The sequence below is a fragment of the Medicago sativa genome, chromosome 2, assembly GCF_051527215.1.
Source record: "Medicago sativa cultivar Bolivia chromosome 2, Bolivia_mono, whole genome shotgun sequence".
In the NCBI taxonomy this organism is placed as follows: Eukaryota; Viridiplantae; Streptophyta; class Magnoliopsida; order Fabales; family Fabaceae; genus Medicago; species Medicago sativa.
The window spans coordinates 15,654,419-15,725,461 of record NC_140750.1 but is presented as its reverse complement, the minus strand read 5'-3'; the positions used below and the strand labels follow the sequence as shown (position 1 = coordinate 15,725,461).

The window sequence follows — 71,043 nt, the reverse complement described above, 5'->3', positions numbered from 1 at the left end:
GAGTGGTTGCTAACTGTTCTAAGTTCTAGCTAACCTACTAGTGAAGAAAATAGTTTAACTAGGCATATATACACTAATATTGACCAGTATTATCCGTCAGGGGTTCTGAGATGACGTTGAAGAAAAAATTCCTGATTCAAATCCATTTTTTGCATGCATTACGTTTTAGGGTTGGATCCTTTGGAAACCCACTTTTTGTCCATGCATTTTCCTATATGTATTTTTAGATGTAGTGATATTTCATTTATGAAAACAAGTAGTTATCCGAGTACTATTTTGAAAATAATTTTCTTTTTGTTATTATTGTGTGTAGGAAGCAGTTCGTAGGGCCACCATAGCACATAAATTTATACCAGTATTCATGGGTGATGCTTTCAAATATAATAAGGTAACCCTTGAATCACCTTGAATTCATATGTGCATTCTGTGTTGTATGTTCTTTTTTCTTTAACATTGAATTCATATGTGCATCATGTACTTTTCTCAGGTAGATGCATCACACTCTCTTTTTCTTTAATTCTGACTTATTACTATGATTATGATGTAATTTAGTTAGTTTCAAGAGACTTCACTTTGGAAATTGATTTCACTTATAGGATTCTTAGTACGATGATGGTACTAGTGGGTTCACAAATGTCAGGAGGCTTTGCAAACTTTTTGGATCCGGCCAAATCTTATGTCCCACCTCAGAGCTTAGTACAAGGCACTTTATAGAGTTAAACAATAAATAATAAAAGGGCAATCTCTGTCATATAAATCTAAACTGTTTTGATAAACAATTAGATATTTGACCCGTGCTCCGCACAGGTTTATTGTAAAGGGATTGACATACGAATAAGGATCTAGACAACAGAATAGGAATGAAATTGGTGCGATGCATTTTTTTAGTATTAAATAAGTGTACAAAAAAAAAGGCCAGAGGATCGGAATGAAATTGGTGCGATGCATTTTTTTAGATAGAATTTGTTAGGTTAAATTACTGCTAACCTAATACAGCAAACGAGCGGGAAAATATTAGGTTAAATTGCTGCAGACCTAACAGAATTAATAAATAAGGATAAATAATGATAGAGCAACCTCTGTCTGATAATGTTTACTTAGAATCCAGCTGTGTTTGAAAACTATCTATATTTTAAGCTTTTCCATTCCCTTACTATGGTTATATAGGGGGGAAATCTGATTTATGATCTACCATTCTTTTGAAAAGTTGCCAACTTTCTTCTCTTATAAGACTTTGTTACCGAAGTTGTCTAATGGACTGTTTTTTGTTTGAGTTTGTTATTTATTCCTTTCTTGAATTTATCTGCACTCGATACAGTGTCATATATTTTTTTTTAAGAAAGAACTAATGTTGGATGAGCAGAGTACAAAATAGGAGGCTAAGACATCCTCACACAAACAAACGAAAAAGATAGTGACAAAACTTATGCGACATTGCCGTGCAGCCAAATTGAATCTACAGTAGAAAAAAAATCCTTGAGAAATCTAGCTTCCCTTTCCAACCATAACCACCATAGATTAATTTGTATAGAGAAATGCCTTAGATACAAGGATTAGTTCTGGAGCAAGTCGTTGGTGTTAATCCTATTAAGAACAATATTCCAAACATTAATTTATAACTTAGACTTTAAGGGCTCTTTAGATTCCTAGTTTAAACTTCTTGATATTAATTGTGTAATTAGTGACTTTTTTTAATCACAAACAAGTCTTTGAAAATCCCTATGCAAGACACCACCCAAAGTTCTAGGCCTACATCAGATGATGAGGCTGAAAAGGACTTGGATCAAATGTTGGATTCTAGCCCTAAGAGACCTATTGTCTGAAAGATATAAACTAGAAGGAAGAAAGGTGGGCTGCGTAGGAAAGTTATTTGTTATGTTGAGTTGGCCAGTTAGTTACGCCTAACTATGGGTTTATTGTTAGGGGTGGAGGAGAGTGAGAGCCATAATGGTGTCATTAGTTTGTTGACAGAGAATCAAAAGAGCTTGTAGCTCTACTGAGGGTTCTTTCTTTGTAAGCGCTTTTGCTATTTCGACTGGTGTTAATGATTGCAGATGGCGAACCATGGAAGAAGGCAAAAAATCCTCCATCTTTAGGCACTATTTCTGCCATAAAACACCATGGTGCCGCCGTCCTTGATCACACATTGGCCATCGTAGTTGGCAAAAATCCGTCACTGCAATCTGTCATGGCCACTATTTGATAACATTGATTTTGGCTTGAATACGCATCCAATACAAGCTAGCTCTTAATATTGTGTTTTATCACTCTTACATTTTTCATGTTTTGATTCTGCTACAGGGGCTACAACTCCTTTTGGATGGTGTAACTAATTATTTGCCCTGTCCAATTGAGGCTAGTAATTATGCTCTCGACCAATCTAAGAACAGGGAAAAGGTGCCAGATTTAAAGAAACTTTATCCTTTGTTATCTTGATTGTTAGAAATTGCAATTTGAGTTTCTAATTATGCGGCCAATTCCTTGAATCTTGGATATTTAGATTCGCTAGAAACAGGAAATATCCATATTTGACTTAAATATATTAATACGTGTGAAATAACATTATAAGTTTCTAGCATGTCCCCCAAAAAAAACAAAATCCAAATTAAATGCATCAATATATGTAAATCTTGATAATGATAATAGGAATATTACTTTAAAAGTTGAAAACATAAATCACATCTTACAACATTAAAAAACTCTTTCCATTTCAAAATGAGTTTCTTTCAAGGTTGTTGCACAAAGATTAAGGAATGCGATCAAATAAACTACCCTTATTAGTTATTGGTGTGTATTCCATCCTTAAATGCAAAGTAGGTGTAATGCTTTTGGAGTAGTGTACTAGTAATAATTAGAGGGCAGAAATGGAAAAAATAAATTACTTAATTCTACATTGAAAAGTGAAAATGACACTCATTTTGAAACAATTTTTTCTTTCTAAAGTGACACGCATTATGAAACAGAGGGAGTATATGTCATGATAATGTTGTCTTGCTCTAAAATAGCTTGGTCATCTTGCTCCGTCCAAGTATGTCTGTGGTTACTCCAGCAACAGATATGGCCTCTACCAAGGATTTCTCTACTTCCTTCCTAAGAATCCTGTGTTGCCTGAGTTAGGTTCAGACTACATGGAAGATCTTTCCACGTAAAGGCCCATACTTGGTGCGCTACAGTATGTGACCAATAACTAGACTAGAAATTGGAATACTATTCATAAAGTGTGCTAGTTTGTGGCTCAACGCCAGCAGAGTCACCTGATCGGGGAAGGGCTCTAGAGTCTAGATAGATCATGATTTAGTTCTGCAGGAAGGGCTACAGATTTCAATTTTGAGATATCTCAAAGGAAGGGCTCTAGATCATGATTTAGTTCTGCAGGATGCTTGTTCTTTGTCTTCTGCAAGTTTGCAGGCCTATTGTAATGTTGATTGGGCATCTGATATAAGATAAAAGGAGGCCCACTTCCAGGGCATTCTTATGTCTTGGTCCTAACTTGGTGGTTAATAACCCTAGCTATGTCTAAGGTGTTATATTATCCTCTTACTTAATCAGCTGCAAGTTTCCCTCCACACAAATCATTTATTCTGACAATCAAAGCACTGTTGCTTTGAGTCATAATCCGCTTCGGCATTCTAGAACTAAACATACAGGCCTGTTTGAAAAAAGGTTTTGAATATGAATATTTCACATAATATTGAAAGGAATTAAAACCAACTATGTATACATGAGATGTGATCTAAATACTAAATAGGAATGCAATCCTATCATAACTCCTAATGATACTAACAGATCATACTATATTAAATATAATAAATATCAATATCTCAACACTCCCCCTCAAGGTGGAGCATACATATCATATGCATCCATCTTGTCACATATGTAAGTTATCCGAGGACTTCGTAGAGATTTAGTAAAGATATCTGCAAGTTGATCCTTAGAATTGACAAATGAGGTTTTGATGACTCCAGAGAGAATCTTTTCCCTAATGAAATGACAGTCGACTTCTATATGCTTTGTTCTCTCGTGAAAAACCGGATTGGAGGAGAGGTGTAAAGCTGATTGATTATCACATACGAGTTCCATCTGACCAACCTCACAAAAACTTAATTCTTGCAGTAAATGTTTTAACCACACAAGCTCGCTTGTAGCATGAGCCATTGCTCGATACTCGGCTTCTGTACTTGATCGAGCAACGACTGTTTGCTTTTTGCTCTTCCATGAAATAAGATTTCCACCCACAAAAATACAATAACCAGAAGTAGACCGTCTATCACTCGCATCTCCTGCCCAATCGGCATCTGAATACCCAACGATATTAGTGTGGCCTCTATCAGTGAAAACAAGTCCTTTTCCCGGTGCTCTTTTGATGTACTTAAGAATTCGAACAACTGCATTCCAATGACTGTCACATGGAGAGTTAAGGAACTGACTAACTACGCTAACTGAAAAAGATATGTCAGGTCTTGTTAGGGTAAGATAATTCAATTTTCCCACTAGTCTCCGGTATCTTCCTGGATCGGAATAAGGCTCCCCCTGGTCAGGAAGGAGCTTCACATTAGGATCCATAGGAGTGTCGACTGGTTTGCAATCTATAAGACCTGTCTCCTCTAAAATATCAAGGGCATATTTTCTCTGAGAGATAGCAATGCCTGACTTTGATTGAGCCACCTCAATCCCAAGAAAGTAACGTAGAGGACCTAAATCCTTAGTCTGAAAGTTTTGAAATAGGTGTTGTTTTAATGCTTTGATACCTTCATAATCATCACCTGTAATCACAATATCATCAACATAAACTACAAGATAGATATATTGATTTGATGATGAACATTTAAGAAAGACAGAATGATCTGATTCGCAACGGGTCATCCCAAACTGCTGCAAAACTTTGCTAAATCGACCAAACCATGCCCGAGGTGATTGTTTCAGGCCATATAAGGACTTCTGCAATTTGCATACCAGACTACGCCCCCCCTGAGCAACAAACCCAGGAGGTTGCTCCATATAAATCTCTTCTTCCAAGTCACCATGCAAGAAAGCGTTCTTGATATCCAACTGAAATAAAGGCCAACGTTTCATGGCAGCCATAGCTATAAAGAGGCGAACAGATGTCATCTTCGCAACTGGTGAGAAGGTATCGCTGTAATCTTGACCATAGACCTGAGTATAGCCTTTAGCCACTAATCGAGCCTTTAATCGATCAACTTGTCCGTCAGGTCCCACTTTGACATTAAACACCCACCTGCAACCAACAACAGATTTTCCAGGAGGAGGTGGAACAAGCTCCCAAGTATGGTTGGATTCTAAAGCTACCATTTCATCAATCATGGCTTGTTTCCATCCTTGGTGAGATAATGCTTCATGAACTGTCTTAGGAATTGAGACAGATGACAGAGCAGAAACAAAAGCAAAGTAGGAAGGAGACAGTCGGTGGTAACTCAAAAAGTTGTAAACAGGATGAGGATTAGCAGTTGACCTTTTACCTTTATGAAGAGCAATAGGCAAGTCATTAGAAGGCTCTGGTGGGACCACAACAGGAGAGGAGATTGGAACAGTGGTCGAATCACTAGAATCAATAGCAATAGTATTTGGAGCTGAATCACTAGAATCAATAGGAGATGTTACTGGAGCTTCAACATGTCGACGCTCATAAATATTACCGTAACGGCGGAACTCAGGGCTACCTTGTAACTGTGGAGAACTTTGAGTAGAGATAGGTGGCTCAAATATTGGGTGAAATAGAGGAATAGGTATCACCTGAGAATCAGTAACATCTGTTGTAGAACTAGATGTAGCGGGTGAAGCAAAGAATGGTGTATCCTCGAAGAAAGTAACATCTGCTGAAATATAAAAGCGACGTGTAGATGGAGAATAACACCGATACCCCTTTTGGGTTCTAGAATAGCCCAAAAACACACATTTGACAGCTCGTGCAGACAATTTATCGCGACCAGGAGTGAGATCATGAACAAAACAAGTAGAGCCGAACACACGAAGTGGGACTCTGTACAAAGGATCCTTAGGAAATAAGAGTGAGTGTGGAATCTCATTATCCAATACTGAGGATGGCATACGGTTTATCAAATAACAAGCAGTGAGAATAGCATCACCCCAAAATTTAAAAGGTGCATGAGCATTGATCAATAAGGTTCGAGCTGTATCAACTAAATGACGATGTTTTCTTTCAGCGACGCCATTTTGTTGTGGTGTGTGGGGACAACTGGATTGATGTATGATACCAAGAGAAGCCATGAAAGAGTTGAATGGTGCAGAAAAATATTCTTTTGCATTGTCACTCCGCAAAATTCGAATTCCTTTTCCAAATTGGTTCTTTATCTCTGAACAAAATGTCTGAAAGGCACCAAACAATTGTGAACGGTCCTTCAGTAAAGTGATCCAGGTGCATCTAGAAAAATCATCAATGAAAGTGACATAGTATCTATATCCCAAAGTAGACAGCACCCGACTAGGACCCCACACATCAGAATGAACAATATCAAAGGGAGACTTGGATCTTTTGTTGGGACTGCTTGGGAAAGATGCTCTAACATGTTTGCCAAGTTGACATGACTCACAATCCAATGACTTCAAATGTGAAAGTTGAGGAACCAACACCTTTAACTTATCTAAACTTGGATGACCCAAACGACGGTGAATCATATCCGGAGATGCAGAAACACCACAAATAGTGGATGATTGACTATGAAGGTAATATAGACCCTGTGATACAAATCCTGTTCCAATTGTCTTTCCTGTATTACAATCTTGTATATAGAAAGACTTGGAAGAAAATGTTATGGAACAATTGAGAGAGTCAGTAAGCTTACTGATTGATATCAAATTAAAAGGACAACCAGGTACAAATAACACATAATTCAATGATAGAGATGGCAGAGGTGAGGCCTGACCAATACCAGTAACTTGTGCCTTAGAACCATTAGCAAGGGTAATACTGTGAGGTATATTTGGAGGTGACAAGTTAGAGATAAGAGAGGGATTACCAACTACATGATCGGAAGCACCGGAATCTAAAATCCATGATCCGACGCAGTGAGAAAGACAAGTTGTAGAATTACCAAAAAGAGCCAAAGTTGCCGGAGATAAAATCGGTTGGACAGCCATCATACCACTAAACCAAAAAACCTTTGAATAACGTCCAAAGACAAATCTGCAAGTGGCAGACTAAAGTGACCAGAGAATGACCCACAAAGCCTGAAACGCGAGAAGAAAAAAAAAAAACTGACGAAAAAACCAATCAACTTCAAAGAAATCTCCGAACGACCTCTAAAGAGTGGGACCCAAGTGCTGTTGATGGTCCCAAACAAAACTGAACAGCAAGGTGAGTCAAATGATGACGGTGGCGATTGAAAGCAGCGGGAAGACGGCGCGTCGATTGACGTTTGATGGCGGAAAGCAGATCGGTGTCGTCTGATTCTAATTCCAAAGCGCGTGTCTATGTCGGTGGCTCCGACAACTGTCAGCGGTGGTTGTGCTCTCACAGCTGACTTGAGACCAAACAAACTAAAAACTAGGGTTAGCCTTGTCGGCAGAACCCAAAGAAAAACCTTGCTCTAGATACCATTTTGAATATGAATATTTCACATAATATTGAAAGGAATTAAAACCAACTATGTATACATGAGATGTGATCTAAATACTAAATAGGAATGCAATCCTATCATAACTCCTAATGATACTAACAGATCATACTATATTAAATATAATAAATATCAATATCTCAACAAAAGGTTCTTGCTAAAGTCTCTAGTTGTGACATATGTTCTTGCTCGGGCTCAGATTGCTGACATTCTCACAAAGCCATTGCCCAATGTTCAGTTTTGTAATCTCAGAGACAAACTGGGGGCTCTTAGTAGAAAAGACCGCACAGTTGTACACACTCTAATCCTGTACACCACACAATAGCAAAGACTGCACTGTTCTACAGAATTTTGATAAACATGGTTGTTATTCTTTATATTTTTCCACTAAAAGAGTATTATTGGGCTATTTTAACAGCATACACTTGTGGCATTGGCTTTCACATTGAAGGAGAATTGGAAGTATGGTCAGATAACATATCTAAGGTACCCTGACCTTTAAATATGGTTAAATCCTATTTCAAATTGTATGTTTTGTCTTGTATATGCATATCTATATCTATTTATATTGATATTTTTTTTTATTGGGTGAAGAATATATGAGGGTGTCATTCGGAAGGGGGATTTTATTACAAACGTTAACACTGGCAAGACATTCGAGGTACGTTTAAGGCTCCTCACTGTTCTAGTATGATTGCATTAGTCTTGTGCACATGGTGTTTTGCGCTGCGGATCTGCATTTATTTTTGGCTATGTTACCTAGTTTTGGTTTTTTGTTACACAGTTTGTTCATTTTTGATGAATGTATGGCTCAATTCAAGATTGCATTTACGATATGTTTTCCAAACTCCTAATCTACAATAGTAGCTGTTGTAATTAAACTGTGTGATGGGAAGAATAAATTACAAAGATATACAAAATTATGGGATCTTTCAATATTAATTTACCCTCAAGATTATCAATTTCTTATTAGTCCACGGATTTAGTGTGATTTTGTAGCTGAAACCCTTATTGTCTGCAAATGCAGGTTCCTCGATTGTTTCGGAAGCGTAATGATTGGTTGGATGTTAGTTTTTAGTTTTTCACCATGATGAGTGGATCTTCCCATAGAATCAATGTCTTTGGAGAATTTTGTTTATAATTGTTTTGCCATATATCTCTTTAAATTCTAATTGGGATTCTTCTTCCAAATCGGCAGGTGATTCAAGAGGCTCATGCTGGAGAAATAGTTGCTTTATTTGACGTCAATTATGCACCAGGTTCGTATTCTTTGCATAGCCTTCGTAGTATATTTAGAGAAACTGTTTCTAGGCGAAACAAATGTTAAATGCGACATTTTTTTTTACGTGTTCATTATTTAATCAGAGGAGACTTTTACTGATGGGTTAGTAAGATATACAAGAACTACTTCTATTGATGCTTCTGAGTCGGGCTCTAGAGAGTCTGGAGTGCAAGTAAGTAGTTTATTTTACATGACAGATTAACTTCCCTGCCTTGGCTTTAATCGCAATTTATATCACTTAATTCTCTTGTTTTCTGTATTGCTTATAGTTTACAAAATATTTGTATGGCCTCCAAGGAAAGGCTACTACTTCCCGAGATGGTTTGGAGCTGGGGGAGGTTGTAATTTATTCATTTTACCTTTCTCGTTTATGTGATAAATTTGATGTTCTTACCACGACGTCTTGGTTTTTAAATGACTGCAGGAATCACCAGTTTCGAGGGGGTATGCCAATGATCGGTTGATAATGATTAATTTGATAAACTCAGACATCATGTGTTAGATTATACGTTTTTTTTTTTTTTAAACGTGTTAGATTATAACTTAACTTGGTGCATAATTGTAAATAGAATAAATGTTTTTTTAACTCTTACATAAATGAAATATATCACATTTATTGTGCATTTGTTATTGATTTTAATCTATATTTTAACGTAGAGTCGGATCCATCAACACCAAGTGAGTCACTTACATGAAATTTCAACCATTAAATTTAACTACTATTGAATGGTTCACAATCACTGTCAAATTAAAACAAAATTCTAAAAGTGAGTCACGTTTAATTCCCTCTTCTCTCCCTTCTGGCAATGCTGATTGAACCATGGATAATGTTCCATTTCTTCTCCTATAATCATTATATTATTTTTCTATCCTTCTTTTTTTCCAAAGTGCCAATTGAGATCTTCAAGTGTATGTGTTTCATTACACTTGTAAATAGAATAAATTATTTATGATATTTTGAACTTTGAATTAACATTGCAGAATTAAAAAATAATCGTGGAATGCAAATCCACACACAAATGCCAAACTATATCAGGTCACTTTTTCTTTTGAAAAAATTATGTATATTATTAATGGAAAAAATTTAAGTGCATTTTTTTAGATGTTCTCGGTATGTTTTTGACTAAATTCTCCATAATTTTTTCAAATTCATAATTTTCTTAAAGTTTGTTATATTATGAAAAAAGGTGTGTTTTTAGTTAAGAACAAGTTTCTTATTTGTTGCAACATAGTTCTCAGCATTTATCGACGTTTAAAGTACAATGGAGGTGTGCCAAATCATCAAGATTAGTTCTCTTAGTTGATTAGAGGTGACGTAGGAATTAATTTCATTAATGTTTTAAGAAGCTAGTGACGAATTAGTAATTTCAATATAATTTAGGGCTGTCCTGAATTTTTTGCATAAATTGAAGACGAACTTGACTACTTGAGTATTTACCGAAGAAAAATGCTTCCAATAAGCAAATTAATTGAAGACGAATTTTTTGGTAAAGCCTAAGGTGAAGTTCAAATGAGTGAGTGATTCACCGGTGGACAATTTCTATACACTATCAAATATTTAGATCATTTTCCTTAACAAAAAAAATAACATTTATATCATTTACAAACAAAAATGAGAACACATTTCTCCATTGTCATCCCTGCATACTTCAATAACGACTAACAATATTTTGTTTCCCTAAAAAAAAAAAAAGTCGTTCGCCATTGAATGTAAGTCCTTGACCACTTAGAATATTCGTTTTTTTTTTCTCTTTTATTGAAATAAGTGATTTTCACATCTATTTTTTTTTTCTTTCGTGATTTCGTCGTCTTAGTGCGACGTTGTTTTGTTCATCGTCTCCGTACGACATTGTTTTTTTTTTGTTTCTTTAAGGTATTTGTTCGATTTAGATTGTCAGATTAATTACGATTTAGTTGCAGATCCGAAGATTCGAATATAATCATATGTGTAAGCTTTTGTACTTTGTTGTTTTATGTTATTAACACGGATGTTGTGAGTTTGTTAGCATATTCATCCTTTTTATTTTTAGCAAATTTGTATTGTATCGATGTACTCTACCAATTTGAATGAACGAATATAATTTACTTTTAGTTAAAAAAAAAGTAAGATTTAGTTACAAAAATATCATTATTTAAAGTGTCATCGAGAAACGTAGTTCTTTCTTATGATATTGTTAATTAATTGTACGTGTAAATTTTAACTCAACTATTAAAAATGTTGAAATTGTCATATTAGATTACGTAATCATAGTTCAAACTTCAACTCTTTTATCTACGTGTGTGAATTTTTAATTATCTACGTGTGTGAATTTTTAATTTTTTTGACAAAAATAAACGATATTCATTCATTCAAATTGATAGAATACATCAATACAATACAAATTCAAATTCGCTAAAAACAAAAAGGATGAATCTGTGAACAAACTCACAACATCCATGTTAATAGCATAAAATGGCAAAATACCTATGCCTACAAATATGAATAATATGACTATATTTAAGTCTCCGAAATACTCATGTCTCCGGATCTGCAACGTTGACGACGTCAAAGTCATTGTCATTGATCGGATCTGCACTTGCTCAAAGCTAATCTTTCAACCTGAATCAAATAAACACCGCACTAAGACGTGAAATCAAAAACACACCGCACAAAGACGAAAAATCAAAACAAACAGAGTCGTGCAGAGACGACGAAATCACAAAAGCAAACGAAAGAAAACAGAAAATATGTGAAATCACTTATTCAATTAAGATAGAAGGAAAAACAAATCGGATGGGTGATTTTTGGGTCAAAATTGACCCTAAATCACCCCTCTGACAAGAAGAAAAAGAAGAAGAAAGGGTGACGGCTAGGGTTTGAGAAGAAGAGAAGAGAAGGAGAGAAGAGAGAGGAAGTGATCCAATTGACACCACTGAATGGATGATTCGTAAATGCCAAATATCTTGTGTGTGAATTTTTAATGACCATTACAATTTCATATATCTTAAAAATGAATTAATTAATTGTTGAGATAAATATGTAAAATAACAAATTTATTAATAAGGGCAAATATGTTTTTTTTCAATAAATGTTCTAAGTTTTTGTTTTAATTCCTTGAAAAAATCGACTTTCTTCCCTGAAAGTTTTCATCGCCGCCTTTGTTCTCTGCTTTTTAATCATTCATATGTATCAGTTCAAGTTTTTTAATGAGATTTTGCAACAATTTTAGAATATTATAATAATCTCTCAAAATAAATAGAGTTTTATTTAACAAAATATGAATTATATAAATCGACTTTCTTCCCTGAAAGTTTCCTTTGTTCTCTGCTTTTTAATCATTCATATGTATCAGTTCAAGTTTTTTAATGAGATTTTGCAACAATTTTAGGATATTATAATAATCTCTCAAAATAAATAGAGTTTTATTTAACAAAATATGAATTATATATGAATTCTTAAGTTATAAAAACATGAAAATTCATATTTAATTCATTATTTCTAAAATGTATCAAACAAGAATGCGAAAAAATTTAAAATTTTGAATCATACAAATGAGTTCCCTTAAAATCAGAACTAAAAATGATGGTTGAAATTTTGTGGAGACTAAAAAATTAAAACAAAAAATTAAATATTCATAAAGATCATAAACATGTTTAACAATGATTGTACCAAAAAAAAAACATGTTTAACAATGTATAATAAAGGAAAATGCTAACGATAAAATATTACCACTTTGGTTTATTAAGGGTGTGTTTGATCTGTTAAAAAATGAAGGAGAAAAAAAGACAACTCTTTAATTTTTTTTAAATGAAAGAAATGACAACTTTGGTTGTACATTGTTTGGTCATAATGGACATGACAAACTTAGGGCAATGAAGAGGATAAAATCTTAAATTATTGTCATTCGTTAAACCATAATACAACATTAAGTCTCAAATATAAGTTGTTTAATCATCAAAATAGTCATATGACAAAAGATTGTTTAAAACCGTAAAATTTTGTTTTGTGTTGCAGTGTTGGTATTAGGGGTGTTCACGGTGCGGGTCGGTTCGGATTTGAGGTTAAAAGTCATTCAAACCGCAAGATAAAAAATATGTGGTTTTGTTTGGTTAGGGTGACTTTTAAAATAAAATCCGAACCAAATCAAATCAATGTGGTTTGGGTTGGATTGATTTGTGCGGTTTTTATACAATACAAGTTTTTTGTTTTTCAACATTAAAACAAGTTAATAAACTAAAACACAACATATTTTCAGCAATTATTTCAACAATATTTTAAATTTCATCGAACATTAAAATTTCATTTTCATCTAACCATATTCTCAACAACATAAACCAAATTAAAAACATGTGCAAAACATAATCTTATTCTGTAAGAAATGCAAATACTAAGATTTTATCATTCTCTAAAAGTTCAAGTAACACAAATATTTTTGAAATAAAATGTAAAGAAGAAACTTAACAAGAGAAAAAATATGTCATTTTATAGAAGTTTTCATTAAGTTTAGTTTATATGAATATTGGTCTAGACAACATATTTTTAATTAGTGTTTTTCTGTTGCGGATTAGTTTGGTTCAGTTGATAAAATAAAAATCGTAAACCGAACCGAACCAAACCATGCGGTTGAGTAGGAAAACAATCTTAATACATCCGAACCAAATGCGATTTTTTGCAATTTTGGTTTGGATTGGATCGGTTTACGGTTTTTCTATTGAATTGGTTCGGTTTTGAACACCCCTAGTTGGTATGTCTTGTGAATGAATTGTCCGAGAAATTTGGGGGAAGAACTCAAAACAAAAGAATGGGAATGAGATTGAAGAAATATACTAATTCTAGTAGTAATGTTTCATATATTCGGAAGAAGTATTGTAGAAAAAAAACAGTTGACAATATTTATAAGGAAATTTGTTATTTACAAATGACCATAATGTTTTGATTTTGCATCAATATGAAAACGATGGAAGCAAAGATATAGCAATCATAAATGCAAAATATTCACCTCAGTACAGAGTAGGAAGAAGTATGCAAAGAAAAGAAATTGACAATATTCTTACGGGATTTTGCAATTTACAAATGACCAAAATGTTCCATGTTTTGTATCATTGGAAAATGGATGGAAGCAAAGATCCGGCAAACTTGACCCACAAGTCACTTCTTTGAGCGCAAAATCATTGTCTCACCAGGCAAGTGTTTTTCATACTTTTCTGCTTCTGCAACAAGTTTTACATGTCTATAGTGGTCACTTTCTCTGCCATGTCGTCCAAGACTTGTTTTTACTGTAAAAAAAAAAAAGTTTTAATAGGCAAAATGGAGTAGACAACTTAGAATGTAATATGAAATTAAAGAATTATAAAAGAAGTTTTAACACTTTTTTAATGGATAATAGAAAACATGTTTAGGATCTGTTCCATATCTTTCGTATAACTCCTCTCGCTTTCGCCTCTCGAACCAGTCACAACGCTACAAACACATTAATAAAAATGTCGAGAGTAATGTTTTTGAAGGAAGAGCATGCACCCTTGCATATTAAGCCACACCACCCCATTTTATTGTTTTATTTATTTTAAAATGAACGTCATTTACATTTACATTTACATTTTTCAATATAGAATTAATTCAATTTTTCCAATTGTGCCCTCTATTTAATGTTGTGCATACTACTTCTAAAACATTATTTTTTTAATCATGCTATCTATTCAGTTGTGAATAGAGTTAGATTAGTAAAAGTGTTATGCCTTATGACAACATCATTACATTTTGATTTGTGTAAAAACCTTAAATGTCATTTATTTTAAAATATATAGAGAATATGTTAAAAACATAAACTAAACTCTCTCTTTCGTAAATGATAAATTTACAAAAACAATGGTTACTACAAAAAAATTAATATTGTTATCAACTTTATTAACTCTCGTGATTTAATTAACACAATCATATATTTATAGATGGACCCCATTTAGGGAGTCAGGACCCTCTATTTATTTTCTCCATCACAATAGTTTCGAAATTGTTTGGGGTTTATAAAAAATATTTTGACTCATTTAATGTCACATTTTTGCATTTATATTTTCAAAATTGTAGTAATGAAACAAATGGAGACAATAAAAATTGGAGAAGATTTTAACTCCTACTATTTAGGTAATTGTATCGGTCGTTGGTTTAGGGTAATGAGATTAATACAATGGCGATGTGTTTAATTGAGAGTGACTTTAAAATTCTTGAAATGTTAATATTTTCCGACTTCTAATAGTAGAAAAAGACGTTAAACAATTTTTTATAAAACTATGCATATAACTTAATACGAACAAAATAAAACATTTTCTGTAAAAAGAAAAACAAAATAGGACATTTAAGCCACATTTTAAATACTTAAAATAATCTTATATTAGGTACAACAATACTTAATTTATTTTTACTTGAGAGTAAATGAAAGTATCTACTATGATTAATGGTGGAACTTGAACCGATTTTATGAGCATACTAGCAACTTTCTCTCAAAAAAGAAAAAAAAATGTATATTTGCAAGTTACCCCACGACTTTACGATTGTGTTTTTCTGTGGTAGTCGAGGTTTGAATCTCGAACCTTGCATATGACAGTAGATAAATACTTATACGGACTAATATAACAATAAATAAGTATATTTATAGATTAATATAACAATATTAACAAGACATTTTAATGTAAACACTATTTTGAATAACATTGTATACAATCAAAAACTATTTTAAAATTTTTAATATATTGAAGAGTTATTGTAACTACTTGTGTAACGAGAATCAAAATGACTTATCCCAAAATATAAATGTGTGAGATGTGAGATTGATTGTGGGGTCCACTTAAAATTAGTTAAGAACAAAAGTTGTCGTTTTTTAGTAGTAAAAGAGGTGGGTATTCTTCAACTTACGTGGGCATTTGGGACGACAAAACATGAGTTGGATTTTTATAATAATGTGCCGAGTTGATATATTGAATAAGAACCTTTTTTTTTTCTTTTTCAAATGATAAAATGTATGAAATAAAAAGAAAAAGATACAGAGATTGGGGGACATTAAACCTGACCCAGATAAAATCCAAAACGGGGATACATCGATGAACATCACATCAAGTGGATCAACCCTAATCTATCATAACAAAAATTCACAAATCACGGACGCAACCCAGCGAACCCGCATATGGGCGGGAAACCAGGTTACAAAAAATATGAGTTATTGAGTGGAGTACTATATTTGGACTTATTCCTAGAACAAGTTGGTCCCTCATCATATAAGTTTATTTTTAAGTTATTCTAATTAACACTTTTGAGAATGCATATATTGTTTCACGAGATAAAGAAGATTTGTTGCATTAATTATTATTTTTTAAGCAAGTATGAGGTTATATGCTTATAATTAATGTTAAAGTTAAGATTATGTGTATCAAATGTTTATGAGGTAGGAGATGCATAACCACGATGTTGTTTCGAAGGCAGTCTGACATAAAAAGCGTTCCATTGAAAGTCTCTATTTGTGTGTGGCGTCTTTTCCGCAACAGATGGCCTACAAAGGATAATTTGGTGTGACGCGGCGTCATTACTGTTGATTCTCAATTGTGTGTTTCAGGATGTGGACAAAATGAATCAGCAGATCATCTCATAATTCATTGTCCTATTTTTGGTACTCTTTGGCAACATATTAAGACTTGGCTTGGGTGTGTATTTTGTGGATCCTCAACAGGTTATGGATCATTTTTATCAATTTGTATACTGTAACGCCCTATTTCTATTAAGCGGTAAAATGCGCGAATACATCAGAAATATTCTAGAAATAGATGTTACGTCTCCGAAATAAACCACAAAACATACATGCATAAAGATCATGTTTACACAACATAGCAGCGGAACAACATATAATTCATAAACATCTCTGGATCTCCAAACTAAATACAAATGTATCCTCCAAATCTCAAATAACAGAATATCTCAACAACTCCGAAATACAAAGTCAAATAAACAACATGCAAAGACTATCCTAGATCAGAGCCCTAATCTAGACACTTGCATGAAAAAGAGGAACTGTAACACCCATACTAAACGTATCTAGAAAGTTTAGCACGTGCGTTATTTTTAGTATTGGATACATTAAAAATTACAACATAAAATCTTCGAATAAATGTTATACATCATTACACATTCGCAAAAATACGATACTACACCTTTTGTCTAAAATAACAACAAATACATCCTTGAGATCCAAAACCATTCCTCAGCGTGTACGAACGAGCATTTGATGAGACATCCATCTGTCAACTAACTTGTCGTCCGACCTGCTAATCTGAAACAAAATAGGATTGGGGTGAGACATAATGTCTCAGTGAGTTCCACCTAATCCTAGGCTATAGGCGACCTCAAGGGAAAACCTACGGTCACCACGTGTCTACTTTACAACCTGGCGGTTGATTATACGTGTGTGGTCATGTCTCCTAGACGGTAGTGCATGCTAAACCCGTCTCAAGCTTATCTTACTTGTTATAGGTTTCACTTCCTATACGTGTCATGGCGGCCGAGGGTAACCTAGGACCGCATTGCCAAGTATACGCTCTACATATCAAGGCCTAAACATAACAAATCACGACACGACTCTAAACCGGACGATTAGGGGAAACCTAAGGTCGTCATCAGTATCATGTTCATTACTTGTTCTACTCATGACTTGCACATATCTTATAGCATCTAATGCTCTTGTTCATAACTTAACATACTTGAAAACATGCTTGCATAACATAAACATATTCTACATGATCGTACATAAGTTCATTATTATGTTAGCGTTGAACAAACAATCATAATCTTGGTTCGTTTTACGGAGAGTCCCGGGTGGAGTAACCCCGAGTACACTCCCATACATGACCGATGTACGTACATCGGACTCCCTCAGTGTCGTGCGGGTCCCTTGTGGCTTAAACCGTTCCCCTTAGGTCGAGAACCTCTCGTATCCCCCTAACGTGGATAACGAGAGACACGAACACCTACAACTTATATTAATCATAGTCTTATGCATACATGAATGGTTAATCTATAACCTCTTGAGTTAATTTCCTTAACTCGGATCCTTAATCGATCCCTTGGGGTAAAAACATATAAATTCATGAGCGTAGAAGAATATTCATCGCACTTTACTTACATATAATCCTAATCAATGATATAATTCTCGACAACTACATCGAGTCTCTAGTTCTATTCCCAATTTAGCTATTTCTTGCTACCCATTCAATTCATGTTAAAAACTCTTGCATGCCATGCTTATTTATACGTTATGAATACTTGCTTAACTATCAAGAAACATTTATAAAAGTCCACGTATTGAAGTCATGTATTGAGGGGTTATCATTGAAGAAGAATGCATACAAGCAAACTGGACCGGAATACGACGACTGAGGCGAGACGAGCAAAACAATGCACTGGGCACTGTTCCACTCGCAATGGCGAGTTACAACTCGCAGTGGCGAGCTTCAACTCGCAGTGGCGAGCTAGGAGGCGAGTAAACCTCCAGTTCGGCCATTCTGCTCGCAGTTGCGAGCTACTTGCTCGCAGTTGCGAGTATTGACAGTCCAGCACCTGCAAAATGGAGTTTTTGACCCAAAAACCTCAATACAATCATCCCAAAGCATGGCAAGTTGCTAAATATCATATAGAACATGTAAAATAATCTTGACACAAGTATTCACATGTATATATATGCATGACACAAAAATAAGGTAACATATACATATAAAAACCCTAGAAAGTTCATGGTTATCTTACAAGCATAAACCACATAATCCCAAGGGTGGGAGCTATCTAAGGAACTCACCTAAACAATTTCTTGAAGCACCCTCAAGTCCCAAGCTCAAACAACCAAAGCCCTAACTCTTGCTCACTTGCTTCTTTGATCACCACTTTCAATCTTGTTATTCTTTCTTGCAACTAAGACACCTTGATCTTTGGCCATAAAGAAACCATTTCTTGAATCAAACTTGAAACCATAACCCAAACAACTCAAGCTTCCTCTTTACTCAATAACAATCCCTAGCTTCTTGATTCAACCAACCACCAAAACCTCTAATCAATCCATAGTTGTTCCTTGCTTGCTAACATCCTTGCTTGACTTATTTTCTTAAACAAACTTGGAGATATTGATGATTGGAAGAGAAAAGAGAAAAAGAGTTTCTAGAGAGATGAAAGAGATATTCAAACCAAAACCAAGCTTCTACACTTCTCCATGATCTTGAAGGAACCTAGGGTTAATTCTTACCATTTTAAGGAAGAAGATCTTGAAAAGGATTGATTGTGAGAAAGAAAGGAAGAGATGGATGAACTTCATGAGAGAAAAAGAAGAGGTTCAACCTAAAGTTAACTTGCACCGACTTAGGGTAACATGAGAGAACATGGAATGGATTCTTATCATGGGAGAGAAGAAAAACTTAGGAAGATTGATGGTGAAGAAGAGAGGAGGGCGATGGAGAGTAGAGAGAAGGAAGAAGAAAGTCTTTGCCAACCCTAGAGAGAGAAAGAGAATTGAAGAATGAGATATTTTGGGTCCAAACACAATTAAATATCCAATAGACGCACAATTACCAAATTGCCCTTGCCTTAAACGCGTTAAAAGCGACACTGATACTTTATCCATATTAGGCTGACATCTCATAATAAATATTCTCCGTAAACTTTCTTTCAAAATAATAATCCTCTGACACACTCGACTGATAATATTCCGATACTGACAGGCGGGATATTACAGGAACTCCACTCCTCGGCATCAACAAGCAACAACTAAGCATCCTGCACTCCATCTACCCGTCCATACAGAAAGGTAGGTGGTAAACCACTGAGGGTTAGCATTACATCATCATAATCCACGAAAAACATTTATCATGAACATTGGAAATGAAAGAATATATTCAAGAATAACAATTCATACATATTATACGTAAGTAGTCACAACATATACATACTATCATTCCAAGTTCATCTCCACAAGTGTATCATACACATATATCCAACTCACCTTGTCAATCAACAATTAACAATCAATAATCAAATCCACAATTACAGTTAGCAAAACAATCATCACACACATTGCAAATGCAATTCAATCCACCAACAGTTTATGCAATGATTCTAGACTCATCTAGATGCATGTGGTACCAAATCACCTCAAGGTCGTCACCTTCGATGCAACAAAAACATCGTACTCACCTCAATTGGATATACAATCCGCCACCATCAGTCTTGGATATAAAATCCACCACCATCAGTCATGAATGCATGAACATATGACTCAACTACAAATGCATATGTTCACACAAACAATAATCACCTCACCATCACCAATACATGTATATATGCAATCATCAACAATTCATCACCAATTAACACATATACAATCACCATCAACATCAAAAATCACACAACATAGAGTTGTCACATAATTGCACCACCAATCATCTTCACATAACATATAACAATTCCCCATAAAGGATTCACAATCAATTGATTCTCAAAAGTCATCTTTAGTCAAGTTCGTCTCTCCAAGTCATAACTTAAAATTAATTGAACAATTAATTCAAAACCAAGTAAACAAGCTCAATAGCCTATGCCTTGTATTCTCACAGTCCACATGTGTGTGCAGTAGAAGTTACGTAAGCATTTCATCGGCCAAATACGACGAATTCATAAAAATCACAAAGTTCGTCTCCATTATCATTTTTCAAAGAATTTCCCAATTTCTAAGTAAAAATAAGTAGGTTCACTATATCACAGCTTAACCACCTCTGTTGCACTCTTAAAAATCAAGTTTTCAAAGATTAAAAACATTCCACAAGGATTGGGTCGACTTGGAACTAGTTATGCGGGATTTTTCAATAAAATGTTTCAAGAGTAATTTCCCCATAACTTGCAAATCAAAAATCGTATTCAAGTCAAACCAACGCCCTTAGAAAGATAAAAATATTCTCTACAATTTTCATGTTTGCACCAAAAACCAGTTCAAAACAAAAACGAGTGAAAAGACACGAAAACGCAAAAACAGGGAGCACTGACCTGTGTAGCTCGCAACTGCGAGTAGTTTTGCTCGCCATTGCGAGTGCTCGCAATTGCGAGTGAACTTTACTCGCCATTGCGAGTTATGACAGTTCCTCACGGGAAAAACCCCATTTTCACCCCAAAACCCCAATTTTGACTTCCCAATGCCTAAATTCGATCCCAAAGTTTGTCTAAACATTTCTAAACATGAAAAGACACTCAATTCCATATAAAATTTGCCCCAAAACATTCTCTTAACAAAAATCATCATTTGACCCATTTTTCATCAAATATTCAAAAACAACACAAAGTCATATCAAACTCTCCAATTATGATTACCCAATGTTTTAATCATCAACAACAACATCTCTCAACAACAACAACAGCTAACCATCATGAATTCATCAGCAATTCATCACAACAACATCTCATATCACCATTTTTGGACAAAAATGAAAAGTATACATATAACCACCACTTAAGCATGTAATTTCATCACTAACAACTCAATTAACATTCAAATTACATACTCAAACATTGCATCAAAACATGAACACGAATTTGAAATCAATTAAGTTCAATTCATCAATTTTCATAAAATGGGTAAATAGAAAAAGTTAGGAATTATGGTTGAAACCTAACCCTCTTACCTCTAGCACAAAGAATCTCTAACCCAAGCTTCAATTTAGCTCCTAGATGATGAATCCTTCTTGCCTCTAACCCTTGTTCTTGTTCTTCCCTCTAGCCTCTCTCTCTTCTCTTCTCAAATGAAAAATGAAATGAAAATGTTTGTAACCCTATCTCTTCACTAACATTAGTTTATATAGTCTCACTTAATTGGGCTTATCTCACAAACCTTAATGAGCCTAACCCATTTCTAATTCAACCTCAAAAATGTTACTACTCACTTACCGGTAAAATATAACACTAACGGTCACTTAACGGTAAATAAAATAATTACTACACCCTCTAGTAACTTGGTAAAATAATAACTCTCACTAAACATTAAAAAAAATAACTTTCTGCAAAATTACAAAATTGCCACTGCCCTCAAAATGACCAAAATGCCCCAAAGTCCAAAATGACTAAAATACCCCTCTAACACCGAATTCTACGAATCCCAACCAAAAATACACACAGAGGCAAATAATCACATAAGAGCACATATAACACACATAAATAAATAAAATAAATCTAGCGAAAAATCGGGCTGTTACATATACTCTTCAGGTGGCCATGCTCCGCGCCGGTCCTTTTTACACTTGATTTGGCTTTGTTGTATTTGGGTTCTCTAGAATGAAAGGAACCATAGACCTTTTGCCAATAAAGCTAAAACAGTCTTGCAACTCATGGAAAAAGTTAAGATTACATCCCTTTGATGGTTGAAAGCTAAAAATGTGTGCTTTCCTTTTGGTTATCATATGTGGTGGTAGCAACCCCTTGTTTGTTTGAGGATTGACTGATGTTTTTAATTTTTAAACTTTACTTAGGTTCATCCGAACTAGTTGTTGTAACTTGGTTTTGTTTCTTTAGACACTTCTTTTGCTAGGGAGCAGAACTTTTTCTTTTGTGTTAATATATCTCATCTTGCCTTGTTCAAAAAAAAGATTAAGATCGAATGAAAAAAACTTATTATATGGAGGGTGTATATAATATTAAATGGCTAAATAAAAAATTCATATTAAAAACAAAGTAAATAACGAACTCCGTATAAAGGGTAATACAACGAGTAGCCTATAGTTTTTGTACTAAAATTTCAAAATGGCTCTCCATTATACACTTTGTTAGTTAAAAAAAATAGTCTCTAACTTTTTTTTTTTTTTTTAAGAAAAATAGTCTCTAACTTAAAATAGTTTCTCAAATTTCAATGCTAACATTAGCTCTTGTTATACAGTGACTGATATGACATAGATAAATACTTATATAAATTAATATAACAATAAATACGTATATTGATGGATTAATATGATAATATTAACAAAACATTTTAACATATACACTATTTTAACTAACATTGTGTTTTTGTCAAAAAAAAAAAAAACTAACATTGTGTATAATCAAGACTTAAAATTTCAATACATCGAAGAATTACCTCATTACACGACAATCAAAATGAGTTATCCTAAAATATAAAAGTTGTGTTTTTAGTAGTAAAAAGAGGTGGGTATTCTTCAACTCACGTGACATTTGGGACTACAATTCTACAAAACATGAGTTGAATTTTTATAAGAGGCCTCTTTTTATAATAATTTGTCGAGTTTATATATTCAATAAGAACTTTCAATTTATTGTTGCATTGGTAAAATTTAAGGTTTATAATGAGTTTTTGAGTGGAGTATTCTACTTGGAGTTATTCCTAGAAAAAGTTGGTCCCTCCTCATATAAGTTTTATTTTTAAGTTACACTTCTAAGAATGCATATATTGTACGAACAAACTCATATATAAAAAGTTTAGATATACTCATACAAATGTTTTTTTTATAAATAATTTAGTTTAATAATGTGACTAATTTATTTATCATTTAATTTTTTTATTGATGTGTGTGTACTCAAATAATTTTATTTGTGTATGTATTTATGCAAGACTTTCTCGTTTTTATAGAATAAAGAAGATTTTTGTTGCATTAATTGATTTTTTTTTAACAAGTGTGAGGTTATACGTTTTTGCTTATAATTAAGAGTGAATAAAAAAACTTATTATATAAGTATATAATATTAAAGGGTTAAATAAAAAATTTATATAAAAAACAAAATGAATTTTTTTTTTTGAAAGGTGAAGACATCGAATTTCATTTTGAAAATCTAAAGATCAATAAAGAATTTTATTTGCCTATAAATTTTCAAACATTAAACTAAAATTCATTCCAAAACATGACAAAAGAATTATATATTCGAACACTAAAAACTCACATCAAAAATAAAATCATAATTTAAATCTTGAAAAATCCATATACAAATTCAGCAAAAGAACAAAATGGCGTGACAAACTCTAATTATAAAATTTTGTCAAAAAAACTCTAATTATAAAATATTTTTCGAAAGTGAGGTTGAAAGATTGAGATAAACTGTGTAACTGAAATTGTACGGGAAAAAAAACATGTTTTAAGGAACAGAGACAGTTGAGTTCAACATCAACTTTTTAAGGTTCAACAGTTAGGTTCGGTCTGATTCTGATTTGCGGCGCCGCGGTTTCAGCCGCAACGTTTTTCTTCTACAAAATATCTTCCACTACCGCCACTACCATGGCTCGTTTTTCAAGGTCCTCCTTCCCGCGCCTTCTCTCTTCTTCCAGTTTCCAGCAGCTCCGTCGTCAGTTTTCGTCAGAGTCGGAGCCAGTGAAACGGGTGCGGAACATATGGATCTCGGGACTCAACGACGTCCCTAGCAAGGGCAGCTCCATAGAGGATAGATTACAGGATGACTTAAGTAGAGAAGAGGAGATATATTATGCTAAATTTTACGGTTTTATAAAACATACTATCTGCTATATACAGGGGAGTCGCCCAGCTATCAATTCCTTCGTCTGGAAAAACTACCAAAACCATTTGGTAAGTAATAATATACTCATCAAATTTCAATACTTATTACATTAGTTAGGATTTACTTTAGTAAGTTGCTCTAATTGTATAGTGTGACATTATTCTCTGGACTTGCTGCAAACCGCGAATTGGTTAGTGCGCACCGGTTCATGGTCACTTTCTTTATAAATAAATTTTTTCCTTGCAGATTAACATAATTCACTCACCTGATTTCACTCTTGAGGAGGTTCAGCCTGCTTTGCCTGCCTTTGATTGCGGTGCCATTCTTGCTCTTTCTAGCGTTGCTGGGGTGCAAACTCAATCCATTACTCTTGATAAGCTAATGATAAGATATCAACTTCCAAGACTTGTATTTATCTACAACCTTCACCACAAGGGAGCAAATCCGTGGCAGGTTATAGACCAAGCAAGATCTAAGCTTCAACATCATAGTGCTGCAATCCAAGTTCCAATAGGCTTGGAAGATGATTTTAAGGGACTTGTTGATCTTGTTCAATTAAAGGCCTACTATTTTCAAGTGTCTGTTTCTGTAACTTCTGCATCGGTTATACCCACAATTATTCTTTAAATTATTCACTCAATTGTTGCTGCCTATTGCAGAGAAAAGGTTGTCGTTGAACAAGTCCCTGAAGAAGTTCCTGCAGATATGGAAGCCTTGGTGTCAGAAAAAAGGCGTGAGCTCATACAAACTGTGTCTGAGGTGGACGATAAACTTGCTGAAGCTTTTCGCTGTGACAAACCCATATCAGCACCTGATCTTGAGGTGTGGGGGTAACTCTGTGTTTTTTTTCCATTAGAGTTTTGCATGTTTATTACTTGGTTTACATTTTGTGAAGATATGTCATATGTTCTACTTCTAACAAATAATTTATCAACATATTGTCATAAAGTGCCGACGATCTTCAAGTTTGAGCATCCTAGATGTGTATCAACTTAAAAAAAGCACAAGTGTGTCCTTTTGTAACGTTATAAAATATTAAAAAGGTCTTGTTGGAAATTTAGCCTTTATTGTGGTTCGCCCCTAGTTGCCTAAATTGCGGCCTTTGGTTTGCCTTCATTGCAGCCTCCAACACCTTCATTGTGTTGCCTTTTTGGGGGGGGGGGGGGGGGGGGGGGGGGGGGGGGGGGGGGTGGATTTAGTCCCACATCAGATAGATAGGACTCTTGATAAGAGTTTATAAAGAGGAGGCACTCCTCACCTTACAAACCGGTTTTGTAAGGATGAGTTAGGCCCCAAATTTTCAACAGGTATCTATACTGGCATGTTATCTATATGCCGTGTACTTATGCATAGAGTAGACAACAGTGGCAAGCACGCCAGAATCACACATGTCCATGGCTGATGTGATGGGAACCACTTTCCAAAATCTCATTTACATTGCTTTTTTTCTGGCATGTTATCTATATGCCGTGTACTTATGCATAGAGTAGACAACAGTGGCAAGCACGCCAGAATCACACATGTCCATGGCTGATGTGATGGGAACCACTTTCCAAAATCTCATTTACATTGCTTTTTTTAGTAGCATTGGTTAGCTGGTTTTCCTAATAGAGAAGTTAGACAGAGGAAAGATAAGTATTCTTAATCTGGAATATGTTTCATTAAGTGAATTTGATTACACGAGTGAACTAGTGAAGTATATGTAGGGAGAGTGGTTGCTAACTGTTCTAAGTTCTAGCTAACCTTATAACAGAATTAGTTTAAGTCGGTGTTTGTAAATAGTTTAACTAGGCATATATACACTAATATTGACCAGTATTATCCCTCAGAAGTTCTGAGATGAAAAAATTCCTGATTCAAATCCATTTTATGCATGCATTACGTTTTAGGGTTAGATCCTTTGGAAACCCACTTTTTGTCCATGCATCTTTGCAGGCCGATGCATTTTCCTATATGTATTTTTAGATGTAGTGATATTTCATTTATGAAAACAAGTAGTTATCCGAGTACTATTTTGAAAATCATTTTCTTTTTGTTATTATTGTGTGTAGGAAGCAGTTCGTAGGGCCACCATAGCACATAAATTTATACCAGTATTCATGGGTGATGCTTTCAAATATAATAAGGTAACCCTTGAATCACCTTGAATTCATATGTGCATTCTGTGTTGTATGTTCTTTTTTCTTTAACATTGAATTCATATGTGCATCATGTACTTTTCTCAGGTAGATGCATCACGTTCTCTTTTTCTTTAATTCTGACTTATTACTATGATTATGATGTAATTTAGTTAGTTTCAAGAGACTTCACTTTGGAAATTGAATTCACTTATAGCATTCTCTGTACGATGATGGCTACTAGTGGGTTCATAAATGTCAGGTCGTTCTGCAAACTTTTTGGATCTGGCCAAATCTTATGTCCCACCCCAGAGCTTAGTACAAGGCGCTTTATAGAGTTAAACGATAAATAATAAAAGGGCAATCTCTGTCATATAAATCTAAACTGTTTTGATAAACAATAAATAATGATAGAGCAATCTCTGTCTGATAATGTTTACTTAGAATCCAGCTGTGTTTGAAAACTATCTATGTTTTAAGCTTTTCCATTCCCTTACTATGGTTATATACGGGGAAAATCTGATTTATGATCTACCATTCTTTTGAAAAGTTGGCAACTTTCTTCTCTTATAAGGCTTTGTTACAGAAGTTGTCTGATGGACTGTTTTTTGTTTGAGTTTGTTATTTATTCCTTTCTTTAATTTATCCACAATCGATACAGTGTCATATTTTATTTTATTTTTTTAAGAAAGAACTAATGTTGGATGAGCAGAGTACAAAATAGGAAGCTAAGACATCCTCACACAAACAAACGAAAAAGATAATGACAAAACTTATGCGATATTGCCATGCAGCCAAATGGAGTCTACAACAGAAAAAAATATTCTTGAGAAATCTAGCTTCCCTTTCCAACCATAACCACCGTAGATTAATTTATATAGAGAAATGCCTTAGATACAAGGATTAGTTCTGGAGCAAGTCGTTAGTGTTAATCCTATTAGGAACAATATTCCAAACATTAATTTAGACTTTAAGGGCTCTTTGGACTTCTAGTTTAAACATCTTGATATTAATTGTGTAATTAGCGACTTTTTTTAATCACAAACAAGTCTTTGAAAATCCCTATGCTAGACACTACCCCAAAGTTCTAGGCCTTCATCAGATGATGAGACTGAAAAGGACTTGGATCAAATGTTGGATTCTAGCCCAAAGAGACCTATTATCTGAAAGATATAAACTAGAAGGAAGAAAGGTGGGCTACGGATGAAAGTTATTTGTTATGTTGAGTTGGCCAGTTAGTTACGCCTAACTATGGGTTTATTATAGTTAGGCATAATTGTGTCATTAGTTTGTTGACAGAGAATCAAAAGAGCTTGTAGCTCTACCGAGGGTTCTTTCTTTGTAAGCGCTTTTGCTATTTTGGCTGGTGTTAATGATTGCAGATGGTGAACCATGGAAGAAGGTCAAAAATCCTCCATCTTTAGGCACTATTTCTGCCATAAAACACCATGCTGCCGCCGTCCTTGATCACAAATTGGCCGTCGCAGTTGGCAAAAATCCTTCACTGCAATCTGCCATGGCCGCAATTTGATAACATTGATTTTGGCTTGAATAATGCATACAATACAAGCCAGCTCTTAATATTGTGTTTTATCACTCTTACATTTTTCATGTTTTGAATCTGCTACAGGGGCTACAACTACTTTTGGATGGTGTAACTAATTATTTGCCCTGTCCAATTGAAGCTAGTAATTATGCTCTCGACCAATCTAAGAATGGGGAAAAGGTACCAGATTTAAAGAAACTTTATCCTTTGTTATCTTGATTGTCAGAAATTGCAATTTGAGTTTCTAATTATGCGGCCAATTTCTTGAATCTTGGATATTTAGATTCACTAGAAACAGGAAATATCCATATTTGACTTAAATATTAATACGTGTGAAATAACATTATAAGTTTCTAGCCTGTCCCCTAAAAAAAAAAAAATCCAAATTAAATGCATCAATATATGTAAATCATGATAATGATAATAGGAAAATTACTTTAAAAGTTGAAAACATAAATCACATCTTACAACATTATAAAACTCCTTCCATTTCAAAATGAGTTTCTTTCAAGGTTGTTGCACAAAGATTAAGGAATGCGATAAAATAGTCAATACATAACAATTTTACTAAACTAGCCTTATTAATTATTGGTGTGTATTCCATCCTTAAATGCAAAGTAGGTGTAATGCTTTTGTAGTGTACTAGTAATAATAAGAGGGCAGAAATGGAAAAAAATAAATTAATAAGTTCTATGTTGAAAAGTGAAGATGAAAGTCATTTTGAAACAATTTTTTTCTTTCTAAAGTGACACGCATTATGAAACGGAGGGAGTATATGTCATGATAATATTGTCTTGCTCTAAAATAGCTTGGTCAGCTTGAATACTTCCTTGGTATAGAGGCTAAGCACACTTCTTGAAGCTCTCTGATTATTTCTCCGTCCAATTATGTCTGTGGTTACTCCAGAAGCAGATATGGCCTCTACCAAGGATTTCTCTACTTCCTTCCTAGGAATCCTGTGTTGTCTCAGTTTGGTTCAGACTACATTGAAGATCTTTCCACGTACAGGCCCATACTTGGTGCACTACAGTATGTGACCAATAACTAAACTAGAAATTGGAATAGTATTCATAAAGTGTGCTAGTTTGTGGCTCAACGCTAGCAGAGTCACCTGATCGGGGAAGGGCTCTAGATCATGATTTAGTTCTGCAGGATGCTTGTCCTTTGTCTTCTGCAAGTTTGCAGGTCTATTGTAATGTTGATTGGCCATCCGATATAAGATAAAAGGAGGCCCACTTCCAGGGCATTCTTATGTCTTGGTCCTAACTTGGTGGTTCATAACCTTAGCTACGTCTAAGGTGTTATATTATCCTCTTACTTAATCAGCTGCAAGTTCCCCTCCACACAAATAATTTATTTTGAATATCAAAGCATTGTTGCTTTGAGTCATAACCCGCTTCGGCATTCTAGAACTAAACATACAGACCTTGATTTGTTCGTTGTCTGAAAAAAGGTTCTTGCTAAAGTCTCTAGTTGTGACATATGTTCTTGCTCGGGCTCAGATTGCTGACATTCTCACAAAGCCATTGCCCAATGTTCAGTTTTGTAATCTGACAAACTTGGGGCTCGTTGTAAAAAAGACCGCATAGTTATACACATTCTAATCCTGTGCACCACACAATAGCAAAGACTGCATTGTTCTACAGAATCTTGATAAACATGGTTGTTATTCTTTATATTTTTCTACTAAAAGAGTATTATTGGGCTATTTTAACAGCATACACTTGTGGCATTGGCTTTCACAATGAAGGAGAATTGGAAGTATGGTCAGATAACATATCTAAGGTACCCTGACCTTTAAATATGGTTAAATCCTATTTCAAATTGTATGTTTTGTCTTGTATATGCATATCTATATCTATTTATATTTATTTTTTTATTGGGTGAAGAATATATGAGGGTGTCATTCGGAAGGGGGATTTTATTACAAACGTTGACACTGGCAAGACATTCGAGGTAAGTTTTAGGCTCCAGTTTTATTGCATTTGTCTTGTGCACATGGTGTTTTGCATTGTGGATCTGCATTTATTTTTGCTATGATACCTAGTTTTGGTTTTTTGTTACACAGTTTGTTCATTTTTGATGAATGTATGGCTCAATTCAAGATTGCATTTACGATATGTTTTCCAAACTCCTAATCTACAATAGTAGCTGTTGTAATTAAACTGTGTGATGGGAAGAATAAATTACAAAGATATACAAAATTATGGGATCTTTCAATATTAATTTACCCTCAAGATTATCAATTTCTTATTAGTCCACGGATTCAAGTCTCTGACACAGAGTGCGATTGGATTCAAATTTTTACTTGCTACTTCCTACCTACTAGCAATATCGACTAATTTTTCAAGAACTTATCCTATCGAGAAGCAACTATTTAACCATACTTCTAATATTATCCTCTTGCATGTTGTAGTCTTATCACCTCATTTTATAATTTTTTTTTCCTAAAAATATTGCTACAACAATAATTAGTGCTAGTTTTAGCTTGTACTAGCATGAAACATGATTGAAAACAATGTCTCTGCTTTCATTTATTGCATTTTGAAATTAGTGTGATTTTGTGGCTGAAACCTTTATTGTCTGCAAATGCAGGTTCCTCGATTGTTTCGGAAGCGTAATGATTGGTTGGATGTTAGTTTTTAGCTTTTCACCCTGATGAGTGGATCTTCTCATTAAATCGATGTCTTTGAAGAATTTTTTTATAATTGTTTTGCCATATCTCTCTTTAAATTCTAATTGGGATTCTTCTTCCAAATCGGCAGGTGATTCAAGAGGCTCATGCTGGAGAAATAGTTGCTGTGTTTGATGTCAATTATGCACCAGGTTCTTATTCTTGGCATAGCTTTCATAGTGTATTTAGAGAAACTGTTCCTAGGAGAAACAAATGTTTAATGCGGAAGTTTTTTTTTTTTTTTTACTTGTTCATTATTTAATCAGGAGATACTTTTACTGATGGGTTAGTAAGATATACAAGAACTACTTCTATTGATGCTTCTGAGTCGGGCTCTAGAGAGTCTGGAGTGCAAGTAAGTAGTTTATTTTACATGACAGATTAACTTCCTTGCCTTGGCTTTAATTGCAATTTATATAACTTAATTCTCTTGTTTTGTGTATTGCTTTTAGCTTACAAAATATTTGAATGGCTTCCAAAGAAAGGGTTTTACTACTTCCCGAGATGGTTTGGAGATGTGGGAGGTTGTAGTTTATTCATTTTATCTTTCGCGTTTATGTGATAAATTTGATGTTCATATCATGACGTCTTGGTTTTTAAATGACTGCAGGAGTCACCAGTTTTGACGGTGTATGCCAATAAGCGATTGATAATGATTGAACTAACGAACTCAGAAATCATGTGTTAAATTATAACTTGGTGATGGAAGGACGTGCAAATGTTTTCTTTTTAACTCTTGACATAAATGAAAGATCTGATTTGCCATTACGCTTGTGTATCTATTATATCACATTTATAGTGCATTTGTTATTGATTTTAATTTATATTTTAATGTATGTATTTCATTACACATGTAAATAAAATAAATTATTTATGATATTTTGAACTTTGAATTAACATTGCAAAATTTAAAAATAATTGTGGAATGCAAATCCACACACAAACACCACATTATGTCAGATCACATTTTTTTGTTGAAAAAAACTATATATATTATTATTGGGAATGTCATACAACAGTTGGGCCATAATGTTACTTGGCTCCTCCTCTGATCATTCGGAATGAATCTAGGGTTTGCTGGATTTGACTCACTATTTCCCCCCAAATTTCGATCTTCAAATATTAACTTCTTTGAACAACGTTTCACAATCCGAATCAACTTCGATGTCCCGCAAGCAACAATTCTGGGTGACGTTCAGCGCTCGCTGCACAGCTGCTATTTTGACCATAGATACATGTTCCTTCCAACTTGACGCCGCTATCATTTTTCGCTGAGTCTCTGATGACAGTGGATATGCACTGGTAACCACCCAATCCCAGGTTAGCATCACAATTAGCCTTATAGGCGTTGTTGTTATGGGGTGGAATCCATTTTTGGTTTTTGGAATTGATTTGTTCAGATCTCTTTCCTATTTTCATGTAATCCATGCTCACTTTTGCATCCGCCTTGTTGAAGTTTTCAGATTCCTTGATATATTTTTGAGAAATGGAAGAAAATTGACTGATCTTAACATCAAGTGGAGCTGCTCTAAGAGAGGTAAATGAACAAGCAAGATGATGAACCAATTCATCAATTTTGTTACTTGGCCTCCCAGGTTAGGGACTAAATTGATCGTTTATTCTTTCATTTGATTGAGATTTACGTTACACTGTATTGTGTTCAAATGTCAAATAAGAAGACCTCAATCATGTTTGAAGAACTATTATACTTAAATTACGTCTTTTTATGATTTATTTCTTGTAACCAACTAATGTAAATGAACTAAATGGCACTGCATCCATTTCTCAACTTTTGGTTTTTATTTTAAGCCAATCGAGTTACAGTTTCAGTGTTTCTATGTACTGTGTCACGTCTAAAGGGCTTAGTGTAATCCATACCAGTACCTATGGGAAAAGGAACTCACTCTTGCAGGAAGTAAATACCGCATGAGGAATATAGAGGCAAGTGTGGACATGTTTTGTTTGAACTACAATTACTGTTGTTCATTTTTGGAAGTTACTTCATGATTACAGTTTTCAGCGTAGTATCCCTACCTCCCTTCACCTTCCCTGAAGATATTTCTCTTCCTTGTGTTATATGTAGCCATGGAAAGAGGTATTTCATTTTATTTTTTTTTGGACACTGATATTGCTTCTCTTTAGAGTCTATATTTTGATTTTTATTCTTCTCTTTATTGATATGTGTGTACATATGTTCAATTATGCAGTGGATGTAGGGCAGAGGCCAATGAAGTTGCTGTGATTCTTCTTCCATCAAATAGTATCGTTTTCTTTTAGTATTCAATAATCCACTACTGCTCTTTTCCTATAATATTAGAACATCAATGTTAGCCTTTCATTAATTCAAAACACCTTGCTTGTCAGGAGATCCATTTAAAAGAGGAGAATTAGAACAGTCTCTTTTTACTAGTTACTTTGTTCTCTGCTTTTAGCTAAGAGACTTGTAGGCTACAAATTTGTCCAATTTTTTTTGGAAATTTCTTATTATGGTTGAAACTTCTGTGATTTTGCTGTATTTTATGCTGTGCAATACATGCGGCAGGTTATTGAGAAGAAATCAAAGTATGATATTATGGACCTTAACTGTTTGCAGGTATGGATTATTTGCTTTAATTCTGCAGTTTATTTTTAAAATTGTGATGAAAAAGTACCACTCGAACTCAAGTTTAAAGGAATTGCACTTGTAAAAAAAGAAAGATTAAAGTCAATATTTCTACACAATTATAATACGTAAAATGTTGTATGAGACTGAATACTTGACATGAAAGACGAAACAAAGTCTTTTGGAAGATGCAACGAAAAAGTAAACCTAGAGTTGTATATGCAAAAAGGTTATGAAAGACGAGTTGTCATATCACACAAGATAGGATTCAAAATGAAAGTATCAAGGAGAATTTGGGACTTGTAATATGTACACCATATTTACTCATATGTCAACATCAAGATGTCTTCTGCTTGCCTCAGTCACTGTCTAGCCTTGAGTCGACCAAGAAGGAGGTTGATAACCTGAATCTATGTAGCTCAACACAAATCAGCACACATAAAAACACACACACACACACACACACACACACACACACACACACAAATGATATTGCAAATGTTTGAGTAATGTTTAACTATAGTTTCTCCTTTGCAGAAGCAGCAACATCTCCATATTTCTTCAACTTTTTGTACTTGTGTTAAAGCCTCATTATGCAACAATCTTTATTGTGTAGCACTACTTGATGTTATGTTGAATTAAGCTATGCAATATATGTTTGTGGTATTGTAAATTTCTTGAGCAAGTCCTCTATATGACACCTGCGGTTTAGGCCGATTGGGGATTTGGGTCCGAACACGCCTGTTTCTTGACCCTACTACATGATTGAGGGACCTATTTAATGCCTCGCCTAGAAGCCACCAATAATGAATACCAAAGACTCCCAAATAGAAAATAATTGTTCCTTAAAAAAGTTAGTAAATTAACTCAAAATGAATCAAGAAAATAATAAAATTGAAAGTACTCAAATCCTACTATTCATACCTATCTTCTCGCGTCGCATGTACTCTTCAAGCATTTCGGCTTCTTTTAATATTCCTCCATGCGAAGGTTTCTAGCAAAAACAAAATGAAAAAATTGATATATTAAAAGAAAATATATAATAAAAATAAGAGTAATTTTTTAGTTTTGAACATTACTATCATGTTCCAGTAATGGTGCATCCCAAACATGTGTTTGTAGCCAACCAATGCTAATATTGATGGAAATTTCTGAGCATGCTGCCATAGTCGGTATGTCATAATCCTTCAACACAAAAAAATATATTATTCACTCATTATAAAATAATTATTATATATATATATATATATATATATATATATATATATATATATATATATATATATATATATATATATATTCTTTAAAACTTACAAGTTGCGAGTATCGATGTGAACCATATCTTTCGCGACCCTTTCCAATTTTTTCTTCTACGTTGACAAAATATTGTAATTTATTAATTTGAAAATAGAGAGGAATATAACATAAATGGAAGTACAAAACAAAAAATGCGACCAAATGTGTAATATAGTGATAAAAATATTGTTATTTAATAAAAATGAGTAGATACACTTACATGTTTCTCTCCAAAGATTTTGCAAAGCTCCTTAGTCTTTTTAATCTTGCATGACCACGTATCCTACCATCATAATTTGAAAAGTTTATCATTATCATATCAAAAGAATGGAAATATAAATTTTACTTGCAAGAAAAAAAAAACTAAATATCATTATCATATCAAAAGAATGGAAATATAAATTTCACTTACAAACGGGTCAAGGTCTCCAAGAGCATGTTCAATCCCCATTGCTTGTGCTGCCTTATATGCAACACAAAGTTCGCTATCTTCCTAGATTAATAAATAAAATAAAATTAGATAATATAAATAATGATAAATAAATAATATATATCCTCTAAAAAAATAGTATATTTTCACCAATTCTAGAGAATCTCTCCTGAACTCGTCTAACTCTAGGAACAGAAATTGCGGTTTGATAAACTCCATCATAGTTTTTGCATCACGTCTTGATTCCTGGAATAATTAATAAAGCTTTTAAAAAGAAGGAATGAACATGGTTGTTAAGTTACACAATTTAGAAATGATTCACAATAACAGAATCAATGACCTTGGGAGTAAACATGAGACCATCAATTCCATCATGTTAAATTGTGGCAATTTGTCATGGTAGATTGCTAAGGAAAACATATGAGAAGCAATACCTCACATGGGAACTCCGACAATGATTTTTACACCCATCTACATATACAGGAAAACAAACTACGTACAATAGATAATAAATAAACATTAACAAAAAAATACAAAAAATACCTCATGGCGATGCTCCACGGGTAGGATATAGACGTGTGACACTCCATCTGCAGTGGGACAACGTAGTATGTCCACGTAGGCGTCCAGATGGACGGGCATAGACTGCAATGCAATATTGATCCGAGCCACCCGAGCCATCTTTAGAATACAATTTGCCGCCATTTTCTTTATAAGAAGAAAAAAACATTAAAACTACATTAAAATATTTTAAAAAACAAACTACAGACAAAAAAAAAATACTTAAATAAACTTAACCATAATATTTATTTTTGTGGAAAAAGAGGGCTAAACACCCAAACTAAAGAAAAATAATCAAACTTGGATATCATTCTTTTTTTTCTTTTTTTTTGTTGAGAGCAAACTTAGATATCATTCTTAGCATCTTTTTACATATTAAAGAGACTCGGTTACGTTACACATATACAATCAAATCAAGCCATTCCCACAACCGGTGAGGGTAACAACATGTCACAAGAGAAAATGAAGCAAAATGCGCACATAAAATCTAAATAATTTTTTTAACGCACGCACACATAAATAAAAAAAGTAATAGAAGAGAAGAGAATATGATGGTGTTAAATGTTTTCGTGTGTGCTTGAACATTTTTATTTAGAAGTGTAACCAAATAAATATTTATCTTATGTTTGTCCTTATTAAGACAGTGCTAAGAAGGGTAGTTAAATAAGCAAGGTGGTTTAGTAGTTATGTTAGAGAAGAATATGAATAATTAGGAGAAATAAGATTATGATGTTCCTGCTCATGGATGGAAGTCATGTCCACATTCTCTGGAGGTTGTTCACTTGAATAGAATTTGTAATTCCAAGAACCTTATCAGACAAAGTAATGTGCCTAGCATTATTCTTAAGAAAATGGGACTTGTGATAGCCCTTCTGCACTTCGGATACAACTTCTGTGCCTCCTTGAACTTGAAGTTTCTTACATTGCTGAATAGGGTGACCAATCATTTTACAATGATTACAGAATAGAGGTTGTTTTCATATATCACTCACCTCATAAACATTTAAAATAAATAATTTAAATAAAGTAAATATAATGGGGGAGAGAGAGAGAATTAATTGCTCGGTGGCCATCGTCTCTTTCCAATTGGCTAAGTATAGAACAAGAATAACCTAATTCCAAATAAATGCAGTACAGGAATAGCGAACCAAGCTTTAAAGCTTAAAACAAACAACCCAAACTTTGTTTTGTTTTAAAAAGCATAAAAAATTTAAAAACACTAATCCTTGCACAAGTTGTACTAGGATTAGAATGTTAATTACACCAATACTAAAGGCCTAAACCTTTACAGGACCTAATAAAATACATCAAAATAAACAAGCTACAATCACCGAATATAAAGAGGCTTCATGCTCCCATAGTAATACTTCCTATCAAAACCAAAGCGTATTTGACAAATTCCGTATCCACATTTCAAATCCCGTATTCCATTAAACCAGCTCAGGAATTACAACCAAAAGCCTTCTAGCAGCTCATGAAAGCGACACAAGGACTAGATCCGACGACACAAATATGAAACACAGTTCCTTTGATAACTGATTTGACCACCTAATTTGTTCAATCTTAGACTCCTACAACAGAAAGTCCATGCTACAATCATATAGACTCCAAAACAGAACCAACATGGATGTTCCACAGAAGAGAAGAGTGCAGCACCAAAAACAAAACTACACGATCGAATACACACATGAACATCTCCTTCATAAACCTATGCACCCTAGACAGTCCAAAGAATTAGCACGCCACTAGCAAAGGGGAAAGTTAAAACCTGTAGATCTTAATCGAATAATTCTCCAAGATAGAACTTTATATTCACCCGCAACCTTTTCCCAATTAATACCAGTCTGTTTAAAGACCATTGCGTTCCTAGCATTCAAGATGGAAGAGATAATTGAGACCTAGATTACACCCAGCCTCTCAAGAACGTTTTTACCTCCAGCAACCAAACCTTTGAACAAATTTAGATGCTCAAATCCCCCTTCAACAAAAACACCTGAAACACCGAGCTACTTCAACGACTCGCTCCAAATCATCGACAAAATAGCACAATTAAAAAAGACGCGGTTCACAGTCTCGAGCCTACCGCAGTCACCAACATAATACAACAATGAATTCAACCTCACACCTCTAAAGCTTAGATTATCTTTAGTGGCTAATCTATTAAGGAATAGCCTCCAGACCAGCACCGACAATCTCAACGGTATCAGCAGGTTCCACACATCTTTAACCCAAAACACTTCCTTGTCTTACATTCACTCAAATAAAAATAAGCTTCCTTAACTGTGTACACTGATTCCCCCCACTTCCACTGACCCTAGAATCAAGCTTTCACAACCTGAACTTTAATAACTAAAATCTTAAAATTAAAAGTTTAAGTTAGATTACATACATTACATAGGCAACTGAATGTCTCGATGCTAAAACAAACAATCCAAATTTAAGAATAGAAACATATTATTATAACTAAACTTTTTTACTATTGCCTCTGATGTACCTCTCTTGTATGCTTCTCAGATCAACAATCAACAACTAAATCCAAAATACATTAATACAGAAAATTTTGTTAACCTGAACCGATAAAAAAGGCAAAACATGAAGCAAATTAGAAGTATAGATCTGCAAATTAAAATAGAATTCAAGCAAATTATAGAAAACTTGATTCAATATGAAAATCAATGATGACCAGTAACAATAAATCAGGGGACACACACTTAAAAGATGGAAGACGAAATAGCAAGTTACTAACCAAGCAAGTGATGATACAAGAATAGTATAAAGGCTAATGACATTCTATAGCCTTGGTTTGCACAAGTTGAATCTTTGAGCAGATTACCTATTAGACTACTTATCTGATTGCAGGTTTACACAAGGATATGCCAACAATTTATAAAAAATGTAATATTTAGTTATATAACTTACATAATATTTGCTTGGTCTTGATACTAATTATTAATATTTGTGCATGGTTCTGGACATACAGCTCCAGAATATAAACCATAGGAATTAGGAAGCATTACATTTTTACCAACATTTCATAAATGGGTTGAAAGCAAATAAACAGAAAAAGGGAGGGGTTATACTGCCTCATTAAGCAGTTCAAAAATGTATAAAGAAGTTTTACATGTATTCTTCATTTGCTTCCCTAACTCAACATCATATTAATAAAATTGTGTATTAAATATTTTAAGAGGTGACTTGACTTTGTTTATACTTTGACTTTTCGTCTTTTTTGAAACGATGTCTTATCTATTACTCCCTCCGTCCCTCAATAGATGACCTAGTTGACAATATACATTATTGACTTGACATACTTTGACCATATTTTTCTACTAATTCACAAAGATAAATAATATCATGTACGATGTTGTTGGATTCGTCTCGATGAATATTTTTAAAATATTAAATTTTCATAATTTTTTTAGTAGAAAATTGAAGATATCAAAGATAAAACATATGCATTGGTACGTGTGTCGGAGTCAACTAGGTCTTATCTATTAAAAGTTAACTTAACCAACTTTCTCCATAATGCTACTACATAAGTTAACTGATTAAGTGTTGCCAAGGTAATAGTAGCACCATGCATGAAGGCTATAAAAACAGCTTATACATAAGCGCTTATATCTTAGGATCGGTTCAAGTCACGTACAAACCGGCCAAACATAAAATACTCAAGTCTGAAAAAAACTGAGAAATAACACCAAAACTGAGTAATAGCACAAAAATCTAACAAAACCTAACATTACAGAATTCAAAACAAGAAATGATTCATAAATCATGTTCAACAAATACGAAATCACACACTATATCATATCATATAACCAAATTATGAATTAAATCATGGAAAAAATCAATACCTGGATCAATGTAGCACTGCGATTAGGATGAAGAAACGGATTCCGATTGATGCGGAATCTTCGAATCAGAATGCGATACTAGACGGAGTAGCTGCGAGAACAGTAAAACGAAACTTCGATTAGCAATGGTGAATCGCGTGCGGAATGAAATCGGAATCTGATAAATTCCCTTACCCTCGTTTCTTGTTTCTTGTTGATGAATGAGATGAATGAGAGTGTAGTGTGATGAGTAATGACGGTTAGAAATAGAATCGTCCTACTTATACTAGCAACCAGCAACAGGTTTTTATTCTTTTCTGGCAATAAATATGTGAGTTTTTTTTTTTTTTTTTTTAAGAGAACTAATAAAAGATGCGTAATTCCCCTAGAAAAAAGACAATTAACATTGGGTACTCATATAATAAAATTAATTTTTTTTAGAGATATGATAAAATTAATGTTGATATATTTTGATCTTTATAGATGTACAAACTTTTTTATTAAAAAAATATATAAACTTTTTGTTTTAAGTTTTCATAAATTTTTTATTAGACACTTAGTCCTTCAAAAGTTTTTCATTATTATATTGTGATCCTTGCTTTTTAGTCAATTTGTAGCTAATCTACCTATTCTTTTATGAAAAAATTTTAGTCAACTCGTGGGTAGAATATTATGACAATTTATCTCGATAAATTAATTTTTGAACGAGCTTTGTGACTCGTGATTGAAACCTAAAAATAAATAAATCAATCAAATACATATTTTAACATTATTGGGTATTTAAATTCTTTGGCTACCATGATATTTTTATTTTATCTACCTTAAAAAACTTGTGGGGCATACAAGGTGAATTCGCCCCTCCAAGCCAGACTTTTCCATACACATGAGTCATAAATCTAATAGAAAAATGTTAACGAGTGCCCCGAACACTCTTTAAGGACCATAATTAGTACTCCCTCCGTCCCGGAATAACTGACCCATTTTCTAAAAAAAAGTGTCCCAAAATAACTGATCCATTTTAATTTTCAATACAACTTTCATCATTCCCAATACAATATAACACTAAATAATACAACTTTTATCATTCCCAATACAATATATTCCACTTTCCCCTTTATTTATACATTTTTCTTAATCTGTGTGAAATGAGCCAAGGGGTCAAATAAATTGGGACGGAGGGAGTAAATATATTATGAAAATGCATGTAATCAGTGTCTTGGATAGTGAAATGTTTGACTTTTTAAAAGAATAATTGCTTATTTTAGATAACTTAAAGAGTGTCCCGATGACACTTGTTAACACAACTCAATCTAATATCTAACCACATAGTTCCAAATCTCTTATCAATTGAACAAATATAAATATATTGTTGGTTCTTTTGAAAAAGTTTATTTGATGATATATAACAACATTAAATACATTTTTGTTCCTTTTAGCAGCGGAAGGTCTTAATGTAATGATGTCAGCGATGGTATTGAATGGGCTGTTTACTCCATATGGGGTTGGGGCGCAGGAAAATGTATTGGTGTCCCATCTTCAGTTTACAGATGACACACTTCTTTTAGGTGTCAAGTCTTGGGCTAATGTTCGGGCCATGAAGGCGGTTCTGTTATTATTTGAGGTCGTATCTGGTTTGAAAGTTAATTTCCATAAGAGTATGTTAATTGGGGTGAACGTTAATGACTCCTGGCTTCATGAGGCAGCCGTGGTAATGCATTGTAAACATGGTAAGGTTCCGTTTCTCTATTTAGGATTGCCCATTGGTGGTGACCCGCGGAAGCTCAATTTTTGGCAGCCCCTGGTTGAGAGGATTCGTAGACGGTTATCTGGATGGAAATGTAAAAACTTATCTATGGGTGGTCGGTTGGTTTTGCTTAAGTCCGTTCTGTCGTCCATTCCGGTTTATTTCCTTTCTTTCTTCAAAGCTTCCTCAGGTATTATTTCTACCCTTGACTCTTTATTTATTAATTTTTTCTGGGGAGTGGTGAGGATTTTAGGAAATTGTCTTGGATCAAATGGGACACCATTTGTTTGAAAAGGGAGAACAGAGGTTTGGGGGTGAAAAGGTTGCGGGAGTTTAATTTTTCTTTATTGGGGAAATGGGTGTGGAGGGTGTTGGAGGAGAGGGGGAGTTTGTGGAATGTGGTGCTCCGAGCAAAGTATGGTGAGTTTGGAGGGAGGGTGCGGTTTAGTGAGGGGGTGGGATCGATTTGGTGGCGTCACATAAATCAAATTCGATCTGGCGTGGGATTGGCGGATGCTAGGTGGTTGTTGGATAATATTGTTTGGGAGGTAGGAGATGGGAGTACCACTTTGTTTTGGGAGGATCCGTGGTTGGATGACATTCAATTAGCTGTGTCTTTTTCTAGGCTATTTGAGTTGTCAGAGTACAAAATGACCACGATGAGGGAGATGTTTTTGTTAGGTTGGGGGGCTGATGGGAATGCGTGGCGGTGGAGGCGGAGATTATTCGCTTGGGAGGAGGGTTTGGTGGGGGATTGTGTGGGGCGACTGACTAACTTTGTTTTGCAGGTAGATGTCGCTGATAGGTGGTTGTGGAAACTCCATTCGACTCACATCTATTCTGTGCAATCAGCCTATTCTTATCTAACGGCGGTGGACACTAACATCTCTGAAGATTTTATTCAATTTTTGTGGCTAAAAGCGGTTTCGTTAAAGGTTAACATATTTGTATGACGTCTCTTTCTGAATAGACTTGCTACAAAGGACAATTTGCGCAGAAGAAATGTTCTTGATCTGACCCTTGTGGCATGTGCAACCTTGTGTGGTAAGGAAGAGGATATGGACCATTTGTTTTTTCATTGTGATCATTATGGACGGCTTTGGCTTTTGATCTCACATTGGCTTGGTATTGTTACGACTTTACATGATAATTTATATTCTCATGCTAACCAATTTTGTGCTCTCGGAGGTCTCTCAAAGAAGTCTAGGACAAGTTTTACTATTATTTGGATTTCGGTTCTATTTGTCATTTGGAAAGACCGAAACAGGAGAATTTTTCAGAATCACTTTGATCATTTAGAAGCTCTTCTTGAAAGGGTTAAAATCCAAAAATATTGGTAGTTGAAAGCGAATTACATCATGTTCGATTTTGACTATCCCTTTTGGAGGAAAAACCCTTTAGTTTGTTTACAGACTGTTTTGTAATGTCTGATTTTTTTTAGGCTTTTATAGCCTTTCTGTATTGTAACAACACTATTCAAATCCTTTAGGCACGCCTTGTGCTTGACGGACTGCTTATTTCTTTAATATATTTCGTTTAGTTTCTTCAAAAAAAAAACATTAAATACATCCCTAAAAGAACATATTAAATACATTTATAATTTTAAATATTATATTTTGTCTTTTTCTTTTACTGCGGTATAGACATGAGGTTTAATTTTTACCTTTTTTAGCAGATAATAAATTCCCCAATGGACATACCAAGTAGATTCGTCACTGTCAATAAAAAAATTCTCCATACATTACAGTCTATAATTGAACTGCTCACCACTTAACACTAGATTAAATCTTTTACCGCTTATATTTTGTCTTTTATCTTTCCCAAAAACAATAGTCTGAATTATTTTAAGGAAAATGTTAAAGAGTGTCCTTGAGGTATTGATTAAGAGAACATAAATAAAAATAATTTGTTGGAAAGTGGTGTAAAATGTTGAATTTAACTTTCTAAAAGTCAAAAAGTTGTAATTTCCAATGTAAAACTATTACTCCCTCCGTTTTAAAATGAGTGTCGCTTTAGCCAAAAAAAATTGTTTCAAAATGAATGTCACTTTCAGTTTCCAATGCAATAATAACTTTTTTTTTACAATTATACCCTTCAATTAATACTCTGCACACTACTTCCAAAGTATTACTTTTAAGACTAACCAATAGTTAATAAGGATAATTTGGTAAAATAATTATTCTCTTTCTTTTAATCATTGCATTTCTTAATATGTGTGTAAACACCTAAAACGACACTCATTTTGAAACGGAGGGAGTACTTTTAGTTTCCTTTATACTTTGTAATTCCTTTCTTAAAATATACTCCCTCCGTCCCTTAATAAATGACTTAGTTGAAAATTTGCAATTTTGACCTAACTTACTTTGATCATATTTTTCTACTAATGTATAAAGATAAATAATATCATATAAGATGTTGTTAGATTCGTCTCGATGAGTATTTACAAAAGATCAAATTTTCATATTTTTTTCTAATATATTATTTAAGATATTTAAGCTCAAAGTTATGCATTGATATGCGTAATATGGTCAACTAGGTCATTTATTAAGGGACGGAGGGAGTAGTCGTTTAAGGTTTATGCACGGGTATTAAGGAAATGATTAATTGTGTTGATTTTGATGGTAAAATTAGTACCCCCTATGGTCACTATTATAAGCAAATTTTGACATTTTAGATTCATTCAATAAATGATGTATGTGGTCTATATTGTAGACTACATACATCATTTATTGAATGAATCTAAAAAGTAGAAATTTGCTTATAAATGAGACCGGAGGGAGTATCATTTACTAAAACACTCTTATTAATTGTAGTTAGTGGAGTAGTTAAGTTGGATGAAATTCAATAAATAAGGGTATAATAATGGAAAAAAATAATAAATGCTGCATTGGTATTCTAAAGTGAGAATTATTTTGAGAAAAAAGAAAAAAATGGTAAAGTGACAATTATTGTGAGACAGAGAGTATATTTTCTTATATAGTCAAACTCTGCAAGATAATCACTAAATTATATCCTTTTTAGAGGTGTTCAGGTTCGAACCATGGATTTTACATATATTATGCATTGTCCTTATCAACTAAGCTAAGTTTAAGAGAACAAATTATATCTAACCAAATTATAAATTACTTTGGTTTTGACATGCCAATATATTTACAGTATTATAAAATACTTTTTACCAAATATAAATATTTCACACTGACAATGATGGTTGTTGAATCACTGTAATTGCCAATTTGCTTTACTATTTTTTTTTTTTTTGCCTAATTTGCTAACTTGAAATTGTCATCTTAGAATAAAAACGACCACGCATACAATTTTAAGAGAGTTTGACGAAAATAAAAACAGCATACACATTTCGTAATTTAGAAACTACTACACCCGTCCCAGTATAATTGACCTACTTTGGTTTTTCACACAGATTAAGAAAAATGTATAAATAAAGAGGAAAGTGGAATATATTGTATTGGGAATGATAAAAGTAGTATTATTTAGTGTTATATTGTATTGGGAATGATGAAAGTTGTATTGAAAATTGAAATGGGTCAGTTATTTTGGGACACTTTTTTTTAGAAAATGGGTCAGTTATTCCGGGACGGAGGGAGTAATAGGTTATAAAAACGACAAAAGACAATTTTATTACAATAAAAAAAGATAAAGATCGCATGATTTTTTTTTTTTATTTACAAAATCACGTGAATAATTTTTGTCTAATTTTTTTAGGATTTATTTGAGAGTTTGGAAGGAATGTGAGAGAAAGGCTTTAAAGGGGTTAAAATATAGGGAAAAATTGTAAAATCGTTTACATATTTTTTAAAGAGTAATTTTTAGAGAATGATAAGTTAATGTTTATGATTAATATATTTTTGAGTTGCCCCAAAAAAAAGGTTTTATACTAGGAAGAAAAACGAATCTCCAAAATCTTCTCACTCTCAATGTCATATATTTTTTCAACATGTGCATTCCTTTTTTTTCTTTTCAAACATCTCCTCTCCATTCCCCTCCAAACCTCTCCTCAACATGAGAAAGAAAATTGTTTGTCACACATATTAGTTGTTTGTACAAATTTCATTTATCTTTGAATAAAAAGGTATGTTATTCATTAAGGTTCTATTTGGTAAAAATAACGGACGACTGATAAACAAGATGATAACTTATAGTTGATGACTGATAGATTATAGCTGATAGCTTATAACTGATAGCTGATAAGCTATTTGAAGTGTTTGGTAAAATTAACGATTCAACTAACTGATAAGTGTAAAAAGACATTTTTAATTCATAATAAAGTTTATATCAGTTAATGTTTAAGTATTTAAAATTTAATAATTTAAATTTATCAATTTAATATTATTAAATTAATTTTTAATCCCTAAATATTAATTTATATTTATTTTCATTTGTTTAAAAAAAACTCATATAGTGTAAAAATTTTTAAACGTAACTATAAATAAAATATAGTTTGTACCGAAAAAAAATTGCAAAGTGTAACGTAAAGTTCTTTTCTTTTTTTTTTTTAGAAAATCATTGTTCTCATTCTTATTTTACAATTTTAAAATGTACCACAAAAACAATGTTTCATTTCACTTTACATCCATGCGTAAATATAGCAGATAAAAGTGAGATGAAAAGTATTATAAAAAAAAGTGATATCAAATATTGAAATAGTCACAAAATAGTGTAACAATTCCTTCAAAAAAAAAAATAGTGTAACAATTGTAAAAAAAAACGTAATCATAGAAAAAGATCCTTTTCTATTGAGAAAAAAAACTTTCATTCATAAAAAAGATCATTCATATATGCCTATTTTTTTTTGGTAGTGATTCATATATGCCTATTTAAAACATATATATTTTACTTTATAATATAATAAACGATAGGTAAATAATGGAATTTAGTTACAATAATAAAGATAAAAATGGAATAAAAGATGATAAACTATAAACTCAAACGCTACTTAAAATAGCGTCTAAAAGCTCGTGGTAAAAAGACCGTAATCAAACAATTTTTTGTCTGTGAGACGAGCTTACAAGCTCCCTGCTATAAGCTTGTTGGTTTTTCCAAAAAGATAGCCCTGGGGAGTATTTTTTTTTTTTTTTTTTGGTGCAGCTGGGAGAGCGTTTAACAACACTGGCTTGATTTGTGAGAAGAGAAGTGAAAGAAGAGAGGAGAAAAACAGAAGAGACACAGAATCAGATTCGACGATGGGTGCAGGAACCGAAAACGTGCCACCATTCATCGGCGCACAACTGAGTCACCTCCTTTCTCACTCCCGTCTCACCCTCAAGGCAATCACCCACCAACCACTCTCTTTCATTTTCATTTCTCAATCACTCTTTCACCTAATAGTGTTTTTTCTTTTTACGCAGATTGACCAAATGTGGTCTAGCGATAAATACAATTCCGGATTAATCGATCGATTCACACTCCTCATTCCTTATTGCTTAGACTTCATCAAATGTATGCATAATCATACTCTATTTATTTCCAATTAATTAATTTAATTCATCATTATGATCATAGTATGAACTTAGGGTTTTGTAATTTTGCTTGTTTTAGGGGATATTATATTCGACTCGGAATCTCCTAATGTTGCACCTGATGTTATTTTTGGACCCGAAGACGAACATTTTCATCCCTTTCATATGTCGCCACCTTCTGTTGAACCTAACAATAATAATAATAATAACTCTTTGTTATCTGAATGGAATTACAAAGACCCGAAGTGTCTCTTGAATTTTATTCAATTCTTAAGGTAATTTCACCTTTTTTTTGTGTTTTTTTCGTACTGGTTAGATAAACAACTTAATTAAGTGCTTATAGCAGAAGCAATTACCACATAAGGATCTATTTTTGGATTGACTTAGTTGGGCTAATCTAATTATATAAACACTTGTGAGATTGTGTTTGAGATCGTTTATAGAAATAGTTTATGACGAGTCAGTAATTCTTTTTCCCGCTGATATTCACACGCTCTTCGGGATAGCTTACATGAAAACATTTTGACTTCATTTATATCTTTTGCTAGAAATATCTTCTATGTAAGCGTTTTATATTAAGCTATTTATACAAACAAGGATTGAAGTTAAACTGATTTCATATATGTAAGCTATAAATTGTTTTTTGTTAACTATCTTGGAGAGTTTATGAAGTAACCTGATAACAGATTATGGACTTGTCATAAACTGTTTCCATAAGCTCAAATTAACCAATCTAAATAGGCGTTTTGTTGTTTCAGTTAATGAGTACATATATGGTAATGGTGATTTTGTTTTGTTGTTTTGATAGGGATCAGTATGTGTTGTATCAAGCGAAGCGTGTTGGAGAAGTTGACGATGATCGGTTGAAATTCGAAGTCAGTACTATTGTTTCTAGGGAGGTAATTTCTTTTTTTAAACTTTATTTTCAACAATCAGTTCATTAATATACTTCTCAACTTGCCGAGTTTACTTGGGAAAAATCACTTAATCATTATCAAATTTCATTGAAGTAATGATAAAGCGTTTGAGCATGAAACTAATTACTAAGAGTTTGACATGTGCCTACTGTGGATCGTTGTATTAAATATAGTAATTACTAAGAGTTTGACATGTGCCTACTGTGGATCGTTGTATTAAATATAGTAATTATTACTCTTGCATAAAACATACTCGGGTTTCGAAGAAAATAACAAAACGTATGTAATATTTCACAAAACTAGTGGCAAATTTCATTGAAGAAATGAAAGTGTTTAAAAAGCATGTCTGATTTTAACTTAATTTAAAACATTTGCTGCAGGGACTAGAAATGCACATGTGTTCTTTTGCTGACAAGGTATTTCTTCAGAAATTCTTTTGCTAATATTTCTGTGATCTACTCATGGATGGTGAGCAAATTAATGTAGCCTTTGAACAATTTTCTTGACTTCTTCTATGTTACATATTAGTGTAGTCAGAGGAGGTTAAATTTGCTGTGCCTCTACTGGACATGAACATAAACAAGATGGTGTCTGGCTGTCCGTGGAGACAATCACAGAAGATATACTTGCAAGTTGTTTTCTTTTCTCTTTAAGATTCTTTTGAATTTTGTAATTTTCTTTCAAACAAATTATTTATGATATGTTAAACCTAGGTTGTATATCCTGTTGGGAGAAAATATATGTCTGCACCTTCAGCTCCTCGCCTGAAGTTGGTATCTTCTTCTGAGTTGAAATCCCTATATTCCATTGATGATGTCAAGCTGCCTCCTTGGTTGAATGGGATGTAAGCTTTTCAATTTTTGATTATTCTATTTGTCCCAAATCAATTCATATACATGGTTAAGATAGTTTTTTAAAGCATGTCTGATTTTGTTGTTCTTTTATGCAAAGGTGCTTGGCAGAATATCTTCCAAATCTAGAAGAATATCTTGAGAAACAGGTTAGGTGGAATTATCTTTACTGTGTTATATATATTAATTCAATATTCACTTTCTAGTGCTTCAAGAACATTATTATTTATTTTTTGTTGAAATTAATATAACTATACTTCAAACGTAGGTCCTTGAGGCTGTTTCGTTAATTGATGTTAGAAGGCAATTCATTGAAGCATTGGCCGGTGAGTTAGGAAGGCCAGTTGAAGCTGATCCTGTATGTGCCCTTGACACTTACTCTCAAATTGCTACAATTGCTTTGTTTTCATTTTAATTGCTAATTAATGATTTATCTGTTTCTAGGTCTTTTGCAGAAAGGCAACTTTTCTGTCTGCTTCTGGAGTTCTTACATTTCTGGTAATATATGTCACTCATTACTTGGTACATGACATCTGTGCATTTATTGTGACATAAGCTTGCTTTAGGAAGTTAGTCGTAATGTTTTTCCCATGGATGATGGAGTTGACCATGGATTATGCTGTCTAGTTGAAACACACAGTTTCAACGTCACATGCCTCTGACTCACAGTTTCAACGTCACATGCATCTGTTATCTCTCGTTCAACAGTTGACATCTGTTAGCAAGCCCTTGATAACGAAGGTGCATGCTAGGCATAATAGAGGAGTAGAGCAGAGACGGATCCACTCCTTGTTAAATGGGGGCACATGCCCCCACTGTGCTTGAATTTCATTTGTTAGGTGATAGATATTTTAATTATTGTCCCCTCTTAAAATAATATCTTGCCCGCACTAAATGTAAATTCAGGCCACAAAAGGAGTTTCTCTTATGAATTTTGTGAAAAATTTAATGTGTAATCATATGATTTATGAGTTTTTGAATGATTTTCTAGTCACATGCTCCCTCTGGTCTCAACTATAAGCAAAAATTGGTCAAAGAAAGATGTATTTGGTCTAAAATTTGAATCAAATAATCCACTTTGTTTGACCAATTTTTGTTTATATTTGAGACCTGAGGGAGTAGTAAATAGAGATATTTTTTTATAGTATTGTAAATTAAAAAAATCCTACAATTATTAAATTATTAAATATGAAAACACAGAGAGCAATTGAAATTTGTGGATGTTAAAGTGTCCTTAATTGTGTATATACGTGTTTATAATTTTCAATGTAATCTTCCCTCCATTAGTTGAAATTTCTGGATCCGTCACTGAGTGGAGCATCTGAGTTTGTTCTTGTTCTGTTGCTAACGGTAAGTTCGTTAGTAAACCCATGTTGGTTAGGGGAAGGATAAATGTTAATTAATAGAATATGGAAGGTGAGGGAAAATTATTTCGGTAAGATAAGATTAGTAGGAGCAGGAATATGTTTCCTGGAATAGGGAGAGGCTTTCTCTGTAATTCTTGTTGAAACCTCTTTCTTTTGGTTTAGCTGTCTTTCTGATTTAGTTCTAAGGTTAGTATTTCCATTTTCGTTTTTATTGCTTTTTGCTACAGTCCACTAACAATCTGCTGCTGTCCACATTGTCTCCAATGTGATCAATTTACTTATCCTTAGTTTCTTGCTATTATACAATAGTTTTTTGCTGCAGTCATGTAGGATGATAGTGTTTAAGAAAAACACTTCATTGAATTCAACAAGTACCCAATACACAGACCTGGTAGATTAACTTCCCTGACAGCCTTTTAGCCAAAACACTTCAAACCTTACACAAAAAGAAATCCCGTATGCCTCCTAGGTGCCGTCCAAAACCCCCTTAATAACTATCTCACACACAACAAAGTAGTGGCTAAATAACAACTCTAACATAGCACTGCCCTATTATACAATTAAATTAAAAATAATTAGTAAATAATTGTTCCACTGCATAGCTTTCAGAAAAGTAAATCTAACTATTTATTTTCTTGTTTCTCCTAGAGTACACAAGCCAAATCGTAGGCTTATTTTCTGCATGGTCCAACCTTTAACCCACACATTCTGACTATAGCATAAGAAGTCAAAATTGATTAATTATTTTTTGGGTTTTCTACGGATCTGGTGATTTTTTGGACTATCACAGTGTTGGAACAGCAATTACATATCTGTTAGGGAGAAGAAATAGAATGCTTGGACAGTAATAAGTAATAATATCGTTGTCATTTTTATTTTTTATTTGTCTTGTTATGGTCAATATGTAATAGATAGTAGTATTGTAGCTATCACAATCATAGATTACCTGTGAAATGAGAGGAACTAGTTCAATTTTGGTGGTTGGATGCTTAATCAGAATTCATTAATCCTATCATCAAGTCCTCAATTTTTAAATGTGGCTAAGTCATTAATTATTCTCAGTAAAGCCATGAAAATTCACCAGGGAGGGAGAAGTATAGAGGTAGTATGTCTGTTTGAAATTTGCAATTACGCTTTACTCTTTGCTTTCCGATACACCCTATTAGGAGGGATTGTTATTTTTAGAATTTGCCAAAATGAGTGAAACTAAGTGTAATTGCTCTTAACCTCGTGTGAGTGTCATTTATGCCAAATTATATAACTATAATCATTGTTTCTGGGTTTGTCTTTCATACAAGTGATACTGACTACTGACATATTTATATACTTGAATTTAATCTTCCAACTTCCAAGTAGTTCATGTTCCAAGGCTGATGCCAATATGTTGCATCTGCATGGATATTTTCTTTATTTCATAGGTTCTATTTTGTCAGACCCATGCACTTAACCAAAGTTCTGACAATTCTGTTTATTTAGGTACACTTTGTTATTCCAACTCAGTTTCCAAAGCAACAGCCAGCAATTATGCTTCAAAGTTCTCAGGTTTTATTTGCTCCCATTTTCTGACAAATATTTCTTAAAAATTGTAGATCGAGCATTATTTACTCTATGGCAATATAGATGGCAAATAAATAAGTTCTTTATAGTGGAATTTACTGATTTATTGCAAAAGCCAATTGTCTATGACTGAATTCTTTCAATCACATAGTTAGTGTACATAAGTATTGTATGGTTCACTTTTTTATATTATATATAAGAGGAGTGCTAGCAACACTTTGTTTTTTACACTCACTTAAACACTCTCTTTAATTGGATGAAACATATATGTGTCCCACATTTTGAAAATGGGATCCACATAAAGTGGTGGGACACATATGTTTCATCCAATTAAAGAGGGAGTGTTTGAGTGAGTGTTGAAAAGAGAGTGTTGCTAGCGCTTCTCTATACATAATCTTTTGTTGGAGACAGTGAGAAAGAGATTGATACTCTTCAGATTTATGTGCTCGGTTATCGTTGATGTGTACTGATATGTTAGTTGGATTACAATCCATGTTTAGATTCTAGCTAGAGCTTGAAAGTATCCATGTGATGTAGAATCAGAAACTATGGAGCTCTCTTTCGTCAAAAGTATTGTACTTCAAAACGTTGAAATGTAAATGTTCCTTTAACCGATAAGTTAAGTGCTTATTCTTTTCTTAAAAATTGTTTTGTAGCATAGGATGATCTTTGAAGCAGGATTGTGGAAATAAATTTAAATATTTGAGTTTATCACAATGTATAATACTAGTTATTACCTTACTGTTCTGTAGCCGACCATATACCCAGGTTTTGGGTTCCAACATCTTACCTATCCTCCCATCATATAAGGAGGTTCTGCATTTTTTGACAATATATATATACACACACACACACACACACACACACACACACACACAATATATATATATATATATATACACACGTAGAAACTAGACCTTGTAGACCGTGGATACTAGTCCTAATCTGTCTATCGTGTTGAAGGCGTGGACATGTTGGAGTAGTTATAGAGGCTAAGGCAGATGGCTTAATATCTAGAGTGTCTAAGTCTTTCCGACAGGGTTTGATGGCTGATATCGGATCTTAAAACCCACATTCTTAAGAGCAAAGAGTCGGGCGGAAAAAGGGAAGAGAAGCTCTTCGTTCCTGGTTCTCCTGTAGCTGGATCCTCTGGAACCACTTGAGACCGATTATTCAAATAGATGGAGGGAAACTAATGAGTTCGGATATTAATGAACTCTATAGAAGAGTTGTCTATCGGAACAATACTCTTATTGACCTATTAACAACAAGTAGATCTACACCAGGGGAATTAGTAATGTGTCAAGAAAAATTGGTACAAGAAGCCGTGGATACACTCCATGATAATGGAATCCGCGGACAACCAATGAGGGACGGTCATAATAAAGTATACATATACATATACATATATATATATATATATATATATATATATATATATATATATATATGTATGTATATATGTATACCTGTATATATGTATATATGTATACCTATGTATATATGTATATATACATATATACATATATGTATATATACATATATGTATATATGTATATATATATATTTCAGTTTTAGTCGGTGATAACTGAGGTTGAAGTTATTTCCCAGTAATTTTACCAGTGAGGTTCTTTTCATGTTATTTTGCAGCATTTTAATGCGCAAATGTCACCTATCAAGTCACGTCCTATGTCTGATTATCCATGGAGCCCGAGATGGGAACCATCACTGATGGCTGAACGAATTTTGTGAGTGTTTTGTATTAGTTGCTTGATTCTTTTGCCATTATGCTTAATCTCTTCTTTCCTTGTCCCAGATTTGTTGGGCTAATTAGTATGAATTGTTTCTACAGTGAGTTTCTGGTAGACGAGGCCTTGAATTTCAAGAGGCAATGCAGCGAGGGTCAACTTCAGCTGTAACATGTTCAGCTCAATCCCCAATGTCGTGGCAAACTTGGTCTTTGAACAATGTCATGGTGGTCTCTATCCGTTAATACATTTGTTTTTTTGGGAGTTAAAACAGATTGTAGGATAAAACTTTCTTTTATTCGTGCATTTCTTGGAATTTTTTGTATCATATCGTGTATGTTTGACTGAAAAATTTACTATGTGCATAGAAGTAGGAATTGTTGTATTATAAAAGATATTCAGCATGGAAAACATAACTTTTAGTATTCGTTTTAAAATTTTTGTCTCGCCCGGGCAATGTTATGCAGCTAAGGGTTCTCCCTAGTGGCTTTGCAATGAGTTTAAAACATTGTGGTACGACGAACATGTCCGGGACATGTTCTGCTCTATTGTAAAGAAGTGGTGGGTAGCAATCTTAGTCTTAAAGAGATGTAACGGAGTTTAGTGTTGTCATTTTTTAATGTCGTAACTGTCTTTTTTATATATAATTTGGAGTTAAGTGAATTTAATTTAATTGTTCATAAGTTGGCACGAGTGGTAGCAAGTTTAGTTTCTTTTTTACAAACGTTACTTACAAGTTTAGTTTTATCTTCACACTTTTACAGTTAATCTTATTCGGTGCTGCTAGATTATATTTTTGACGAAAAGTAGTTCAATTTATGTAAAAAAAAGTAAAAAAATAAGCTACGTGGTTTTTCATACTACTGTATATCTATAAAATGGCATTCCCATCTAATGGAAACAATTGGAGTGCTCCTATCCATATATTTAAGAGTTCAATTTTTATACTCTATCATTGTTATTTTGTCAACAAATTACAACCAATTATGTGATTCTATAAATAGTTACAATTGTTAATAATGATATCATGATTAGAAGCGATTTGATAGTGCGATCTATTTTTAACACATTGAATTATATATTTTTTACAATGATTTTTAGCTACGTGATTATAATTGAATATATATATATATATATATATATATATATATATATATATATATATATATATAATTTTATTGCTTGATTTAAGTACTGACGGAACACATCCAAGAGTTAGCACCGAGATGTATGCTTTTTGCAGATGATGTAGTCTTGCTTGGTGAGTCGAGGGAGGAGTTAAACGGGAGGCTAGAGACTTGGAGGCAAGCCTTAGAAGCGTACGGTTTCCGCCTGAGTAGAAACAAGACGGAATATATGGAATGTAACTTCAGTAAAAGGAGAAGTGGGTCTACCTTAGAGGTGAAAGTTGGAGATCATATCATACCCCAAGTTACACGGTTTAGATATCTTGGGTCCGTAGTACAAAATGACGGAGAAATAGAAGCTGATGTACATCATCGTATTCAAGCTGGGTGGTTGAAATGGAGAAGAGCCTCAGGTGTTTTGTGCGATAAGAAAGTACCACTTAAGCTGAAAGGAAAGTTCCATCGGACAACAGTCAGACCGGCAATGTTGTATGGTACGGAGTGTTGGGCGATTAAGAGCCAACACGAGAGTAAAGTAAGCGTAGCGGAGATGAGGATGTTGCGTTGGATGAGTGGTAAGACTAGACATGATAGGATTAGGAATGACATCATTAGAGAGAGAGTGGGGGTAGCACCTATAGTAGAAAAGTTGGTAGAAAATAGGCTTAGATGGTTTGGACATGTAGAGAGAAGGCCCGTAGACGCCGTGGTAAGAAGAGTAGATCAAATGGCGGAGAGTCAGGTTAAAAGAGGTAGAGGAAGACCTAAGAAAACTATTAGAGAAACCATTAGAAAAGATTTAGAGGTCAATGAGTTGGATCCAAATATGGTCTTTGATAGAACATTATGGCGGCATTTGATCCATGTAGCCGACCCCACTTAGTGGGATAAGGCGTTGTTGTTGTTGTTGTGATTTAAGTAAAAAAGTTATGTTTTGTAATTTTTCAATGACTTATCATTTCATTTATCTATAAACTATTCTCATTTCAACTATCTATATAAAAAAAAATACTACCTTAACCTTAATTTATGAGTATATGGAGAGAGTAATGTGATATGTTGATGATATGCTAGAAAGAAAAATATAAAGAAAAAAGAATGTTAAACAAGCGTATGAAATTTAGAGATGTTCAAATGTAAGAGTTTTTTTTTTAGACATTTTTGAAAAATTATAAGAATATAAGAGTTATTTTCTCTAAATTATAAGAGAAAATAAATATAAGAGTAATCTAGAAAGAGATTAATTAAAATAGACTGACAGTGTAAAACAACTTTACACTATCAACCAATTAAATTCACCAAATTAAACACATCATCTTAATTGTTAAAATAAGGAAGAATCAAATAAAATCATTTCCAATAATTGCCATATCCCAGATTTAATCTTTGGTGCCTTTCTTTCTCATCCCAATCATCAATATTCTTCCTTTTTCACTCTCTCTAAAACCAATAACTTCTTTTTTAAATTTGTTTCTTTCTTCATGATTTGGAGGAAGACATAGTTCAGATGCAGATTGGGCATATATACACTGATTTTTTTCCCCATTCTGTTTAGCAATTTTCACTATGACTTTGTTTCATACTTTAGATTTTGAACGATAATCAAAATTTTGTAGCAGAATCTACTTATAGGTTATGTAATGTTAGTTGGAAGGTTTTGGAGCTCAAATTATCATTGCCAAGGAAATGTAGTAAACTCTTCCTGAAATAGTCAAATTTCAATATCTTCTTCCATCAAATTAAATATGAATTGAGACTATATGTGTTGTCAAATCATAATTCATAAGTGATAATCATAATAGTGATATGAAGTGAATTGTAGATTAAGGCTACAACATGTTCACATTTACAAACATGTTTTCAATTTTAAAACAAAAGGGTTGAGAAGGAGAAAAACAATTGAATTTTCACAAAGGAATCTTAGAAACTTGTACATTACCATGTCTTGGATGGAAATAGTATGGATAGGAGATTATGAAGTTTGTATGTCGGTATATAGGTTGCGAAAAGTATGTTTACTATAGGGAGAAATAGTCACATGTTGCACTGGTACTAAAATAGAAGCATTATTGGGATGGTCTATGTTCAAAAAATTCTACTCAATGCCACACCATTTTGATTGTTAGCCTCTTCATTATGCAAAAGCCTCTAAATGAATATTGAAAACTTCTAAATCAAATGCCTCAATTAAGAAACGTGAGATATGATATTTATTGGAAAATATTTTATTTGATTTTTCTTTTTTTAACACTTAAGATGATGTGTCTAATTGAGTGATTTTAATTGGTTGATAGTGTAAAGTTGTTTTACATTGTCAGTCTTAGGGGTGTTCAAATCCAAACCGATCCAAAATAAAACCGAAAACCGATCCAAAAAAACCGAAAACCGCAAAAAACCGAATATTTTTGGATGTGTTTGGATGTTGTTTTGGAAAAACCGCTATGATCGGATCGGTTTTCGGATTGTCTTTTCAAAACATAACCAAACCAAACCGAACCGCAAAAGTAAATTTTCATACATATTTATTATTTTTATTAGTATTATATATTGCATTAATATATTGCTTATTGGTATTTAATCTTATATATTACATTAATTTAATATATATTATTACTACTTCATCTATTTCAAATATAATCAATCATTTTCATTGTGTAATGTTAACTTTTTTAATAAATTTGTGTCATATTATGTATCAAACCTATTATTTTATTGTGTATGAGTAATATTAATATTAATAAAAAAATCACATGTTACACTTTGGATATCCAAAAACCGATCCAAATTAAACCGCATATATTTGGATCGGATCGGTTCGGATTTTTTTAACATAATCATCCAAACCGAACCGAACCGCACTTGATTTTTATTTTGGATCGGTTGATTTTTTACCTCAAAACCGATCCAAACCGGACCGCGAACACCCCTAGTCAGTCTATTCTAATTAATCTCATCTAGAAATGTTTAGTAATTAATTTAGTACCACAAAAAAAAAAAAAAGTTGATTGAGAAAATTAGGCGGAGGAAGATAATTAGATAAACCCCAGTTCTTGCAATAATCAGAGAAAAACACTGCGCAGAATCGAAACTCACTTGATGGAGTTACACACTTCAATTCTACCGTTGCGTTCTTCTCTTCCATCACCTTTCATCTCTTCTTCTTCATCACCTCATTCAACCCATTCTTCACCAATCAAAATGACTTCACTTCCCTTTTCTCGCTCCGTCTCTTTCACCAAACTTCAAACCCTAACAAGTAAGTAACCGTTCAGGGTTTATCATCATGTAGTATTCAAATTCATTCAATTTTTTTAATTATTATTAACTTTTTCTATGTTATTATCTGTCTATTTAGGACGAAGAAGTTTACAACCCTGTAACTACGTTGCTTCAAACGAAGATAATGCTTCGAGTGATGTGGTAGATGAAAGCAAAATGATTGGAGTTTGTGATAAACTCATTGGTGTTTTCATGGTTGATAAACCTACTCCAACTGATTGGAGAAGGTTGTTAGCTTTTAGCAGAGAATGGAATAACATTAGACCTCATTTTTTTGCACGGTGTAACGATAAAGCAGTTTCTGAGACTGATCCTGTTTTGAAGGAAAAGCTACTCCGTCTCGCGAGGAAGCTCAAAGAGGTTTGTTTTGTTTTAAATTTGCTTCTCCAGACTGTCAATTAGTTGTTTAGCGTCGTGAAGGTTTGTCAATTACGGATAATAGCAGTTGGAAATTGCTCTATGGGCCCCACAGACAAACTGCTCAACAAAAAGGCCGAAAACAAGGTGATCTAAACGTAACTTCTGATAGGTTTGTGGCGTTGGGAGGTGTGGTCTGATAAATCGAGGGGCATTTGAGCAAACACGAGGGACTCGTAGATCAATTTCCATAGCAGTTTGTGGTATAGCGCTGCTATTAAATAGCAGCTATAACAGTTCTATATCATAAAGGGAATTTTAACAAACTGCTATTGTTCTGCAATACACTATTTAGTACACAATATTGACAAATAGCGGCTATTGCAGCAGCATTATAACATTGCTGCATAGAATTTGAACAAAGCGTTATTTTTCGCGATCCACGATTGGCAACATTGCCAGAATAGCAATTATTTGGCAACACTTTATAGTAAATACCATATTGCGAAACAATATAGGGATTTGTTCAAAATCCATACTCTATATAGCACCTTTGTAGCTCTGCTATGTATAGGCATTTATCAATAATTAAAGGATTTTGTTTTTGTTGAAATTTTATATACAAAAGTTAATTTCAATTTATGCTAGTAGTTGTCGTTTCAAACACTTAGGAATTATTGTCGATTTTTTTTAACATCTCTCTCGTAGACAAGCATTTGTGGTGGACTTTATCCAAAATGAATGTGATTATGAAGAAGTTGCTTTATGTGGTATGTTAATTGGAATATAAGAAACAGGAACATATTATAGTCGTAGTGCTAATTTATTGTGAACTGCTCGTGTAGATTGATGAGGATGTTCAGAGACATAATGATCTTCTGGATGTAATCAGAAAGGATCCGTCTGAAATTAGCAATATTGTCTCCAAGCGTAGGAAGGATTTTACAAATGAATTCTTTGAGCATCTTCACACAGTGACTCAGTCCTACTACAAAGATGCAGAAAAACAAAATGGTGTGATAACTTTTTGTCGTTTTTGAAATTTGAATTTGGTGTGCAGTATCATACTGAATTGCATTAACTGTTTTTTTGTGTGGCTTATCATGAACCATATTCATCCAGTTCAAAAGTTTGTTACGTTTCTTCCTTGGATTTTAACTAGACAATGGTGCTTTTCAATGGTTGAACATTGGATTTATGAATTGTATGGAACTTAAAATATTTAATTTGTAGAAGCAAAATACTTCTGGATTGAAGCTTTAATTCGAATATAACCATAATTAGGAGAACTTTTGGATATTGTCTTTGTTAAGCTGTGTGGAATTCTGATTCTTATCCTCAGAATACATACATATAAAACCAATATCATCTGCTAGATGTCACATATTAAGAAGTGTGTTGAATTGGTTAGTCCATGTTTTCATATTTGATTAATTTCACCCTTTAAAACCTATAATGTTTTTTGTTTTATGTGAAAAGAACTGACAAAGCTTGGGGAAGCATGCTTTGCTGCTGTACAAGCCTATGATGGTGCTACAGAAAGCATTGAGCAGATAAATGCTGCACAGCTGAAGTTCCAAGATATTATGAATTCTCCCACACTTGATGCTGCCTGTAGGAAGATAGACAATTTGGCTGAAAAAAAAGAACTTGATTCGACACTGGTATTGATGATCACCAAAGCTTGGGCTGCTGCCAAGGATTCAAACATGACAAAAGATGAGGTAAAATTTATGGTCACCTCAGGACTTTCCTTTACATGTACTGCTATTTAATTTCACGAATATGGAGGATAGGGAATTTTGAATTATTTTTGAAATAGTTTCTCTACACTGCAATGCAACAAAGTGGATAAGGTAGATAGTTAGTCTGTTTTACATTTAGTTAGTCTTCTACTATATAGTCATCTTTTACCAACACACCATTGCAGCATAATTTATGGCAGTACACAACTTAATTAATTTCCTTATCTATAATGTTTTTATCCTGCCCATGCTTAGTTTTTGAAGGGGAGATAAGAGAGATTGAATATTTGGGGGAAAATAACAAGCAAACGAGGCATACTTGTACGCTTACTCAAAAACTCAAGGGAATGTGAGTTGATATTGATCCACTACTCGCAAGCTACATTAGTTGATGAAGTCTTTCATATGATGTGTGATGCTTTGACATAATTTACACGTGTGTTGTCATTACAAAATATGAGGATCTTGTTAATTGAATAGTATAATGAGGTGGACAATTTGACCTTGTCCATTAAACAAACCTACGCATTCAGGATCGTATTCTGCTTAGCTAGATATTATATGGTAAAATTTCTTGCATTATATATTACCAGCTATTGCCTATTTAGTTTTTAAATCAGAACATTTATTTGTAGGTAAAAGACATCCTCTTTCATTTATACAAGACTTCAGTGGCAAATCTTCAGAGACTCGTTCCAAAAGAGATTCGAATAGTCAAGTATATTCTTCGAATTGAGGATCCTGAGGAGCAACTGTCGGCCCTTAAAGATGCATTTACACCTGGAGAAGAACTTGAAGGAAACAATGAGGATAGTTTGTACACGTACGTCACACATGTATAACATATCAGAATAACTAGTCATCTCGAAATTGAATTCAGTTGTGGTAACTTCTTAATATCTATTTCAGGACACCAGAGAAGCTTCACACGTGGATAAAGACTGTGGTCGATGCTTATCATTTGAGCAAAGAAGGCACCCTCATTAGGGAAGCAAGGGATCTGTTGAATCCAGAGATCGTCGAAAAATTGGAGATGTTAAAGAAGGTTGTGGAGAGGAACTTCATGTGAAGAGGGTGGGAAACATACTAAGGTGGTTTTCCTACTCTAAAGCATAATATTGTGCATCAGATTTTCTGATGTCCATCAAGTGCAGATCCGGATTTACAACAGCATTGCTCTAAATAAGTGTTTATATTTAGACACTTCGGAATTTGTCTACAACAGAGTAAGCTGAATCAGGAAACAAAGCTAGACAACAATCATGATTGTAACATCAAAAGTTAGGTTAGTTTACCCTTTTTTTTACTATTAGACTTTGAAATTTGAGTAGGCGATTGTGTCATTTGCACGTGGGAGTGAAATGTTACATGGTAGACTGAAGAAATGCAACATATCTACTAAACTTAGTCTTGACCAGGTCTCTTATGTTATTATATATGGTTGTAAATAGAATATATTCCAGTGGCCATGTCTTTGAAGGCTGAGGAAAATGAGCACAGTTGAAAAATTACAATGGTTGTTTGATTTCTGTCTATAGAAGATTGTTTTTTTGTTTAGAAGTAAAACAAAATTAACCTGTGGTAATATTTGTTCTATCAAACACGGAATGTAATTGCAGAACAACCTGAAGAGGTAAAAGAGGCCAACAAGGCTCCACCCCTCTAACCAGACATACCTTTAATTTGACTTAGTTTTATCCCTTTTTTTGCACCAACTGAAATTTACACACATAGCTGTCAGATCCTAGGTTCGAACCTGTATAAAAAGGGCTTTAGTCTGACAATATCGACATTGTCAATTGAGTTAAGACTTGCATACGACATTTTTGCTTTTTTCATTACAAAATTTTAGTTTAATCAATTTTTAAAATAGTAGATTGAATTGCCCATTTCAACTAGGAACCGATAAATTCGTCGATTAGTTTGACCTCGATTTCATCAAGTCTAATTGAACCTGAATCGCAGTTTGGTTCGACCGAGTTTTATTGTTGTTATTTATTTATTTTACTTTTTTTTTTAATTTTTTTTCATCTAATTCAACCAATCGAATCATGGCTTGTATATCACCTTATTCAATTTTTTGTTCCTCTTTTTAAATATGGATTTGAATTGATTTTGTGTAGCTTTACATCTCAAAAAATAGTTACAACGTTGCACTTTCAAATAAGTGTCTTATAAAATGTCACATCATCCCTTTTATATATATATATATATATATATACATACATACATATATATATATATATATATATATATATATATATATTTCTAGTATTAATATTAATGCCTACTAAACAATTAATCCCCTTCTTTCAAAAAATAAAACTTAATCCCCTTTAATCAACACTTCCAAAATATTTACAAATAAATACACATTATTACCTGACCAAAAAAAAAAAATACACATTATTGCACTTTAACATAATAATTCATATTACTAAAAAAATTCATATAAATGACACCCAAAAACTAAAGACAAGCAAGGGAACATTTTTTTTATACGCTCAAACAAAAATAAATTACTAGTCCGTTTTAAATCGAGTATTATTTATCTAAATGTCTTAGTTTTACCAATTTTTTTTTGTCATACAGTTGTATATCACGCCATTTGGTTTGACGTGACATAACACTACATGACAAAAAAAACTTGGTGTAACTAAGATATTTAAATAAATAATACTCAGTTAAGTCGAACCGGTATTTTATTTTCGATTGAGGGACGAAATTTTTTTTATTTTTTTTCAGGAGAAGGTGCTTAGTATATCAGTTTTATGAATTAACATCCAAAAATTTGACACCACACTAGGGGAAGGACCACTATAGATGCTCTCCTTATTAAAATCTTTACATCTGTTGTTGAATTTACACACACCCTTACAAAATATGAACTGCATCCTTGTCATGGTTTGGCAGAATAGTTATTTTCTTGTTTCACATGCACAATGCCATTTCTTTTTCTCTATTACCCATGCAGTCCTCATACCACAAAACAAAATACACTTAAAACATATATTATACTCACACCATCACCTTTGTAGTTACAATTGTCCCTTTTCCTTCTTCTCTCAGGCAGCATAATACAGACAGAACCAGGTTAAAATCCACGGGCAGGCGAAGTCTGTAATACAGACAACATGTATATGTTCCTAATCAATTTACTAAATTATTAATTTATAACGTAATGAGTTGCTGAAAGGATGGATCACTAAATTCTTAATCCATAATCTGACACTCTAACTGTTTATCCAAGAGTAAGACTTGTAGTAAGAATCAATCTTCTATCTTCTAAGAATAGGGTAAGAAAGAAAACTTGTATGGAAGTGAAACAAGGATAACAAGTAAAGTAATATTCAATGTTCAAAGTGTCATCGAACTCGATGCAGTCTTTTATGCTTCATAACAATAACAATAAACAACATTTTGGAGTCTGGCTAATATCAACAATATGACTTTACTTTATATATTGATTTTGACACTTTCATCAAAATGATTCTCAGATAATGAGACAAAAGAATCTCATTAAAACAGAAACCAACAGCATACAAACATATATTAGATCCACTGACCTCCCTAATTCAATAGTGTGGGATCATAGAGGAATATTAGCAAATGTCTTGAAATTTAGGTTTAGTAAATCATTAACATTCACATAACCATCACTTCTGATATTCAATTTCAACTCAGATGCCATATGACGAAAATTCGCGTCCTGCAGATATTAAACAAAAGCATAATTTGAGTGAATTGCTTGGTGCAAGAATTAAGAACAAACTTATACCATGCTTCTTTTATTTTTAATATTTCTATTTCAACAAGTGTTTGTGGAATGTGTCTTGGCCATTCTAACTGAGACTAATATGAGAATTTCTGAGATTTAGTAAATGACAAAACTAGCATTATTGTTCATGTGCACATGTTTACTCTGCTCATTATTTTGCTATGTTGTTCTTGTTTTCCTTGCTCTGAAGTGATGAACAAAAATAAAGGGATTCCTTTAGTTTTACCCTGTTATTCCCCCAACTCTTTTTTGACAAAGGGGAATCTTTGTGATGATCGTGTATAGGGTTGATGACAATCATAAATGACTTATTTTTTATGTTGTTACTGTAGACTGTGTATCAGAAAAATGGGAACTTGTTTTTTCGCAACTGTCCAAATGAATCGGCACCCAAAAATTTGACACCACACTAGGGGAAGGACCATTATAGATGCTCTACTTATTAAAGTCTTTACATCTGTTGTTGAATTTACACACACCCTTGCAAAATATGAACTGCATCCTTGTATGGTTGGCAGAATAGTTATTATCATTTCTTTTTCACTATTACCCATGCAGTCCTCATACCACAACAAAATACACTTAAAACTTACTCTTATACTCATACCATCACCTTTGTAGCTACAATTGTTCCTTTTCCTTCTTCTCTCTAAGTTTCAATGGAGATTTTCAAATTCTTCTACTTCATTAATCTCCTCTGTACTTTCATCTTATCATCATCGTCATCTTTAGCAATTGATCCTTATTCACAAGCACTACTAAGTCTAAAATCTGAGCTTATAGACGATGATAATAGCTTGCATGACTGGGTGGTGCCCTCTGGTGGGAACTTAACTGAAAGTGGAAGTTCCTATGCATGTTCTTGGTCAGGCATCAAGTGTAACAAGGACTCAAATGTAACTTCCATAGACCTTTCCATGAAGAAACTAGGTGGTGTACTATCAGGTAAGCAACTCAGTGTCTTCACAGAGGTTATTGATTTCAATCTAAGCAATAATTTATTCTCTGGTAAACTTCCACCAGAAATTTTCAACCTCACAAACTTGAAAAGCTTAGATATAGGCACAAACAATTTTTCCGGTCAGTTCCCAAAAGGAATTTCTAAACTCAAAAGTTTGGTTGTATTTGATGCCTGGGAAAACAGCTTTTCAGGTCAATTACCTGCTGAATTTTCAGAATTGGAAAATCTTAAGATTCTCAACCTATTTGGAAATTCCTTCAGTGGAAGCATTCCATCTGAATATGGTTCTTTCAGAAGCCTTGAGTCTCTTCTTCTAGCTGTAAATTCTCTCACAGGAAGTATACCACCAGAACTTGGTAACCTCAAAACAGTGACTAGCATGGAAATTGGCTCCAATTCTTACCATGGTTTCATTCCACCTCAACTAGGTAATATGAGTCAGCTTCAGACTCTTGAGATAGGAGATGCTAATCTATCTGGTTCTATTCCAAAGGAACTTTCCAGTCTCACCAATTTGCGAATACTTCTTCTGTCCATAAACCAGCTAACAGGATCAATACCAAGTGAGTTCAGCAAAATAAAACTTCTCACATTTTTAGATCTCTCTGATAATTTGCTTTCTGGGTCGATTCCTGAAAGCTTTTCAGAGCTAAAAAGCTTAAGCATACTTAGTCTTGCGTCGAATGACATGAGTGGCATTGTACCTGAAGGCATTGCAGAACTACCATCCTTAGAATTTCTTCTCATTTCTCACAATCGCTTCTCTGGATCACTCCCAAAGAGTTTAGGCAAAAACTCCAAACTCAAGGCGGTGGATGTCTCCGTAAACAACTTCAATGGCAGCATACCACCAAGTATTTGTCAAGCTACTCAGTTGAAGTATTTCAGTGTCTCTTATAATATGCAATTAGGAGGAAACATCCCTTCACAAATTTGGTCTATGCCACAACTTCAAAATTTCTCAGCATATTCTTGCGGTATTTTAGGCAATCTTCCTTCATTTGAGTCATGCAAATCAATTTCAACAATTCGTCTTGGTAGAAACAACTTATCTGGAACAATACCAAAAAGTGTTTCGAAATGTCAAGCTCTTATGATAATCGAATTATCTGACAATAATTTGACAGGTCAAATACCCGAGGAGCTGGCAGATATCCCTATTCTTGAAAGTTTAGATTTATCTAACAATAAACTCAATGGCCTCATACCTGAAAAGTTTGGAAGTTCATCAAGTTTAAAACTTCTCAATGTGTCTTTCAACAATATCTCAGGTTCAATACCCGAGGAGCTGGCAGATATCCCTATTCTTGGAAGTGTAGATTTATCTAACAATAAGCTCAATGGCCTCATACCTGAAAAATTTGGAAGTTCATCAAGTATAAAACTTCTCAATGTGTCTTTCAACAATATCTCAGGTTCAATACCAAAAGGAAAGTCATTCGAATTAATGGACAGTAGTGCATTTGTTGGAAATTCAGAGCTATGTGGAGTTCCATTAAGACCGTGTATTAAGTCAGTAGGAATATTAGGCAGCACAAACACTTGGAAGCTTACACATATTCGGTTACTCTCTGTAGGGTTGCTAATAATCCTTCTGGTATTGGGCTTTGGAATACTTCATTTCAAAAAGGGGTTTGAGAGTCGATGGAAAATGGTTTCATTTGTTGGACTACCACAATTCACACCAAATGATGTCTTGACAAGCTTCAATGTAGTTGATGCTGAACATACACAAGTTACAAAAGCAGTTCTTCCAACAGGTATAACAGTTTTAGTGAAGAAGATTGAATGGGAAACAAGGAGCATTAAGTTGGTGTCAGAATTTATAATGAGGCTAGGAAATGCAGCAAGGCACAAGAATTTAATCAGGTTGTTGGGTTTTTGCTACAACCAGCAACTAGTTTACCTTTTGTATGATTACTTGCCAAATGGAAATTTGGCTGAGAAAATTGGAATGGAATGGGATTGGTCAGGTAAATTCAGAACAATAGTTGGAATTGCAAGGGGACTTTGCTTTCTTCACCATGAATGTTACCCAGCTATACCACATGGAGATTTGAATTCGACCAACGTTGTATTTGATGAAGATATGGAACCTCATTTGGCTGAATTTGGGTTCAAACATGTCATACAGTTGAGCAAAGGCTCATCTCCTACTACAACTAAGCATGAAACAGGTATGACAAAAGTTTGGACAGTGTGTATTAGAATAAGAATTAATAGATATTTCATCCAGTATTTTGTTTCCATTCTTAACTATATGAAAATGAGTAAGACTATGAAGTGCATGAAAAGTACATGACTTTATGCAACCACTAATATTCACGTGCCTTAGGGTGCATCTGAAAAAACAATTTAATTATATATGTGTTTATTAAATAATAAGTACTTATGATATAAGCACATATGTATAAGCTACTTCTACAATCAAGAGGTAATGTAGTAAAACTGTTTTTGTTGTAAGCCATATTAATAACCGATCATGAACAGCTAATTGAAATAAGTTGGACATGTTATAAGTTATTTTTGTAAAGTCTCTTAAATGTGTATGCAACTGCATAAGTCATAAGATAAATAACCTGTTCCAAAACCCACCCTTCATCCTTACAAATAACACTATATCAACACTGATTTTAGCTTTAATTTTTATGGCAGAATACAATGAATCAATGGTAGAGGAACTCGGCAACGATGTCTACAATTTTGGGAAGATGATTCTAGAAATTTTAACCGGCGGAAGGTTGACAAGTGCAGCAGCCAACATTCACAGCAAATCACAGGAGACTTTTCTAAGAGAAGTTTACAATGACAATGAAGTGACCTCTGCCAGTTCAATGGAAGAGATTAAACTGGTTCTTGAGGTTGCTATGCTTTGCACTAGAAGCAGATCATCAGATCGGCCATCCATGGAAGATGCTCTGAAGCTATTGTCAGTTAAAAACTTCTAAATAAGGGAAATAAAAAAAGTTCTCATTTGCATCAAAGTGTTGAAAGCCATTAGAAACTTATAATATGCATGGTTAATAAGTTTGCAAATGTGTAACTGAATGAGTTTGTAGCTTGTATAATACATATTTCCATTGTTTCAATGTGCCATATAATAATTTCCCAGTCTTTCTCAATCCACTAAATAAAATACTTAAAATATGGTTTCAGTGTTGTTCTGCCTTTTAAATTCAGAACAGTTCTCGATATTACGTAGCTTTGATACTGAGAATCACCGACACAGACATCAAATACGACACTGATAGGTGGACTTCAATAGGTTTGTCTTTTTGACTTGAGCTTGGCTTACATCAATGTAATAGCCATTTGAGCCTGATATTGGAACGTTTTGTTTGGTAAGTTACTAGTTTTTTCATAGTTTGGTCTGCCCCTTGCTTAACTTCTTCAATAGAAGTTGGTGGAAGGTAGGGGCAGTCAGGTGTATGACAGTATGAGGAAGATCTTTAAACTTGTAAACAGCCTTAAGAAATATGTACGATATGCAAAGGTATTTTTCTAGATGGTTTAATAGAATGTGTCTTATACATAGGTTAGATAAAATAATTAACTAGTCCAAAAATGGTAAGCAGAGTATGGAGAAATAGCTGAAGAGCCAATTTTTTTTCTTTCTTTTAAAAAATCAACTTAAAAAGACAAAAAAGTTAATATGATCGGAGACATAGAAATGGTATTTTGACACACAAATTTCACAATCAAAATTAATATAACAATTTTGATGGTTGAGGTTGATTGAGATATTTTTTTTTTTTTTTGAGAGAAGGTTGATTGAGATATGTAGTTGATTACATTTAGTGGACGATAAATTAATTTAACAAGATGTCAAAACTCACATAAATATAATAATTACTAGGAATTTGATCGTTGTCAACTATGATTTTCATATACACCGTATATTATGGGCAAAATTGGAGTGCCAAATCATCACATGACAACAATGTTGAAATTATATATGTGAAAATCGTAGTTGATGATTTTGCACTCTAATTTCATATACTATAGTTGGAAAAATAGTTATTTTGTTCGCCGAATGTGTAACGAATAACCACAACAGTTTCTTAATATCTCAAAATTTCAAAATACCGTTTGATTGTGCATTTCGTTACTCAAAATAGGCATTGTTGTTAAAATATTCCCTTATTCTTGACATTAACTCTTTTCATACGAAGACGGATAAGAGAGTAAGTATTTATAGGGGTTGATATGATAATAAGTATATCGAGAGACTAATTTGATAATATTAAAAACATTTTAATGTAAATTTGATAATATTTTTGGTTCATTCAATTAATATTTTTGGTTCATTTAATTAATATTTTTGATTAACTAGGACTATTTTGGAAATTTGATGTATTGAAATTGCGTGCCTGTATTTTATAAAGAAAAACTCTAGAGACTCTCTCCACCCACCCGCTCGCTTTGTGTTTGAGCAAGGTGGAAGGAAGACTGGTGTGGTGGTGTTACTGCAGGCAGATACTATGGCGTCAGTTTCTGGTTCGATTGGTTCCGATTTGAAGAATGAAATGAGGAGTCATGAAGTCGCTATTGCTGAACTCAACGCCCTTCCTTCTTCCAGAGTCAGTAACACTAACCTCTTCTTCTTCTTCTTCTCATATGCTTCTATTCACCTAATTCAATTAGGGTTGCTGGGAATTGATTCGAGTAGAATTTGGAGCATTCCATTATAGAATTGATTTTTATACTCAAATTTATTGTTCAATTAGCTTTTACATGTATTTAAACATGCCGTAAATCAATTTATCTTCAACTTACTTTAAGCCGGAATTAATTTTACAAAATCAATCCATTTTATATATATTTTTGTCACTGGTTTCAAATAAGCTCAAACATATTCCATGCTTCTTTTATTTTTACTATGAAGCACGAACATGGACTCTGACACGTGGACACCACTAATAATTTGAGAAAATCACATAATTCAGAGTAATTATGTGTTGGTGTTGTGTCGGTGTTGGACATGACACGTGTCCTTCACGGAGGCATGCCTAGTCTGATGAGTGTCCGTGCTTCATAGAGGGGAATTTTTGTGATGATTGTGTATAGGGTTGATGACAATCATAAATGACATATTTTTTATGTTGTTATTGTAGACTGTCTATCAGAAAAATGGGAACTTGTTTTTTCGCACAACTGTCCAAACAGCAGCAAACATGGAGCAGAGTAAGGAATTTTCACCTTTGACATTGTTTTTCAATTTTTTAAGCTTGCTTAAGGTGCCAGACAATTTCCCTGACATTTTCTCCCCAAAATTTGTGTTCTGCAGAACAACTTGATTCGGCCAAAGCCAAGCTAAAGAACCTGAATTCTTCGGTATAGTTTTATGCTAGAACTTTGGTGGTTAAGTAGAAATGCAGGATTTTCCTGTGAGATGAGGGCAATAAGGACTTATTATCGCTTGGAGACTTCATTTTCTTAGGAGTTGTTAGGTCCTAGATTCTGTAAATTACATCAAATGCATTCACTCTAATGATATTGTTCCGGTCTGCAAAATGAACCTCTCATGAATACATTGAAATGCTTAACCAGCCTTTATGAATTTTGTCCTTTTGCATCATGGTGGTTGAGTTTTATTTTTATGTGTTTTGATTGCTCGTCTTACATTCCAACACTGTTGTGCAATTTATGACATAGTATAGCTCTGACAAAATTGTTTACAGAGTCCATAGCTAAAAGGTAAGATCATAAGAAAACATAAACTGGCACAAAAATAAGATTTATCAAGAATTTTCTTTTTAGTCACTTATATGTCATAGACAATAGTGAGAGAGAGGGAGGAAGAGGGCAAGACCTTGAAAAAAGAAACAACAAAATAAGGAACAAAATTATGAAAATAACAGTAGCAATAGAGTTAGTATAAACACTAGCAATTAACCGATGGGGGGACAGAGAGGGCGAGAAGATGGTGAGAGCAGTAACAGGTTAACGCTGGGTAGCCACACATTCCGCCAAACGGAGGATGCTTCCCTCCATCCTCCACTGCCGGTAGACACCAACAGCTCCTTTCCCTCCCTTCCACCAAATAGACAAACAAACTAGAGGGAGAGACTGGAATAGTATGGTGAAAGTGGAGATAGCCGACTATTGAACCATGACGGATAACAGATTTCCCCTCCTTCCTCCACTGCTGGACAAGTGCTTGCAACTTTTCCCCCACCATCTCGAAGTTTTAGTGCGTAAATGAGAGAAATTATGTTATTCTTATCTCAATCACATATCAAATGAGTTTAGGTTATTATGAAATTACATATATGCCAGAAAGTTATTGAACAATGCAAACATTACTCAAATAATAAACAAATGTGATTTGATCTGTCATCCTTTAATTTATTTCCTGTTGTGGTTGGACAACTTTTCATCCGCAATAAACCTAAGTTTGTGGTTAGTTGATATTTGTGTTTCATATTTGGACATTGAGTATGTTAAACTTAAACAAAGTCTATAAGTTTTCTTATAACTCATTTGTCCATCTTCTAAGCTTGTTTTCAAAGCAGCGTTGTTTGGCAAACAAGTTCATCCTACCAGTTTAATAGTTTGTGTCCTAGTTGAGGCCACATTTTCTAAATTTCCTGTCAGATATTCATTTGTGGATGAACACATTAAAATGCATAAAATGCATTCACTTGGAGACTTATTATCACTTGGGGACTTCATTTTCTTAGGAGTTGTTAGGTCCTAGATT

At 33.6% G+C, this 71,043-nt stretch overlaps 8 protein-coding genes and 1 long non-coding RNA gene across 12 annotated transcripts in view; 7 read left to right on the top strand and 2 right to left on the bottom strand.

Annotated features, from left to right (window-relative positions):
• LOC146944940 (elongation factor G-2, mitochondrial-like) overlaps positions 1-9,500 on the top strand; it is an 11,533-nt gene extending 2,033 nt beyond the window's left edge. Inside the window, exons 4-12 of one of the 2 annotated variants that reach the window (XM_085743326.1) lie at positions 314-388; positions 2,302-2,397; positions 8,014-8,081; positions 8,190-8,256; positions 8,623-8,661; positions 8,794-8,854; positions 8,961-9,049; positions 9,147-9,215; positions 9,302-9,500. In XM_085743326.1, coding sequence (XP_085599452.1) covers positions 314-388; positions 2,302-2,397; positions 8,014-8,081; positions 8,190-8,256; positions 8,623-8,661; positions 8,794-8,854; positions 8,961-9,049; positions 9,147-9,215; positions 9,302-9,379 — 642 coding nt within the window. In that variant the 3' untranslated portion in view covers positions 9,380-9,500. The remainder of the gene's footprint in view (positions 1-313; positions 389-2,301; positions 2,398-8,013; positions 8,082-8,189; positions 8,257-8,622; positions 8,662-8,793; positions 8,855-8,960; positions 9,050-9,146; positions 9,216-9,301) is intronic. The other variant, XM_085743327.1, reaches the window with a different exon arrangement.
• A 14,526-nt stretch (positions 9,501-24,026) lies between these two features.
• Positions 24,027-31,592, top strand: LOC146944939 (elongation factor G-2, mitochondrial-like). Its single transcript, XM_085743325.1, has 12 exons — positions 24,027-24,444; positions 24,623-24,954; positions 25,036-25,198; positions 26,428-26,502; positions 28,124-28,219; positions 29,757-29,824; positions 29,929-29,995; positions 30,635-30,673; positions 30,805-30,865; positions 30,980-31,068; positions 31,166-31,237; positions 31,324-31,592. The coding sequence occupies exons 1-12, from the start codon at positions 24,139-24,141 to the stop codon at positions 31,399-31,401; spliced, it is 1,446 nt and encodes a 481-aa protein (XP_085599451.1). The 5' UTR covers positions 24,027-24,138; the 3' UTR covers positions 31,402-31,592.
• Positions 31,593-33,953: 2,361 nt separating this feature from the next.
• LOC146944938 (uncharacterized) lies at positions 33,954-35,516 on the bottom strand. The gene is made up of 8 exons (XM_085748000.1): positions 35,382-35,516; positions 35,192-35,287; positions 35,024-35,104; positions 34,832-34,894; positions 34,630-34,685; positions 34,395-34,500; positions 34,240-34,309; positions 33,954-34,135 (listed from the first exon to the last, which is right to left on the bottom strand). The coding sequence occupies exons 1-8, from the start codon at positions 35,394-35,396 to the stop codon at positions 33,954-33,956; spliced, it is 669 nt and encodes a 222-aa protein (XP_085604126.1). The 5' UTR covers positions 35,397-35,516.
• A 1,139-nt stretch (positions 35,517-36,655) lies between these two features.
• LOC146944937 (uncharacterized) lies at positions 36,656-39,775 on the bottom strand. Its single transcript, XR_015026182.1, has 2 exons — positions 39,631-39,775; positions 36,656-39,547 (listed from the first exon to the last, which is right to left on the bottom strand). It is a non-coding gene; the product is annotated as an uncharacterized LOC146944937 (long non-coding RNA).
• A 1,128-nt stretch (positions 39,776-40,903) lies between these two features.
• Positions 40,904-41,470, top strand: LOC146944936 (uncharacterized). Its single transcript, XM_085747999.1, has one exon. The coding sequence runs from the start codon at positions 40,904-40,906 to the stop codon at positions 41,468-41,470; it is 567 nt and encodes a 188-aa protein (XP_085604125.1).
• A 4,718-nt stretch (positions 41,471-46,188) lies between these two features.
• On the top strand, positions 46,189-53,530 carry LOC146944935 (BRCA1-A complex subunit BRE-like protein). 3 transcript variants are annotated; one of them, XM_085743322.1, is made up of 13 exons: positions 46,189-46,461; positions 46,543-46,633; positions 46,733-46,928; positions 47,462-47,552; positions 47,951-47,986; positions 48,104-48,202; positions 48,284-48,414; positions 48,522-48,570; positions 48,690-48,779; positions 48,866-48,919; positions 51,265-51,330; positions 52,996-53,093; positions 53,198-53,530. In XM_085743322.1, the coding sequence occupies exons 1-13, from the start codon at positions 46,378-46,380 to the stop codon at positions 53,262-53,264; spliced, it is 1,152 nt and encodes a 383-aa protein (XP_085599448.1). In that variant the 5' UTR covers positions 46,189-46,377; the 3' UTR covers positions 53,265-53,530. The 3 variants fall into 3 exon arrangements, with proteins under 3 accessions (XP_085599448.1, XP_085599449.1, XP_085599450.1); XM_085743323.1 differs by lacking the exon at positions 48,104-48,202; XM_085743324.1 differs by lacking the exons at positions 52,996-53,093; positions 53,198-53,530 and adding an exon at positions 51,846-51,963.
• A 3,755-nt stretch (positions 53,531-57,285) lies between these two features.
• On the top strand, positions 57,286-61,134 carry LOC146944934 (uncharacterized protein At4g37920). Its single transcript, XM_085743321.1, has 6 exons — positions 57,286-57,476; positions 57,576-57,859; positions 58,702-58,870; positions 59,336-59,580; positions 60,237-60,424; positions 60,511-61,134. Exons 1-6 carry the CDS (start codon positions 57,317-57,319, stop codon positions 60,668-60,670), a joined length of 1,206 nt encoding a protein of 401 aa, XP_085599447.1. The 5' UTR covers positions 57,286-57,316; the 3' UTR covers positions 60,671-61,134.
• A 1,000-nt stretch (positions 61,135-62,134) lies between these two features.
• On the top strand, positions 62,135-67,454 carry LOC146944933 (uncharacterized). Its single transcript, XM_085743320.1, has 2 exons — positions 62,135-66,517; positions 66,996-67,454. The coding sequence occupies exons 1-2, from the start codon at positions 64,039-64,041 to the stop codon at positions 67,286-67,288; spliced, it is 2,772 nt and encodes a 923-aa protein (XP_085599446.1). The 5' UTR covers positions 62,135-64,038; the 3' UTR covers positions 67,289-67,454.
• A 1,245-nt stretch (positions 67,455-68,699) lies between these two features.
• On the top strand, positions 68,700-69,918 carry LOC146944932 (Prefoldin chaperone subunit family protein). Its single transcript, XM_085743319.1, has 3 exons — positions 68,700-68,920; positions 69,455-69,524; positions 69,628-69,918. Exons 1-3 carry the CDS (start codon positions 68,822-68,824, stop codon positions 69,678-69,680), a joined length of 222 nt encoding a protein of 73 aa, XP_085599445.1. The 5' UTR covers positions 68,700-68,821; the 3' UTR covers positions 69,681-69,918.
• The last annotated feature ends 1,125 nt before the right edge of the window (positions 69,919-71,043 follow it).

Bases quoted from the DNA above. Each gene is read 5' to 3' on its own strand.
- LOC146944938 (XM_085748000.1), bottom strand. The intron at 34,686-34,831 runs GTAAGTGTATCT...TTGTCAACGTAG, and splicing joins AAATCTTTGGAGAGAAACAT to AAGAAAAAATTGGAAAGGGT. The intron at 34,136-34,239 runs GTATGAATAGTA...TCTATTTGGGAG, and splicing joins CATGCGACGCGAGAAGATAG to TCTTTGGTATTCATTATTGG.
- LOC146944939 (XM_085743325.1), top strand. From the start codon at position 24,139: ATGGCTCGTTTTTCAAGGTCCTCCTTCCCGCGCCTTCTCTCTTCTTCC. The intron at 24,445-24,622 runs GTAAGTAATAAT...TTTTCCTTGCAG, and splicing joins AAAACTACCAAAACCATTTG to ATTAACATAATTCACTCACC. The intron at 25,199-26,427 runs GTGTGGGGGTAA...TATTGTGTGTAG, and splicing joins TATCAGCACCTGATCTTGAG to GAAGCAGTTCGTAGGGCCAC.
- LOC146944934 (XM_085743321.1), top strand. From the start codon at position 57,317: ATGGAGTTACACACTTCAATTCTACCGTTGCGTTCTTCTCTTCCATCA. The intron at 57,477-57,575 runs GTAAGTAACCGT...CTGTCTATTTAG, and splicing joins CAAACTTCAAACCCTAACAA to GACGAAGAAGTTTACAACCC. The intron at 57,860-58,701 runs GTTTGTTTTGTT...CTGCTCGTGTAG, and splicing joins TCGCGAGGAAGCTCAAAGAG to ATTGATGAGGATGTTCAGAG.
- LOC146944932 (XM_085743319.1), top strand. From the start codon at position 68,822: ATGGCGTCAGTTTCTGGTTCGATTGGTTCCGATTTGAAGAATGAAATG. The intron at 68,921-69,454 runs GTCAGTAACACT...TTGTTATTGTAG, and splicing joins ACGCCCTTCCTTCTTCCAGA to ACTGTCTATCAGAAAAATGG. The intron at 69,525-69,627 runs GTAAGGAATTTT...TGTGTTCTGCAG, and splicing joins AGCAGCAAACATGGAGCAGA to AACAACTTGATTCGGCCAAA.
- LOC146944936 (XM_085747999.1), top strand. From the start codon at position 40,904: ATGGTATTGAATGGGCTGTTTACTCCATATGGGGTTGGGGCGCAGGAA.
- LOC146944933 (XM_085743320.1), top strand. From the start codon at position 64,039: ATGGAGATTTTCAAATTCTTCTACTTCATTAATCTCCTCTGTACTTTC. The intron at 66,518-66,995 runs GTATGACAAAAG...TTTTTATGGCAG, and splicing joins TACAACTAAGCATGAAACAG to AATACAATGAATCAATGGTA.
- LOC146944935 (XM_085743322.1), top strand. From the start codon at position 46,378: ATGGGTGCAGGAACCGAAAACGTGCCACCATTCATCGGCGCACAACTG. The intron at 46,634-46,732 runs GTATGCATAATC...TGCTTGTTTTAG, and splicing joins TTGCTTAGACTTCATCAAAT to GGGATATTATATTCGACTCG. The intron at 48,571-48,689 runs GTTAGGTGGAAT...CTTCAAACGTAG, and splicing joins AAGAATATCTTGAGAAACAG to GTCCTTGAGGCTGTTTCGTT.